Raw genomic sequence first — 72,089 nt, 5'->3', positions numbered from 1 at the left:
CAATGTTAATATTTGGTACAGGAGCCTTTGTTTGCAATTACAGAGGTCAAACGTTTCCTGTAGTTTTTCACCAGGTTTGCACACACTGCAGGAGGGATTTTGGCCCACTCCTCCACATAGATCTTCTCTAGATCAGTCAGGTTTCTGGCCTGTCGCTGAGAAACACGGAGTTTGAGCTCCCTCCAAAGATTCTCTATTGGGTTTAGGTCTGGAGACTGGCTAGGCCACACCAGAACCTTGATATGCTTCTTACAGAGCCACTCCCTGGTTATCCTGGCTGTGTGCTTCGGGTCATTGTCATGTTGGAAGACCCAGCCTCGACCCATCTTCAATGCTCTAACTGAGGGAAGGAGGTTGTTCCCCAAAATCTCGCAATACATGGCCCCGGTCATCCTCTCCTTAATACAGTGCAGTCGCCCTGTCCCATGTGCAGAAAAACGTCTTAGTGTATTACCAACAGTACCCTTGGAAACGGTGGTCCCAGCTCTTTTCAAGTCATTGACCAGCTCCTCCCGTGTAGTTCTGGGCTGATTTCTCACCTTCCTTAGGATCATTGAGACCCCACGAGTTGAGATCTTGCATGGAGCCCCAGTCCGAGGGAGATTGACAGTCATGTTTAGCTTCTTCCATTTTTTAATGATTGCTCCAACAGTGGACCTTTTTTCACCAAGCTGCTTGGCAATTTCCCCGTAGCCCTTTCCAGCCTTGTGGAGGTGTACAATTTTGTCTCTAGTGTCTTTGGACAGCTCTTTGGTCTTGGCCATGTTAGTAGTTGGATTCTTACTGATTGTATGGGGTGGACAGGTGTCTTTATGCAGCTAACGACCTCAAACAGGTGCATCTAATTTAGGATAATAAATGTAGTGGAAGTGGCCATTTTAAAGGCAGACTAACAGGTCTTTGAGGGTCAGAATTCTAGCTGATAGACAGGTGTTCAAATACTTATTTGCAGCTGTATCATACAAATAAATAGTTTAAAAATCATATATTGTGATTTCTGGATTTTTTTTTTAGATTATGTCTCTCACAGTGGACATGCACCTACGATGACAATTTCAGACCCCTCCATGATTTCTAAGTGGGAAAACTTGCAAAATAGCAGGGTGTTTAAATACTTATTTTCCTCACTGTTTATATACAGTATATATATATATATATATATATATATATATATATATATATATATATATATATATATATATATATATATATATATATATATATATGACGCTCATATACAGTATATATATATATATTCCAGATTTAGTCTTCATTTACTATTAAAATTCTCTCCTGGGAAGATGTTCCACTAGATTTTGTGGAGACTTGTGCAGACTCATTCAGCCACAAGGGTGTTAGTAAAGTCAGGTACTGATGTAGGTGAGATGAGGAGGCCTGAGGTGCAGTCAGTGTTCACTCTATAGTGCAGAGTCAGCTTTATAGCAGGAGCTCTTCCACTCCAACTTCACCATAAAAAGCAGATTATCATGGAGCTGGCTTTGTGCATAGGGGCATTTTCATGCTGGAACAGTTTTGGGTCTCATTGTTCAAGTAAAGAAAGAACTTCATGTCACTGCTTCTGCATCCAAAGAAGACCGATACAGTTTTGTGCCTCCAAATTTATGTTATCAGTTTGGGCAAGAACCATATATGGGTGGAAAAGTCAGATATAACAAAACTTTTGTCCATATGGTGTAGATATGTAGCTAGAATTTTCCTGAAGAGAAAGAGAAGAGGGGTTTATTCAAGGTGGTATCAAATAGTTGGGACTCGCTCTGTTTACAAGAATGTACTTTATTTATCTATGTTTACACACAATCACCTTCAAAACAGTGCCCTTGCACAGTAATACGGTGCTCCCAACGTTCCTGCCACATCTGGAATGTGTCCTGGAAGTCTTCTTTTCAAAGCATGTGAAGCAACAGCTGCAATTCCCTCTGGATCTCCGCAATGGTGTTAAAATGACGACCCTTGAGCTGCATCTTCATCTTCGGGAAGAGGGCAAAGTCCACAGGAGCCAAATCTGGCGAGTAGCTTGAGTGCGGAAGTGGGCTTATGTGGATAGATCTCCAACGATCCTCATGTACAAGTTTCCAAACGGTTTAGACATTTTTAGGGGGTTAAGGTCGTCGAAGGTCTTCCTGATCTCTCGCGTGCCGCTCAAAACACTCTTTGCCAAATGTATGTCGTGCCAAATGTCTCTGTGGCAGATTTGCCAGTTTCACAAAGAATTTCACTTTTGCTCTTTGTTCTAACTTGCTGTCCGTGATGAAATAGCAGACGTGGGAAAACATGGTCAGAACAGCACCAGTTACAGCATTAGTTTTAAAGCTTTTTGATACCACTTTGTACACAAGCATTCAGATTAAAATAGCCGCTGTACACGCTAAATATTACCTTGTTTAACCCAGACACAATGTTGAGCTCTACACTCTGTCCCAGTAATCGCTCTTGTATGTGAATTTCCACTGCACTAAAATATATCTATCTCTGTGTGTCTTTGTGTCTCTGTAGGTGACGTGTCCCCCATCAGCATGTCTCCGATCAGCCAGTCTCAGTTTATTCCGCTTGGCGAGATTCTGTGTTTGGCTATTTCAGCCATGAACTCAGCCCGCAAGCCAGTTACACAGGATGCCCTGATGGAGCACCTGACCACCTGCTTCCCAGGTACACATGCACACACACACACACACACATTCATGTAAGCGTTGTGGTCATTGACACTGTCTTATCATTGAAAGGACATCTAATCATCCTCTTACTAAGATAAATGTCCTATCGTTGAATGAACAATGTCTTATCATTGTGAGGACATTTGACACTGTCTAACCTTTGACAGGGCATTGGACACTATAATCATAGAGAGGATGCTTTGACACAGTCTTATTGTGCAAACATTTGACACCATTGTATCACCGTGAGGACATGTGACACCGCCTAATCACTGTAAAGACATTTTGCACTGCTAAATCATATGAGAATGTCCAGTTATTGTAAGGGCATTATTTTTTATCATTTATCAATTTGTCATTGAGAGGACATTCTACACATTTTACAAGGACACTTGGTACTATCCACACTTTGTGAGGACATTTGATTGGGAGGGCGTTTGACTGTTGTACATTGTTAGGGCAAATTGGCACTGCTTAATCATTCTGAGGACATTTTACATTGTCCAGTTATTGAGAAGGCATTTGACGCTGTCTAATCATTGACAGGACGTTTGACACAGTTTGTGAGAACTGTTATTTCATTTCATCATTGAGAGGACATTTGGCCATGTCTATGCATTGTGAGGACATTTGATTGAGAGTGCATTTGACACTGTTCGTTTATTGTGATACCAATTGGCACTGCTTAATCATTCCAAGGACATTTGACATTGTCCAATCATTGAGAGGGCATTCCACAATATTCTTTTATTTTAAGGACATTTGGCAAATGTATTTTCATTGTGAGGGTATTAAGCACTTCCTAATCATTATGAGAACATCGACAATGTCTAGTTACTGAGAGGGCACTGCTATATCATTAAGAATACATTGACACTGTTGTATCATTGTAAGGACATTTGACATTGTCTTATCATTGTGAGGACATTTAACATTATCTAATCATTGAGTGTCCATTTGGCACTGTTGTATCATTGTGAGAACATTTGACACTGTTTTACTATTGAGACATCTTGTGTTTTAGATCTAACGATTCCCCAGCTGTATAAAACACACACACACACACACACACACACACACACACACACACACACACACACACACATACACACACACACAAAGACAAAAAGCGCTCAGTGGTGCGTTATCTATAGTACGTTAGAAACTGCACTTCCTGTTTCATTTCCCGTCCTGTTCGTGTGTGAAACACACAGTTTCCATCATTGTGTTAAACTGATTCACTGCACTGACATCAGTTGCTGCAGGCTGTCCGGGAATAACGACTCAAGCACTAATCGATATTTTGCTGATGAGGGGTTTTGAGCTTGATGATGTCATCCTGGTGTTGTCCATCACTGTACATGATGAGAAATTCAAAGTCGATAGAAAGCCTCCAAGCATGATGGGAAATTATAGCAGCGCTTCTTTTTTATATTTACTTGGATGGGATGATGTTTATGAAGCCAGGTACCTGTTTAGGCTTGAATACTGGAGTTAATGAAATGTGGATTGACTTCAAACATATCACACACACACACACACACACACACACACACACACACACACACACACACACACACACACACACACACACACACACACACACACACACACACACACACACACACAGGATCTGGGATCACACTGCTTTTTAGCTTATCCAAATAATCTTGATGTTTAAAACTTAAAACAGTCCTAAAAATGGTCAACAACACATTCATAGACTCACACAAATAGCTGCCTAATCAATCACAGGACAGAATTTGAGTGAAAGGGATTTCAGTCAGGTTGTGTAAACTTGGACCTTTGACAATGGTGGAACTTTCTAAATGGTTTAATAGGAACCATTGAACTTGTTTTGACTAGAGCTCCAGGTTTGCTTTGAAATATTGGACACATGGCCATAAACATATATCCAAATCATGATCGCTTAGAATTTGGTTAGAAATTTGGTTAGAATGTTCTTTAGGCCAGTGGTCCCCAACCCCCGGGCCGTGGACCGGCACGGGTCCGTGGGTCAATTGGTAACAGGCTGCACAGAAATAATATATAACTTAAAATTATTTCTGTTTCATTTATTATCTGATTCCAAAAAAAATTTTATTTAGAAAAATGACCGGATTCTCTCCAACACATCTGCCTATGACTCACTCTTGATGCATGTCATGATGTCTCGGTCACATGTCCTACCTCCAACCGCTACCTTCTTAAAGAGGCTGCTCCGGCCGCTAACTCACTGCTGAATTCAATTTATTGCATTCAGTTTTTATCTACTGAAATGTACATAGGTGAAATAATAATAATAATAAGCCACTTGAATTGACAAGAAGAGTAATAAGAAAAAATCAGTATGAAATAACAATATGGTGGTGCCTATTGACTGTTGGCGCTTGGACCCCTAATATTTAAAAATTTAATTAAACTTTTTTTTTAATAGACTAACTGTGAAGCATGTGGAAACACTTACTTTTGTGAGAGACACACGTTCCTTTTGTTTCTGTGCAACAAAATCAGCAAAAGGCAAAAAAACACCAGAACTGGACAGTAAATGAGTGGAAGAAAGTTCTGTGAAGTCCAAAAGGGACATTTTTGTCTCTACCAGAGGAACTTGTGTAAGATGAAGAATGTGATCAGACCCCCTTATTCCCCTTATTCCCGCTTATTATATTGATTAATTTAATTAATTAAATATTTTAATAGATATTTTTTTCTTTCGGATTTTCTTTCTTCGATGTTTTGATGATTGCGATACAATAAGAATGCAAAAAAAAATTAAATTTTTTAGATTACATTAAATTAAACTATATTGTCATTGTGCAAGATACATGTACAGAGCCAATGAAATGCAGTTAGCATCTAACCAGAAGTGCATAAGTGCCTATTTACAATAGATAACAGGAAATAAATAGGGTATGAGGTGCATATATACAGGGATGATGGTGATTAATGTACATTGATTGCAGTAGGTAATAATATATGGTATATACAGTAATATACAATATATTGTGCAACGATTATGCATTGACAGACATGTCAGAAGATAATATACTCAATGACATGATATAGTTATGTACATGTATAAATGTATGTGTGATAGAGTATATACAGTATTAATATGGGTAGAATGTACAGTAGTGTGAATGTGAGTTATGGATGGTGCGAAAAGAAATGTGTAGTGAATAAACAGTATTGAATCAGCTGTTCAGTGCAGTAACAGCCACAGGAAAAAAAAAGCTATTCTTCAGTCTTTTTGTGCGGCTCTGAGGCACCTGGAGCATCTCCTGGGTGAATAGTGCATGCTTGGGGTAAGAGGTATCTTTGATGATGCCCCCCACCCTTTGCAGACAGCATTTATTGTAAATGTGCTCCAATGTAGGAAGCTGAGTGCCAATGATTTGTTGGGAAGTTTTCACCACCCTCTGTAGGGCTTTACGGTCCGAAGCAGTGCAGCTGCTGTACCACACTGAGATGCAGTTAGTGAGGATGCTCTCAGTGGTACAGTGGTAAAAGTTCTCCAGTTTCCTGTAGCACGGACGGGACTTTTTAAGTCTTCTCAGAAAAATAACCAGGCTCTGTTATGCCGATCCTCAGAGATGTGGACTCCAAGAAACTTCAAGGTGGGTACACGCTCAACAGCAGCTCTGTTGTTGTGAATGGGAGCGTGATTGCCAGCCACATAATCTCTTTTGTCTTCTTGGTGATGAGTTCCAGGTTACTGTCCATACAGCATGCTACTAGGTGCTGGACCTCCTCCCTGTAAGCCGTCTCATTGTTACCTCTGATCAGGCCCACCACCTTGGTGTCATCTGCAAAGTTAACAATGCTGTTTGAGACATAGGCAGGTACACAGTCATAGGTGAAAAGGGAATATAAAAGAGGGGACAGTACACATCCCTGAAGAACCCCATTGCTGAGGGTGAGACTGGAGAAGGTGACGGTTTTCAGTCGGACAGACTGTGGTCTGTTCGTAAGGAAGTTCAGGGTATAGTTGCAGAGATGTTGTTTCAGCTTCACGATTAGCTTGGAGGGGCTAACGGTGTTAAAAGCTGAGCTGAAATTAACAAATAACATCCTGGCATAAGTGTCGGGGTTGTCCAGGTGGGAAGGGGAGAATGAAGTACCATGGAAATGTCCTCGGTTGACCAATTTGGGTGATAGGCAAATTGGTATGGGTCCAGAGTTGGTGGCAGACAGGCTTTGAGGTGGGTGAGGACCAGTCTTTCGAAGCACTTTGCGATCCCAGGGATGAGTGCGACGGGACGAAAATCCCCCTGTTCATGCATCATTTACATTTTTGTACATTATGTTGGGACAATGCCAGGATGTATGCATCTTCTACCTTGTGATATGTCCTTCTCTTGCGAGCGGTTAACAGATTTCAGTTGTCTCGGTGTTAGAGCCTGTATTTCTTTCTGGTTTTGTTGTTATAAAGCCCAATTTTAGTTCTTGTCTATCTCCATTTTATCGGCGTCGGCGGACACTGTAACAGAGCGTGACCGGCTCCGCCCTTCACTCGGCAACCGGCACTCGTCCACACGTCCTCTGACAAAAAACATATACTGCGTAGTTTACATATATATTGTTTAGTATACAATACTATAGTGTAAATGCCTCTGTTTTGCTAAATAATGTACTGTAATTTGTTTTATTATTAACTCATCATAGTATACTACCCCATACTTATCACAATTCTTCAAGACTCCCGTGTTTTCAAGACCATGTCTCGACTTGTAATATTTTCAAGTTTCAATGGGGTCATTGTAACACATCTCCATAGTAACTTGGGGAATACCTGAATTTTTTTGGTCAAAGGAAATCTTACCTTAACAATGCCCAGTTTGTTGCACAGAAACTAAAGGAAAATGCATGTGTGAATTAAAACAATAAAACACTTGGTGTTTCCACACTTTCACAGCCATTGTCGATTTAGGTTACAACGACCAGCGTACCTGTTATATAAGGTTGTCCTTTTTTACTCCAAACTGAGCATATGAAAAGAGAAAGAAATAAAAAGTCAGTAAAATTCAGTGCTTAAAAGATACATTTTTGGTAAATCTCCATTCAAATATAATCGTATGCAGTTTTTCACAACCCACACTAATTCCAGTGACTAATCACATGCAATTCATGAAAAATTTTATTGCATATGTAACATGATTTACACTCAATATTGAGATCAAACCTTACACTCTTTACGCATGTACGTGGGTCAGAAATGAATGTTTCTATAAACCCTGGCTTTGAGTACAGTTTGTTTTTGGTGCCGGTCTTCAGGACAAACTACAAAACACAGCTGGAACTGTGTTTAAACAGCTGGCTCTGGTTGTTCGATGCTGAAACTTACGGTACTTTGCGAAAAGCCTCTTGACTTGACTTGACTTGAGCTTGAAAAAATGACCTGTTGATTTATTACTGTATTTAACAAGACGAATCATGAAAATCTCCCCAACACCTAAAGTCTGCTTTTTCCAGATTTACACTCGCGCCTCAAAGCACTGTGGATTAATTGACGGCGTGACCTGAACTCTGAAAAACACAATTAAATATTGATCAGAAGAGCTAGTGGTCGGAGTTAATGTCTCTCCTGAGGAACCTCATGAAGCCTTTATGTGAACTGTTAACCGAAGCTTCTGCTGAGGAAGCTAGAAACAGGGTGTGATGGCTACATCACTACAACACTGTCAATATCCGATTAGACTGAGCTTTGCTGACCACACACACACTCACACACACTCACACGCACTCACACGCACACGCACACACACCACACCATTTTCTTAATAGCCATAGAAGAGCTTTGCTTGTGCTTGATTGTATAGTGTAATTTATAGCTATGTAAAAAACATGTAACATGAGTGGTATAGTGTATATTTATTTGATTTAAAAGTGTCCACTTACACTATAGGGACAAAATGTATTGGGATATCTGACATTTTCAGCCATAAGTGCTTCTTCTCCAAACTGTTACTACAAAAATGGAGGCACACAATTTAATAGAATGTCTTTGAATGCAGTAGCATGACATTATTTCACTAAACTAGGAGACCCAAACCTGTTCTAGCAGGACAATGCTTCTGTGCACAAAGTTAGCTCCATGAAGATCTGCTTTAGATAGGAAAGTTGGAGTGGAGAATCTCCTGCTAAAGAGCTCCAACGCTATTGCATTTACATTTACATTTGCTGCATTAAGAAGCCCTTGTTCAGAGCCTTTGCTCATAAATTTATCCTGAATCCGTCTACTATTGACCTTGGATTATCTTCCTAAATTGTGATTATAATCAAAGAATAACGTTATAATTTATTTATGAAATCGCACAACGTGCTCAGGTCCAAGATCAGAACTCCGCCCACATGCGTTTACTCTCACAAAACTTCAAAAGTCCAAGATGGCGCCGCGGATGGCAGCCTTGGCACAACTCTCTCTAGTACTTTCTTTCATTTTGTTTATTGTCTGGGTGTTTGGTTACCCTGCCCTGGTAACTTACACTAGAGCAGAACTGATTAAGACTCCAGACACTTTATCACCAGTTTTTACAAACGCGAAAAGTGTTTTTGTGCTCTTAGTTGGAGGAGTGGCTGTTCTCTATGGTACATGGATGAGGCACCGGCATGCTAGTGAAGCTACGACAGAGGGGACTCAATCCCAGACAGCAGATTACTTCTCTCAGGCTTCCAGATACAGAGAGCAGATTGTGTAATCTGGTGGAATAATGGCGGAATCTGCTTTTACATTATTGAACGTTGGTGTACAGATGTCACAGTGCGGCATAAATACTGCAGCCCAAACTTGGAATCACTGTTTATAAACTGTTAACTGTTTTATTCCCCGTGGGAATTTTCCACATTCATTCTGACCCGGAGTTTACATCCGACCGCAGGCCAACGTGAGTGATGCACTGCAAAACCTGGCAAACCTTGGAGCAGAAACATCCGGATTCTCTTTTTATTATCATTGGAGACTTTAACAGAGCAAAACTAACACTTGAACTTCCAAAATACAGGCAACATATTAAATTGTCCCACAAGAGAGAAAAACACACTGAATCACTGCTACACCATTCTTAAGGACACATATTACTTTTTCACAGCCAAAATGAAAAAACCTTGACATGCAAAGGAAAATGCCTACAGAGGGGAGGACAAAGCACTGTACAAGCAGGCCAGGAACCTACTGACAAAAGAGATCAGAAAAGCCAAAAGAAGCTACTCTGAAAATTAGCTTCTCAATTTTTAGCTTCTGATTTTCAGCTAACAATCCTGCATAGTGTGGAAAGGCCTGCAAGATATCACAAACTACAGGAGACCACCCCTCCCCACTTTGTTTGAAGCAAGACCTGGCTGATGACCTTAACACCTTTTACTGCAGGTTTGAGAACAATATCTTCACACCTCTCATCCAACCCAGCCTACTGTCTGCCCTATCACACCTCTGGGAACCCTTCTAACAATTCCTTCCAGCACTCAAGTTGCACTCAGGTTCCCTGGTGGTCTAGTGGTTAGTATGCGGCCCGGGTTCGATTCCCGGTCAGGGAACCAGCCATTAGGGTTGCACAAACCAGTGCACTCTTAGTGCCGGTCCCAAACCCGGATAAATGGGGAGGGTTGTGTTAGGAAGGGCATCCAGCATAAAAACATGTGCCAAATCGAACATGCGGATACGGATATCCGCTGTGGCGACCCCTAATAGAAGAAGCCGAAAGAATGAAGACTCAAGTTGCACTTACGATTTGTGAAGAGGATGTGTATCAGCTCTTTCAGAGACAGAAGAGAAGGAAAGATCCCAGCCCAGACGGTGTTTCCCCCTCCTGTCTCAAAGCATGTGCTGACCAACTGGCTCCTATCTTCGCCTATATCTTCAACAGATCACTGGAGCTGTGTGAGGTCCCCTCCTGCTTTAAACTCTCCACAATCATCCCGGTCCCCAAGAAACCTTCCATTACTGGACTGAATGACTAAATGCCTGTCGCGCTGACATCTGTCATCATGAAGACCTTTGAGCAGCTGGTATTGGTGCTCCCCAGGAATTGTACTATACAAGAACCAGAAATCTTGTATAGACAATCACCCTCATTAACAACTTACCTTAATTATATTCCCTGCTTCATATCTATAAGTACTGCAAACATCAGACATCAGAACTGTCAGTCATCACATCATCCGTATATGTTACACACACTATTGCTGCTAAATATTGTACAAAGCTGAAGTAAACTCTTTATCATACCTGACGCACAATACTGTTATTTGCACCCCCATGCACTCACACTTTATGCACATTACTGATCTGTCATATAATCTGTATCCCTATTTAATACTCGTACTGTCTATATTGTCTTACATTGTCTGTATTGTGTTGTATAGTCTGTGTAGTCTTGTCTTGTCTGTTTTGTTTTGTATAGTCCAAGCTGAATGTATAGTGTTATTTATGTCTGTACTTTGAGAGCCACTAACAGCTGGAACCAAATTGCCTTTGTGTGTCGACACACTTGGCCAATAAACCTGATTCTGATTCTGATTCCGAAGTACTAAACACTGATGTGCACAATTTCAGTATTAAATCCTCGCTGCACACCCTAAGAAAACCATAACACAGAGGTGGAAAGAGTAATAAAATACAGTACATATTACACAATATACATTTCCCGCTTTACTTTTTACTTAATTTTACTTAAATAAATCAACTCAAGTAAAAGTAAAAATTTAACTCAGTTCAAATGTACTTAAAATGTACTTGTTATTTTTTTTTCATAAAGAAAAAAATTGTATAATGCATGGCCTCTTAGGACTTCTGTAAAACACCGAACATAAATCACTTTTTTTTGTAAAAACTGGGTGATTAGCCTCCTTCCCTGTCTTGCTGTCAAGTTTTTCTATCCTGGTTTGACATTTAGATTTTCTTTGTGCAATTCTTGCGTTTTGCATCTACCGGATGCGTGACGAGTCCGAGCTCCTGAGCCAATCTGTGAAGTGCTTGCATTATTTTCATTTGTACATTTTTTTACTTAGTAATGGATAAGATATAAAATGAAGCAAAGTACAACACTTCAAACAACATATTTAAGTAAAAATTACACAAAAAACTACTGTTACTTTCCACCTTAGCTAAACCAGCAACAAAATACTGATATCTATTGATTTACTATAGAAATTAAATAAATCTAGACAAACACTCGAGGAAACTGTAATACAGTCTAAATCAAGGTTTTGCGAAATGAAAAATAAAAGTGTACAATAGTTACAATCAGAGTCCCTGACCAATCAGAACGCGCCATGTTTCCGCTTTGTCCACGTCGGCGGCGGGGACGAAAAAAAAAAACAAGAGTATTTATAGTTGTGTAATGTTGTCACGCCAACTGCCAGAGTATGATGTAATGGTGGGCAACACTTAACCCTGACCAGTTATAGCTTATGTTCTGCTTTATCCTCCTTGATTCACTCTGTGTGTGTGTGTGTGTGTGTGTGTGTGTGTGTGTGTGTGTGTGTGTGTGTGTGTGTGTGTGTGTGTGTGTGGTAAAGCTAATTGAGGTAAAATCAGGACCAGAGAAAAGTGAGGACATCATGTTCTCAGTGTACACACACTTCTGTGCAACAGTCACGAGTCGAGTCTCTTTGTTCTGTTGTGTCCAGTAAACCGGTTCATGTTGAAATGTGTTTATTAAAAACTTTTTGCAATTCTTATAAAAATGGAGCCTCCTAAGTGCCTTTTCACTTGAAGGGACCTTTCTGTTGGCAGGTGTTTCTCCACTGGTGTCACTCCATTATGCTGACAGTAGGCTTGCATTTAAATAGCATTCAACCATAAAATTGTAGATATAATTGACATTTTATATGCTAATATTTAAATTGGGGATTCTGGGAAAATGTTCCACTACATTTTGTGGGGATTCAATCAGCCACAAGTGTGATGGTCAAGTACTGATGTAGGTGAGATGGGGAGGGTTGGGGCTCTATAGCAGGAGATCTTCCACATCTTCCAACCCATGGAAAGCAGATCTTCATGGAGCTGACTTTGTGCACAGGGGTATTGACATGGTGGAACAGTTTTGGGTCTGGGAGATTTCATGCTACAGTAACGAAAGATGTCCGATAAATTTGCATGCCTTTAGCTTTGTAGTAACAGTTTGGGAAAGAACCATTTATAGCTGGAAAGTCAGGTGTCCCGATACTTTTGTTAAAGGTGTCTGTCAAAAGCCTTAATTGTAATTGTATTCTGTTTTGTTTGGATGTTTGATATTCAGTGCATTGCGGCGAAGACATGTCTAATCAGTTTTAATACACTGTGTCATTCTTTTGTATCTTAAGGTAACTGAAATGCTACAAAATGATCATTTATAGTGGGGAACTATTTTAGAAGGATTCTCAGGGTTGTTTTGATTTTGGTGGAAAACAATATCCTATGATTGTGGCTGCTTTTAGTGGCTGTTGTTTAAATACACTCAGTCCTTGTAAAGCCTACTTACTATGGAAACAATAAACCTGCACTAATGCTAGCCTAAAGGAGCACTAATAAATACAATATTTCTTTGTATCATGGTTAAGAAAGGTAAAATGTGCAAATCAAGTCACTGAAACAAAGAATTAAATAACAGTTTCATCTGTCATTCTTTAATTAATCTTTAATAACCAACCATAGTCTAACCGTGGATGGGACGTTAGTCATTCACATCTAGGTACATTTTAGCATAGACAATAGTGGTGTGCAATATTGACAAAAGATTATATCTCAGTATTTTTTCTTTTATTGATAACAATAATCAGAAGATATTTTGCTGAGTGTTTATTGTGCTGGTACCTTAAGGACTACCATGGACAGCTGCCTCCTAACATTTTTATATTTTTTATATATTCTGTGTGGTGGTCAGTTCACAGCACATCTTTTCCAATACATTTAAATTGATTTTTGAAAGTGTGACATTTAATTTTATAGACATTTTCGCTGTTACCAAGTAAATGAAATTAGTATCAAAAAAATTAATTTTTGCAATGCAGAGGAAAGAAACTTTAAATGTAAAATTAAAACTGCCGGTAATTTACTGTGAATAAGTGAGTGATTGAAAGAATCACATGAGATGATTAATCTCAATCGCATTGATTCACTTATCACTATTGCTCAGAGAGAAAAAACAGTGCTGTGGCTTTGTTTGGAATTATTTTTGTTGGTGAAATCAAGCAAAAACATGCAATGTGGTGTCTAAAATGTCTTAATATTAATTTCTTGTTTATTGAACTGTTCTATGTAATAAATCACATTTGTAATCATGCTGAATTTTAACCCAGCCATTAGGGTTGCACAAGCCAGTGCACTCTTAGTGCCGGTCCCAAGCCCGGATAAATGGGGAGGGTTGCGTTAGGAAGGGCATCCAGCGTGAAACATGTGAAAAATAAAATATGCGGATCACGAATCAGAATTTCATACCGATCATACCGACCGATTCAGTTCGGTAGAGGCCCGGGTTACCAACGACCGCCACAGGTCACACAGACGTTAGCCAACAGGGTACTTGTGGAAATCGGGCTACTGTTGGCCAAAGGAGGAGAAGGAGAGGAGGAAGACGTCTACAGAGACGGCAGGGAAAGGAGAAGTGGAGGAGAGTGGAGGTTCGGGTTGGTACTTTAAATGTTGGTACTATGACTGGTAAATAGAGAGGGAGCTGATATGATGGAGAGGAGAATATGATGTGTGTTTAGGAGACCAAGTGGAAAGGGAGTAAGACCAGGAACCCGGGGGGGGGGGGGGGGGGTGCTGGATGGAAAGAGAAATAGTGTAGGGGTGATTCTGAAGGAAGAGTACAGTAAGAGTGTAGTGGAGGTAAAGAGAGTATCCATAGAAGAATGCTAAGGATGGAGTCACCAGGAAGGAGGAAAAGAGGTAGACCAAGGAGAAGGTTTATGGATGTGGTGAGGGAAGACATGCAGGTAATTGATTTGAAAGAGGCAGATGTGAAGGACAGAGTAGTATGGAGACGGATGATCTGCTGTCTTGACCCATAATGGGAGCAGCTGAAAGAAGGAGAAGAATCATGCTGAATTTTTGAGGGAAAACCTTTTGTGTGATATTAATTAACTTTATGAAAGACACACTTTCTGCCCCCATATCTTGAATTTTGTGATATTCTAAATGCATTTTAATAGATAGAAGCATGCAATGAAATAACGCACTCTAAATGCTTATGTGCACGAGTCTAAACTATTTGACTCATCACATGATGTACATGTGCACTCTGTAGGTGTGTTTTATTTGGTTTATGTAATATACTTGAACTTAAAACATTAATCACGATATTATCGTAGTCTAAATATATCGTATACTCTACTAGGCAATCCACTTTCTGGAAAGTTTTTGGAACATGAACTGGAAGCTGTAAAGTAGCCACTACCCATTATTCCATTGTGCCAGTAATTAAATAATGTTATTTGTTAAAGTTTATGGATTTTTAACAATTAAAAACTGGTGCAGAATACACACTTATGGTCTATTGTGTTTTCCCCTCAGGTGTTCCCACACCGAGTCCAGAGATCCTGCGTCACACACTTAACATGCTGGTTCGAGAGCGAAAGATCTACCCCACACCCGAGGGCTACTTTATCGTCACACCTCAAACTTACTTCATCACTCCTTCCCTCATTCGCACTAACAGCAAATGGTACCACCTGGATGATCGGCAGCAACAACAACAGCAACAACAACAGCAGCAGCAGCAGCAGCAGCAGCAGCAACAACAACAACAACAACAGCAGCAGCAACAACAACAACAACAGCAGCAGCAACAACAACAGCAGCCACAGCAGTGCACGTCACCGCAGTCTGGCACAATCACCCCTTCCACATCGGGCTGTGTGCGTGAAAGACTAAACCACAAAAACCACTGCGATTCCTACAACTCCTACCGGGACGAGGTGCCTAGCAATCACACCACATTACAAAGAAAATCACCAAAAGAACCTAAAGGAGATCCTCCCTCATACCCACAGCCTCCACCTCCTCCAGCAACCACACAACACCCATCAGATCAAGACAAGAGCAGGACCAATCCTTCCTTTACATATAAGACAGACACTTTGACCAAGAAAAAGGAAGGGAGTACTGGTGGCAGCAGCGAAAGGCAATCAAAAAAGTTTGGGTTGAAGCTTTTCCGCCTGAGTTTCAGGAAAGACAAAACAAAGCAGCTGGCAACCTTTTCTGCACAGTTCCCACCGGAGGAATGGCCTCTGAGGGATGAGGACACACCATCTTCTGTTTCCATCCCTCGGGAGGTCGAGATGGAGATAATTCGGCGCATCAATCCAGACCTGACGGTGGAAAACGTGGCACGTCATACAGCGGTGATGAAGCGTCTTGAGGAGGAACGTGCTCAGCGCTGTAAGGTGAATTCATCTGCTCAGCACAGTGCCCGAAGTCGTCGCAGCCGAGGTCACCGTCGCATCCCACACGGAAAATCACGTTCGCATAGTAAGACACGTGCCACTCGTGGAGATCCATCTGAGGGCTCAAATCTTGACCTGGCAGCGGTTGGATTAGATAGGGATTACAGATTCTTCAGTCAGTCACTGGTGCGCTCTCCTAGGGAGGGAATGTATACAGTAGAGCGTAGGAGTGGTGCTGCCTACCTCGTTCACAGTAACCCTAACATTGCTGAATCATATTTCCCAGTTACCCCTGAATGGGACGTATCAGGGGAGCTAGCAAAGAGGCGGACAGAAATGCCATTTCCAGAGCCTTCACGTGGGACTTCGCATTCTAGAGTGCATCGGAGTCACAGCCACACACAGGACCGCAAATCTCGAAATGAACGGACAGATAAAGCCAAGGAAAGATCGCGATCTATGGACAACTCCAAAGGTCCATTGGGAGGTGGAAGCTCCCTGTTAGGTCCTCCAGAAGACTACGATCATAGTCCAGACCACCGAAGCCGCTACTACACCGACGATGGGACGCTAAGGGCCTCGTCGCAAAAATCGTCCCACTATTCACGCATTATGTTTTCGGCTGCTAAGTTCAGCTCGGAGATGTCTGTTCCTGATATGGGCAAAATTGGCCTGGACGCTCCTTTGGAGCGAAACAAGAGCAGGGACAGCCTGCCAGCTTACAGCGACATGAAGGCCTTGTCGCCAAAGCCTCTGGCAGATGACTACTTCCAGTGCAATACGTCGAATGAAACAATCCTAACAGCCCCGTTACCGCTGGGCAAATCTGACCATGACACTTTAACGCCATCAGACGGAATCTGCAAGGGATCGCCAGCTGATCGGCAGACACCACACCTCACTTCCCCTCATCCTATGGAGTACAAAGAGGATTCCTCTGCCTCCAAGGGACACAACGGATCTGGTAAACCCACGCCAAGCCAGACTCCGGAGCCCAATTCTAGTGGACGTTTAATACAGCATCAGCAACACAACGCCGACCCTGGAGGAGGAGGTGGAGGAGGCAGTGGTGTGATGGTGGATAAGAGGAAAGAGATTTTCAGCAAGGACACTTTGTTTAAACCTCCACACAGCATCTTGACAATGAGCTACGTTGACACTGGCTACTCCAAGTCAGGCACATTGCGAAAAACACCGCACATGAAATCATCCGAGGTGCTCAATACTTTAGAACCCCAGCCTCCGCCTAATTCTGGCCCTTCACCTGCATCCGCCTCAGCGCCTACAGGTCCGGAACAAGGAATCCCATCTACATCAGAGGCCGCCTTTGACTACTACAATGTGTCAGATGACGACGATGATGAGGTGGAAGAAACCTCTCATAAAGAGACGGCTCCACCAGAGGGAAAGGTTAGGACTGGGGGAGGAGAGAGTGGTGGGGGTGGAGTCAGTGTTGGGGGTGGGGTTGGGGGTGGAACTATGCAGTGGCTGCTTGAACGAGAGAAGGAGCGTGATCTACAGAGGAAGTTTGAAAATAATCTAACTCTGCTGAGCCCCAAGGAGAATGAGAACACCAACAGCCAAAAGTCAGCGCACTCGGCACGCCTGGACAGTATGGACAGCAGCAGTGTGACCGTAGACAGTGGATTCAACTCACCACGGTAAGTCTAAGGGTTGTTTTATTTAGGAACAATTAGTAATACAGGGTGACTTGCAATGTTTAATCTTACCGGATGTAGAACTACTCTCGGATGTAAAGTAGTTCTACATCCGAGAACAGTTTTCGGAATTTTGTTTAACTCAGCTTTCCACCTTGGTCTTATCACACAATCACTGATATTGCCATGTGACCCACTGGGAAGTGGATTCAAAAAAATTCTAAAAATAATCTTCTGTTTGGCAACATACATGTAACTAGCTGTTTGTGAAATAGGTGACTTAGAGGCTAGCTAATGTACCGCTTAGCTAGAGTTTCTACAAGAAAAACAGCTTGGCCATTAGACACTGTACTTACATCAGCCATCATGCATTAATAATTAGAGGTCAACCGTAAGTGGATTTTACAGATATCGATAGCTAGGATGGATTGTTCTTGAATGATTTGTTCATTGTAAACGAGTCTTTAATGTGACTCAAAAGAACGAGTTGTCAAAAAGACTGATTCATTCAATTTCTACTGGATGGGCATGAGCAAAGCATCGCAATATTTCTGTAGGTTATATTTACAGGAAACAGAATTGAGTAGTTTACCTCTCAACTTTTCTTTGAAAAAGAATCAATGACACAGACCAGAAGAGTCGAGTTTGAAGCTACTTATTCTGTTTATCATAATTTGTTCTTAGCTGCAGTTTCATATTTTCACTATTAGAACTATTGTCAAAGTTGGTGTATATAGACGTGTTGGGGATTTGCTTATTGGAAATGTAACATTTTATTTTAGTTCTAATCATAACTATATGACGTTTATTTTGAAGAAACAAGATTCAAAGAAATAAGTCACTAAAATGATTCGATCTTCCCATCACTATCGATAGCTAGGTTGTATCGTACTTGCCGTTAACCAACCGATAATTTTTAAAAGGGATACTAAATAAAAAAAAAAACATGAGTCCATGTAAAGTAGTACTGAACTTTTTTACAAAAATTAAAAATAATAAGCAATACTGAATCATAAATATGTGTTAAATTAAATAAATATGAATATATCAATTAAAAATAAAACCCAGCCATTAGGGTTGCACAAGCCAGTGCACTCTTAGTGCCGGTCCCAAGCCCGAATAAATGTGGAGGGTTGCGTTATGAAGGACATCCAGCATAAATATGTGGATCACGAATCAGAATTTCATACCAGATCAGTCGAGGCCTGGGTTACCAACGACCGCCACAGGTATCGTTAGTCGACAGGTTATCGGTGGAAATTGGCCTACTGTTGGCCAAAGGAGAAGAAGGAGAGGAGGAAGACGTCTACAGAGACAGCAGGCAAAGGAGAAGTGGAGGAGAGTGGATGTTCGGGGTGGTACTTTAAATGTTGGTACTATGACTGGTAAAGGGAGGGAGGGAGGTAGGTAGGTAGGTAGCTAGCTAGCTAGCTAGCTAGCTTTGTCATTGCATTGTACAGGTACACAGCAATGAAATCCAGTTTGGCATCTACCAGAAGTGCTAAATGTAGCAAAAGTCCAGATAAATATGTAGCATATTTACAGCAAGTGATAAGCATATGAACAGTGAATAAATATAATGGCTATAACAGTTCAGAGATGTGTGGACATCATTAAGAAGAACAGAAATGGTTCTAAGGCTATGGCATTGAAGAGGAATGTGCAGAAGTGGAAGGTTACAAGATTATGGCATTTAAGAAATGTGCAAGCTGAATAAACAGTCTACTATATATATATATATATATATATATATATATATATATATATATATATATATATATATATATATATATATACATACATGAATGTGAAATGGGCAGAATGTACAGTAAGGATATAAAGATACATATAGATAACAAATAGTGCAGATTTAATGAGAAGTAAAACATATATACTATGTAATATGTACATGTATAGTACAGAGGTTATATACAGTGTTTTGTTTTGTGTTTGTTTTGTAGTGATCTAGCGGTATAGTGTAGAGTTCAGTAGTGTGATGGTGGATGGAAAAAAGCTGTCCCTGAACCTGCTGGTTCTGGTGCGTAAGTTTCTGTATTTCCTTCTTGATGGAAGGAGGTTAAACAGTTTGTGACTGGGATGTGGAGAGTCCTTGATAATGTTGTGAGCTCTGCGCAGTCATCTGCTGTGGTGAAAATGTTCAATAGCAGGTAGTGATGCGTTGGGCGTTTTTGACCACCCTTTGCAGGGCTTTACGTTCACACACAGTGGAGCCTCCGTACCATACAGTGATGGAGTTAAAAACTCGTTAAAATCCCTGGGGACTGATGAGATTTCTTAAGACTCCTCAAGAAGTACAGGCTTTGTTCTGCTTTTTTAACCAGGGCTGAAGTGTTCTGCTGCCATGACAGATCCTCAGAGATGTGAACTCCTAGGAACTTAAAGCTGGAGACTCGCTCTACCTCAGTTCCATTGATGTTGACTGGTAGATGTCTCCTGCTGTTGGATTTCCGAAAGTCCACAATGAGCTCTTAAGTCTTTGTGGCGTTGAGGGTCAGGTTGTTGTTGGCACACCATGGTGTCAGATTTCGGATCTCTTCCCTGTAGGCTAATTCGTCGTTGTTGTCGATCTGCCCGACCACGGTGGTGTCATCTGCATACTTGATGAAGATGTTGGAGTTATACAGAGGAGCACAATCGTGGGAAAAACAGGGAGTAGAGTAGTGGGCTCAGAACACAGCCCTGTGGGATGCCAGTGTTCAGAATGAGGGTTGAGGATACCTGGTTCCCCAACCTAACAGATTGAGGTCTGTTGGTGAGAAAGTCCAGAATCCATCTGCAAGTGGAGGTGCAGATACCCAGGTCACTGAGCTTAGTGATCCGTACAGTGGGGAGGACTGTATTGAATGCAGAGCTAAAGTCAATGCATTCTGATGTAGGTGTTGCTTTTATTCAGGTGGGTGAGGGCTGAATAAAGGGCTGTGGAAACTGCATCCTCTGTTGACCTGTTCGGGCGATAGGCAAACTGTTGTGGGTCCAGTGTGGGTGGTAGGCCTGCAGTGAGGTGATTCAGGACCAGTTTCTCAAAGCACTTCATAGCGATAGGGGTAAGTGCAACTGGGCGAAGTCATTCAGGCATTTGGCAGCTGAGTGCTTAGGCACAGGTATGATGGTTGTGGTCTTCAGGCATGTAGGAACCGTGGCTTGGGCCAGTGACAGGTTAAAAATGTCAGTAAAAATCTGTGCCAGTTGTCCAGCGCATGCTCTGAGAACACGTCCTGGTATGCCATCCAGGCCAGCTGCCTTGCGTGCATCCACTTTGCTAAATGCTGAACAGACTTCCGTTTTTGAGAGTGAAAGTGGGCTGTAAGCTGTAGAAGAGTCCGTGGTTAAGGTGAAATGCCCTGTGCTTTGATCGAAACGAGCAAAAAAACGAGTTCGTCCGGTTGGAAGGCACTGCTGGTTGGTTGAGCTGTATGTTTGTAGTGTGTAATGGTCTGGATGCCTTTCCACATGCGTCTGGGGTCAGAGTTATGGAAGTGCTCTTTTATGTGGAGTTTGAATATGAGATTTGCTCTCCTGATGCCTTTTTTCAGATTGGTCATGGCTCTGTTGTAGTCCTCTACGTTGCCAGATTTGAAGGCAGCATCTCTTGCTTTCAACAGGAGATGGACTTCAGAGTTCATCCACAGCTTCTAAATAAACAAAGCATTTCACATGTTTGACGGTAGTGACATTGTCAATGCACGTGTTGGTATGGTCCAAAACAGATGATGTGTAAATGTCCATGTTCTTGTGAGAGTCCAGTGTGGCCTGTGAGGCAAACATGTTCCAGTCAGTATCCTAAAACTGTTGCTGTAGAGAAGAAATGGCCCCCTCTGGCCATACCTTTACTGTCCTCACAGCTGGTTTCACCTGTTTAATCAGTTTTGTGTATTTGGGAAGCATAAACAAAGAGAGGTGATCAGACCCAAGTGGGGGAGAGGAATGGCTGTGTCCAGTGTTTTGTCCCCTCTGGTAGAGCAGGAGACATTGCGGTGAAATTTTGGAAAAACCGATCTCAGGATGGATGGTTGAAATCTCCAGCAACAACGATAGCTCCTTCGGGATGTGCAGACTGCTGTTTGCTGATAGCTGCGTGCAGTTCCTCTATAGCTAGTTTAGCATTAGCATCCCACTGAATATACATCACAGTCACAACAATGGCTGAGAATTCTCTCAGTAAATAAAACGGTCTGCACTTAATCATCAAATACTCTAAATGTACAGAGCAATGACTTTCAGTAACAGTAGAGTCCGTGCACCATAATTTGTTCATATAAATGCACAGACCTTCACCTCTGTGCTTACCAGAGTCCTCTGCCGTCCTGTCTGCCCGAAAAAACACTGCGACCCCCGAGCTCAATGGCGCTGCTGGGAATGTTTTCGTTGAGCCATGTTTCCGTTAAAATCATGACATTACATTCTCGGTCTCGGCGCCGGCGCTGTGGTCTCGCTGTCGGCTGAGCTGGATCAGCGGTAGTTGTGGCTGATGTCTTATAATGCTTGTCGGCTGTATGAGATGTGTGCAAGCCTTTTCTGAGTGAATAAACTTGCTGTTGATAGAGAAATTGCTACTAAATGTGGAGAGACGTTGTGAACGCGCCGCCATCTTGGTCTAGATTAAGGGAGCTGATATGATGGAGAGAAGAAAGGTAGCTATGTTGTGTGTTGTAGGTTTAAACTGTTTTTTTCATGGTGTGGATGGAAAGAAAAATAGTGTGGGGTGATTCTGAAGGAAGAGTACAGTAAGTATGTAGTGGAGGTGAAGAGAGTTTTTTTCTCTGAAGAGAGTGATAAACATGAAGCTGGAAGTTGAAGGGGCAATGATAAATGTCATCAGTGCCTATGCTGCACAAGTGGGTTGTGAGATAGAGGAGAAGGAAAAATCTGGAGTGATTTAGATGAAGTGGTAGAGAGTGAACCTAGGAATGAATGATTAGTGATTGGGGCAGACTTAAATAGGCATGTAGGTGAAGGGAACAGAGGTGACGAGGAGGTGATAGTAGGTATTTCTTTAAGGAAAAGAATGTGGAAGGGCAGATGGTGGTAGATTTTTCTAAAAGAATGAAAATGGCAGTGGTGAACACGTATTTTTAGAAGAAGGAGTAGTATAGGGTGACGTATAAGAGTGGAGGAAGGTGCACACAGGAGGTCTATGTTCTATGTAGGAGATGCAACCTGAAGGAGATTGGAGACTGTAAGGTGTTGGCAGGGGACAGTGTAGCTAGACAGCATCGGATGATGGTCTGTAGGATGGTTTTGGAGGTGAGCAAAAAGAGGAGGAGAGTGAGGAATAAAAGAAGAATAAAATGGTGGAAACTGAAGGAAGAAGACTGTAGTGTGAGGTTCAGGGAAGAGGTCAGACAGGAGCTCGGTGGTGGTGAAGAGGTACTGGATGATTGGGCAACTACTGGAGGAGGTGTTGGAATGAGGAAGTGCAGGAGAGTATAAGCAAGTTGGAGCAATAAAGGATGGAGATGAAAATGTGTTGACTAGTGTGGAGAGTGTGTTGAGAAGATGGAGGGAGTATTTTGAGCAGCTGATGAACGAAAAAAATGAGAGAGAGAGAGAGAGAGAGAGAGAGGGTTGAATGGTGTGGATATGGTGATTGATAGTAAGGAGGAAGTGAGATCAGCGATTAAGAGGATGAAAAGTGGTAAGTGGGTTGGACCAGATGACATATCGGCAGAAGCATGGAGATGTTTAGGAGAGGTGCAGTGGTACTTTTAACCAGATTGTTCAACAAGATTTTAGCAGGTGACAGGATGCCTGAGGAGGAGTTTGTTGGTACCGGTTTTTAAGAATAAAGGAGATGTGCAGACCTGCAGTAACTACATGGGGAATTAAGTTGATCAATCACACCATGAAGTTGGGAAAGAGTAGTGGAAGATAGGTTGAGAGAGTGGGTGACCATCTGTGAGCAACAGTATGACACATTATTTGCTTTGCTTTGTTGATGGAGAAGTATAGAGAAGATCAGAAGGAGCTGCATTGTGTGTTTGTGGATTTAGAGAAGGCGTATGGCAGGGTGGAGAGAGGAGTTGTGGTATTGTATGAGAAAGTCAGGTGTGTCAAAAAAGTATATAAGGGTGGTGCAGGATATGTATGAGGACAGTGTGACAGCAGTCAAGTGTGCAGTAGGAACAACAGACTGGTTCAAGGTGGAGTTTGAACTGCATCAAGGATCAACTCTGAGCCCTTTCCTGTTGGCAGTGGTGATGGACAGGTTGACGGACGAGGTCAGACAGGAGTCTCCATGGACTATGATGTTTGAGGATGATCTTGTGATTCGTGGTGAGAGTAGGAAGCAGGTTGAGAAGAGCCTAGAGAGGTGGAGGTACGCACTGGAGAGAAGGGAAATAAAAGTGAGTAGGAGTAAGACAGAGTACATGTGTGTAAATGAGAGGGAGGGCAGTGGAGGGGTGCGGTTGCAGGGAGAAGCAGTGGAGAAGGTGGAGGAGTTCAGATACCTGGGGTCAACAGTGCAAAGTAATGGAGAGTGTGTTAGAGAAGTGAAGAAAAGAGTGCAGGCAGGGTGGAGTGGGAGGAGAAGAGTGATAGCAGGAGTGATTTGTGATAGAAAAGTATCTGCAAGAGTGAAAGAAAAAGTTTAAAGGACTGTGGTGAGACCTGCGATGTTGTATGGTTTAGAGACAGTGGCATTGAGTAAAAGACAGGAGATGGAGCTGGAGGTAGCAGAGCTGAAGATGTGCATGTATTTGTTGGGAGTGACGAGGATGGACAGGATTAGAAATGAGTTTATTAGAGGGACTGCAGTGTGCAGTCTCACGTGTTAAAACAAACAGGACGTCAGTGGCGTCAGTGATTTACCTCTAGAGGCTGCTTACATAATAACAGCAGACCTCTTCACCCGCAAAAACAAACACAACCCGGAAAAAATTGTGAACTATATGGTAAGGTGGTAGCTCAGTGGTTAAGGCTCTGAGTTACGAATCGGAAGGTTAGAAGTTCATGCACCCGTATTGCTTAGCTGCCACTCTTGGGCCCTTGAGCAAGGCCCTTACCCATCTGTGCTCCAGGGTTGCTGTATTATGGCTGACCCTGCACTTCCTAACAAGCTGGGATATGCAATGAAGAATTTCACCGTGCTGTAAGGTAAAAAGCCCCTTAATTGCATTTATAAATACTACCTACCATGGAAGAATGTGGGATGCAGCCCCAGACTTTGGTCATTTGTTGTGCTAGCTAGTTTTTGCTAGGTAAAAGGGATATTAATTTGACATTGTGTAATATTTATACTATATGGACAAAAGTGTTGGGACACATGACCCAATGTTGGAGGCACACAATTGTAAAAGACGTCTTTGGATGCTGTAGCATGAACTTTTCGGTTCTCCACAAAATCTCAACATCTAGTGGAACATCTTCTCAGAAAGTTTCAGTGGTGATTCATGCAGGAGTTCTCCTAATTGCTATGTCTAAAAGTGTGCACTAGTATCCTGAAAATTCAGTGTAAAGTATTCAGGTTAAAAGTTTAGGATTTAGTTTAAATGGTCAGTCCATGCTAGCTTTTATTATAGCTGCTCAGCTAGCTAATGCACAAAGCATGATAAACAGTGGGTAGCCTAGCACAGGTAACTTTATTTTGGCTCGGTTTAATACATTAAGGTGTAGAAAAGAATGTAATGAAGGGTAAAGAAAAAGACTTTACAGAAGTTTTGATAATACAAAAGCTTTTCTGCAGACGTAATCATGACGTGATCTTTCATGGCACTGGAACAGGAATGCTGCCACAGCCCTTGCTCTCTTTCTCTCAGATTAGAGAAAGGGGTGGGGCTCATGGGTTTGGGTGTGGTTTAATTTGTATATTCATGAGATTCTATTATTTGTAGAGATTTGAATGCAGTATGGACGAAATGTGTTTGTATTATTTATTATGGAGATCAAAGTGAGCTTCAGCTTCTGTTCATCCTTTATTCCCTCTCTCTCTCTCTCTCTCTCTCTCTCTCTCTCTCTCTCTCTCTTTCTCTCACTCTCTCTCTCATATCCCCTCTTCTATTTTATCCCTCTCTCTATTTTCTCTCCTTTCCTTAATTTTTTTCTTCTCTCTTTCCCTTTTAATTCTTTTTTCTGCTTTCTTTTCTCTCCCTCTCATTTCTTCTGTTTGTATTTACCCCTCTCACTTTTCTTGTTTTTTTCCCTTTTATTTTTACTTTACTCCTCTACTTGCTGTTCTCTTCTCTTCTCTTCTCTTCTCTTCTCTTCTCTTCTCTTCTCTTCTCTTCTCTTCTCTTCTCTTCTCTTCTCTTCTCTTCTCTTCTCTTCTCTTCTCTTCTTCCCTCATCTGCATTGTGTTATTTATTTCCCTTATTCCTCTAGTCATTTCTATTCATCATTCATTCCTCTTTCTGTTTTTTTTTCTGTCATTTTTTATCGTCATTCTTGTCCTTAGTTTTTTTTTATTGTTTCTTATATAATTATTTATCTTGAACCCTAATCTTTCAATCTTTTCTCTCCTTCTCTTTTTTTAATCCTGCCATCTATATAATTCTGACTCTCTTCCTCCGTTTAGGACGCGGGAAAGTTTGGCGTCCAACACCTCGAGTATTGTGGAGAGCAACCGACGTCAGAATCCGGCACTGAGTCCGGGTCACATGGGCAGCTCGCTGATCGGCGCTCCGTTCTCCTTCCGCTCCGTGGCCGAGGCTCCGAGCACACAGGCCGAGAAACTGCAGAAACCCAACAACTGCCTCGCCTCCATCACCAGCGTCTGACTCGACTCCAGGAGAAACACGCAAAAAACACACAAACGCTCGGGCCAGATTAAACACAAAACACAAACATAAACAAACAAACAAACACTCTGGCCATGATAAGCACCTCAAACCTCCACGGGGACTGTTAAACCCAACAGGTATGGCTTCCACTGACTGTTTTACAGCATCGCAACAAATCACTGCAAAAAAAGAAGAAAAAAAAGAAAAGACTTAAAAAATAGTCAAAATGGAAATCATGATTTATCTCAATCAGGAAATTCTCCAGTTATTTTCATAACCCGGGAAAAAGTCTCGAAGTATCTGCTCATGGGGTTTTTTTGTTTTTGTTTTTGTTTTTTGTCTTTTTTTCAGTAATAATTTTTTGTTTGTTTTTTTTCCATCCTGCCAACGGATTGCACTCTGACGCGAGGATCCCGTTCGATCCTGAACCGATTTCTAAAGAGATCCGGAAGTGAAATGTCCCGCGGGAGATCTCGACATTCAGTTCCACGATTCATAACGTTGTACGATAAAAAAAAAAAAAAAAACAGAGAAATAAAGTCATTGTTTATGACGGCATTCGCTCTGTCATGAGAAAGTAATAAGAACTGGAGTCATACTTTTCATATTACTTATTAAAAAAAGAAATAAAGAAATAGAAGTTAGATTAAATTAATATAAAAGAAAAACTTATTCTGAAATTCAATTCATTTAGGGTTCAAAAGAAAAAAAAACACAAGGACTGTTGAATTATTATAATTTTTTTTTGTTTTGAGTTGAAATCCCAGACGAGGCGAAGTGTGTAACGTGTGTGACTGTACATCACTTATCCAATTTACCTGTTTCATTAAAGTTTCTATCTGACATTTACATCTCAGCTCATGACCAGTTTCTCTCTCAGGGGAAGAAGATAATAAAACCCGGGGTCATGTGTTTGCAGGTTCACCTTTTTTTCTTTATTTTCTATTTTATTTACTCATTTATTTATTTATTTTAATTTTTTTTTTTAATGATTGTATTGATCAATTTTTATAAATTCTTTCTACATTTTTTCTAAATTTACACATTTATGATTTACACCTTAAGAAAGTTTTTAAATTCTTTTATTTTATTCGGTTATTTACAGTTTTTATGTAAAAATCTTTACATTTATTTACACTTTTATTTACTCAATTATTTATTACTTTTATTTTTTTTTACGTTTATTTCTTCAGTTATGCTTTATTTACATGTTGTATTAACTTCTTCGTTTACACTTTTATGATAACCTTTTTGTACTTTTTATTATATTTTTTCTTTTTAATTTATTTATATGTTTCACATTTACTTTTACCTTTATTTACGTTTATTTACATATAATTATAATAATAATAATAATAATAATAATAATAATAATAATAATACACATATAAACATAAATGAACATATCCATCCACGATTCCAAATCAGTTGGGACACTGTGTAAAATGTATATAGAAAGAGAATGCAATGATTTGCTAATTTTATAAACCCCTGTGTTCTTCACAATTCAAAATCTCATGTTTAAACTGAGAATTTATACCATTTAAAGGAAAAAAAAATTAGGTCATTTTGATTTTGATGGCTGCAACACGTCTCAAAAAAAGTTGGGACAAGGCCATGTTTACCTCTGTGTAGCATCTCTTCTGTCTGTATACGTCTGTGAAATGAGGAGACCAGTTGCTGAGGTTTTCGGAGACAAATGTTTTTCCATATGTGTCTGATACAGGATTCTAACAGCTTGACATTTCTGGGTTTTCTTTGTTGTGTTTTTTGTTTCATGATGCACCAAATATATTTAAATGGTGAAAGGTCTCGACTACAGGCAGGCCAGTTCAGCACCTGGACTCTTCTACTACCAAGTCATGCTATTGTAATAGATACAGTTTGCAATTAGAAAAATGCAAGGCCTCCCCTTAAAAAGACGTTTTGTCCGAATGGAAGCATTTGTTGTTCTAATGGCGGCGTTTCTGGATCATGTTCACGCATGCCTTGTTCTTTGCATGATAAAGAATTAACCTGCATTTGTAAAGACACAAAGAGTTTACAGACAATGATGTGTGCAGGTGTTACTGACGGCATGCAGTGATTTCAGTTACAGAATTGGGACTGTTTATATGCGGTGCCGTCTGAGGGTCCGAACATCACGGCCATCAAATATTGATTGTGTACAAAGATTTCTCCTGATTGTTTGAGGCTTTCGATGATATTATGTTTTGTATATGATGACACAGTAGACGCAGTCTTTTACAGATTGGTGAAGTTCTGCCCATCTTTACTTCTGAGAAACTCTCGAAGATACACTATTTAGTCAAGTCAAGTTTATTTCTATTGCGTTTTTTAACAACACACATTGTCTCAAAGCAGCTTTACGGAAATCAACATCAAGGTGAATGATGTGTATTTATCCCTGATGAGCAGCCGTGGCGACTGTGGCAAGGAAAAACTCCCTTAGATGTTATGAGGAAGAAACCTTGAGAGGAACCAGACTCAAAAAGGGGAACCCATCCTCATTTAGATGACATCAAGAGTGTGATTATAAATCTTTCAACAATACAGAACACTGGAGAGTGAGAACTAACATGAGCACTGGAGTATAAGATTATAAGTGATGTTCTTTCAACAGTCTTATACAGTCTTTATGGTTATAAAACTAGGAGCTACTGAGCTCAATTTTTATACCCCAATCATCTCACTGACCTGCTGTCAATCAACCTCAATAATTACTAAATGTTTCTCCAATTGTAATACTGACTTTTTTCCAGACGGCTGTTGCCCTGTCCCAACTTTTTTGAGACGTGTTGCAACCATTAAATTCAAAACGACCTTATTTTTTCCTTAAAATGGTAAATTTCCTCAGCTTCCACATTTGATGTTTCCTCTGTTCTATTCTGAATGAAATCTGGGTTTATGGGATTGATGGGAAACTAGCAAATAAACACATCAATATATGTAAAGAAAAAAATTTTTTTTGATTTATTCACATGTTTATGTAAATAAACATGTAATAAACATAATAAAAACACATAAAGGTAAGTGACTGTGTAAATAGAGACACGTACATACACTTTTCTTGACACGTCCAGGAGCTGCTTTAATTCATCAGTGTTTAATGAGGAATAATCTTCAGTCTGCTGCGTACTGATTTATATTATTAGATTTATTTATATAAATAAATCAAAAAAGACTATGGAGGTGTGTGTGTGTGTGTGTGTGTGGGGGGGGGTACAATCTTCTCCCTGTGACTGATCACATGTTCATCTTTTTCTTCCTGATGCTGTTCTTCTTTACCTCCTCCTCTTCTCGTTTCTCTTCTTTTTCCTCCTTTTCCTCCCGCTTCCTTTTTTGTAATCTTATTCTTTCTTTTTATATCTTCTTCTTCTTCATCTACTTCCTTCTCTCATTCCTTTTCTTATTCTCCTTCTTCTCTCCCCCTCTTCTTCTTTTTCCTGAACAACCTCCTACTTTCCCCCTCATTTTTTTCTCGTCTTCTTCTTCCTCTCCTTCCTCTTCTTCTTTCCCTGCTTCTTTTCTCCTCTTCTTCTTCCTCGCCTTCCTCTTTTTTCCTCATCTTCTTCTTCCCACGTTTTTCTGCTTCTTTTCCCTCATGTTCACCTGTTTTCTCTTTATCCTCTCTCTTTTCTTCATCTTGTTTTTCTTTTTCCTCTACTTTTTCTTTTTTTTTCTTTTCTTGTTTTCAACTTCCCCCACCTCCTTTTTTCCCCACAACTCATTTTTGCTCATCATCCTTTTCTTCTTCTTCGTACAACTCTTCTTTTTTCTTCTTATTCCTGTTCTGTAATCAGGAGGGGGCAGGTGGAAGTGCAGGTATATTTGTAGTAAAAAACATAAAGGCAATGCACTAAAATAACCTGAGAAGGAAATGAGAATCAGCTGAGGTGTGGATGAGAAGAAGAAGAAGAAGATGCTGAACAGATGTGAGATGTGAGGGTGTGCTGGGGGAGTAGATGTTTAACTGCTAATTACTGCTGAATGTGAGACTGGTGTCCAAACAGTCACATGACATGGTGAGGTGCAGTGCAGTGGCTGATGGGAGACTTTGTCCCATGGACTTCCACTTCCTGTCTTTCTTCTTTCTTCTTTCTTTCTTTCTTTCTTTCTTTCTTTCTTTCTTTCTTTCTTTCTTTCTTTCTTTCTTTCTTTCTTTCTTTCTTGAAAGACATCTATCAGCTCATGATTCCACAATAAGTGCTTTTTGTTCTCAGAGCTCATGAGCAGGAATGAAGCACGTGTGTGACATCATCAGAGACAGGAGGTGATCTGTCCTGCATGTTGTTGTTTACAGTGTCTTTTGAGAAACAGAATTATAGAAATGATGATTTTTAATTTTACGTAAAAACAGAACTGATCTTATTCATTCTGAACCTTACAGCTGAGGATCTGCTGTTTATAACACATTTATTATGAGTTTGTGAGTTTATTGAGTTTATTACAAAGTATTACAACTTTAAATTTAAGTTCATCATGAATTCATTAGAAATTTATTAGAAATTAATTCCCAGTTCAAATTTATCTTGAATTTATTATTAATTCATTACGAATTCATTATGAATTTATTCTACATTTATTTCTAGTTTCATTCAAATTTGTTAGAAATGTATTGAGTTTATAAGAAGTTCATTATGAGTTTATTACGAGTGTAATACAAGTTTATGAGTTTATTAGAAGTGTTTCACCAATTCATCATGAACCCATAACGAGTTTAATTCACAGGGAGGAAACTTCCTTCATCCATGTTTGACTGTTTATCCTACAGCTGCTCTATAACGTGACCTCAAAGACCTTACCTGTGACCACTCACACACACACACACACACACTCACACACACACACACACACACACACACACACACACACACACACTGGATGATAACTTTGGGAGATTGATCATTTTGACTCCCTGCATCACGTGATGCGGCGACTGAAATCTGATTGAAAAGAAACTCAGGTTTGCTGATTTCTAGAGCTTTTAAATAATAAATAATATTATAAATAACATATTTAATCAAATATAAAGGACTTTTATAGAATATTGACTTTTCTGTGTGTATTTTTCTATTTTCTTTGATCTTCTTATGTTTGTAATTATATATTCATTTAATAAATAAATAAATATATATTTTTATATATTATTCTGTAATAAATGAGTCTAAAAAATACTTCACTGGTTTAATATTAGCTTCAATTCTATTCCTTCAACCATAGAAAAAGAAACTGTGGTCCAAACTCACACTGACTGCAGCTTTACATCTACAATTTTATTCTTATTTTTAAACTTTTCATTTTAATACTAAAAGGAACTTCTTGGAGATTGTGATGTTATTGTTGATAAAAAAGGGGAGAAGATGGAGTCAGGGTGTAGTCAGTTGTGGGTCAGTCCAGCAAGACCTTCTCCACTGGTCCATCAGAATCTCTGACTTATTTACGTTTTAACAAGTTTTCCAATAATGTGTATTAAATTATTCCCAATCGTCCGTTCTCTTCATTTCATAGCGTTTCTCTTGATAAAGCGGCGCACCTGAGTGTTTGTTTAGGTTTGATGAGTTTCCATTACATCAGATTTCAGCCGTCATCTCACGGGTCAAAGTTAACGCTATCACTATCTACCTCTAGTCTTCACTATGTAGCCTACAATCCATGCTGCTTGAATCTGTCGCATTAAACATTCAGATTGCAAGTCGGCGACACCTGGAGACCTCCAGCAGGCGTCTAATAACCTCAGCATTTTCATGTCCTGTGATTGGATGGTCAGAGAGCATCACTAGTCCGAGCCCACAACCTGCATCTGTAGCAAACTGCAAATATGTTCGTGTGGATCTTTATAGCTGGTTTCTTTTTCATTCCACGATGACTGACGGAGGAGAAGAAACGGATTGAATCGCAGATACACTTTCAAAGACATTTAGAAGACGGATTGTTCAACAAAAGCTGGACACGGTGAGAAAAGGTCACAAACACAGTTCAAAACAGGTTTTTTTGTGTTTTGTTTCCTGTAGAAACCCGAAATGTACAGAAACAATGCAGGGTGAATATCAGTGCTCCTGCTGGAGATGATGTACATGGAGGTGCAGTTGTGGCTCCAGTGAAAGGAGACGTGTTGAATTGTGTTTGTTAGGTTTCTTGCTCCAGTCACGACATTCGTTCTCACTGTATGAGATTCTTGTGTGTGCTGCAGCGCTCTGTTCTACTGCACTTCTTTATAATACTGATGGTTTCTACAGACATGGCGTCATAATAATGGGATTAAGAGGTGGATTGATTCAGGTAGAACATCACTGAAGGTCTGGGAGTGAAATACACACACCAGCACTGGGTGAGGAATTCATTGGAGCCCGATGTCTGGATTTGTTTGCTTCACCACAGAAATGTGTCCATGAAATATTTTCTGCCGTGAAACAACAACAACAGCACCTTCAGCATTTATGTGATTTATATTTTATACAAAATCACCATAACGATTACGTGATATAATCAGCAAGGTAAACAATTGTTTACAACAAAATAATAATTTGAAATCATTTGATTTGTGAATATTCTAAAGGAGAAATGTTTTAATTTTTAAGGCAAGATTCTGAAAACTAACGAGAGAAGCTCATTTCTGCCCTCTGGTGGCCAAATACAGTAAAAGCAAACACTTTTCAGAAAACTACAGTAAAATAATAATCATAATCATCATCTTCATTTTATAACTTATTTCATCATTTTTATTAGGTGCTTATATTCTTCTTTAATGTATTTTTTAAAACCTAAAGGAAATGAGGGATCCCCAATCATTTCTGCAATATTCAAAAACCAAACTTTCTATATTTTGTTGAAGTAAACGAAAAGCACACGATTATTAGATTACTGTCACTCGATCTTCATGCTTGTGTAATTAAACGTCCTCTTCAGCAATGAGAGGAGATTATTAGAAAGAAAGCTGAAATGAGATGAAGCGAGGTCACATGGTCACTAGAAGAGCCTCATGAGCACATCAAGGTTTTCGGTTTGATGGATGATGAATAACATTGAAGATCAATAGGAAAGGTTTCACTGACAGCACAGAATTTTCAGATGATAACATCAGACGGTGGAAAAGTTGTGAAGAGACAGAAAGAACCCTCTGGCAGATTCAGATTCTCCTTCTCATGTAGAAAGCAAGGAGTCCCAGAGAACCAAATACTAGAAAAATATAATCAAATAAATACATTTGAGACTTTGAGACAGAAAACCTGTTTATTTAGTGCATTTGGCTGATGTTATTATCCAGAGCAACTTAAAACTGAACAGTTGAGGATTAAGGGCCTTTCTCAACGGCCCAGCAGCATGGTGGTGCTGGGATTGGAACTTGTGTCCTTCTGATCCAGAGTCTAATGCCTTAACCACAGAGCTTCCACCTCCTCCCACATGAAAACTCAATTCAACTCAATTCAAGTTTTTTTCTTTAGCGCTTTTTTAACAATGGACTTTGTTTCAAAGCAGCTTCACAAAATGTAAGAACTATAGAACAAAAATTATTTAAAAAAAATATAAGTGAATTATTTGTGTTTATCTCCAGTGAGCAAACCAGAGAAAAAGCTCTCTGAGATGTTATGAGGAAAAAACCATGAGAGGAACCAGACTCATCCTCATCTGGCTGACACCAAGAGTGTAATTATAAATCTTAAAAAAAACAATACAAACACCAGAGAGTGAGAAAGTTCTTGAGCACCGGAGTGTGTGGTTATAGATTTTTATATACAGACAGTAGGAGATGTGGAACCTGAAGCTCCTGAGCAACTCTGAGATCATTATAGATTTAACACCAACTCCTCCCTGCCAGAGCCTTTAAATGCTCAATGATGGAGAATCAGTAGATGTAAAATGGTATTTTAAGTATCGATCAAAAGGTTTATCCAAAGTCCAATGTCCAAAATCCTCTGAACCTCTGAAAGCTTTGGGATGTGTAGAGAAAGAGACGAGTTGAGATCTCTGGAGGAGCAGGAGGAACTCAAGCCATCATCTCAAATGTGTGTCTATAAAATCACCAGATAAACAACCGGGAGATTTCTGGTTAATGTGTTAGAGAACTTCATGTGTGTGTGTGTGTGTGTGTGTGTGTGTGTGTGTGTGTGTGTGTGTGTGTGTGTGTGTGTGTGTGTGTGTATTCATCAGTGAAGCACCTCTCAGGCCAGTTAAAAGAGCGCTGCAGTAATCAGTACCCTCCAGACTTTGGAGATGATAATACTCTGTTTTCAGGCGTCACTAGTGTGTGTGTGTGTGTGTGTGTGTGTGTGTGTGTGTGTGTGTGTGTGTGTGTGTGTGTGTGTGTGTGTGTGTGTGTTTAAATGGAGGGCAGAGTAAAACATTGCATCTTGATACTAGACATGATGTTTGTTATTCACAGACAGGACGTCTACATACACAACGTTCCTCTGAGCCTCACGTCCTACATCTAATCTTATCTTTATTTATTCTCAGAAACTTCTGAGACTTTGAGTTAAAATTCATCATCTGTGGGGTTAAACAGCAAGTTGGAGAACGTGAAACGTGAATGTAGACTGTAGTAAAGGTAAGTGGAGTGAAGAATTATGATAAAAAAAATATTTTTATGTATTTTTAAAATGGATTTTTTTTAATCTATAATATTAATTTTATACATTAAGGTTGCACAATCCAGTGCACTCTTAGTGCTGGTCTCAGCAGTGAAGTGTGCAGTAGGAACGACAGACTGGTTCAAGGTGGAGGTTGGACTGCATCAAGGATCGGCTTTGAGCCCTTTCCTGTTTGCAGTGGTGATGGACAGGTTGAAGGACGAGGTCAGACAGGAGTCTCCGTAGACTATGATGTTTGTGGATGATATTGTGATTTGTGGTGAGAGTAGGGAGCAGGTGGAGAAGATCCTGGAGAGGTGGAGGTACACGCTGGAGAGAAGGGGAATGAAAGTCAGTAGGAGTAAGACAGAGTACATGTGTGTGTGAATGAGAGGGAGGGCAGTGGAGGGGTGCGGTTGCAGGGAGAAGAGGTGGAGAAGGTGGAGGAGTTCAGGTACCTGGGGTCAACAGTGCAAAGTAATGGAGAGTGTGTTAGAGAAGTGAAGAAAAGAGTGCAGGCAGGGTGGAGTGGGTGGAGAAGAGTGATAGCAGGAGTGATTTGTGATAAAAGAGTATCTGTGAGAGTGAAAGGGAAAGTTTATAGGACTGTGGTGAGACCTGAGATGTTGTATGGATTAGAGACAGTGGCATTGAGTAAAAGACAGGAGGTGTCGCTGGAGGTAGCAGAGCTGGAGATGTTGAGATGTTCGTTGGGAGTGACGACGATGGACAGGATTAGAAATAAGTTTATTAGAGGGACAGCTCATGTAGGACGTTTTGGAGACAAGGTGAGGGAGGTGAAATTGAGATGGTTTGGACATGTGCAGAGGAGGGACATGGGGTATATCAGTAGGAGAATGCTGAGGATGGAGACACCAGGAAGGAGGAAAAGAGGAGGACCAATGAGGAGGTTTATGGATGTGGTGAGTGAAGACATGCGTGTAGTTGGTTTGAAAAAGCAGATGTAGAGGACAGGGTGGTATGGAGACGGATAATCCGCTGTGGCGCCCCCTATTGGCCGAAAAAAGAAGAAGAATATAAATTGTATTGGCTTTGTGTAATAGTGTAATATAAAATACCATTTTATTCAGGTTTTTACACATTTTGTTTTATGGTTTTAATGCATTGTTTTATTATTTATTAATAGTTAAGAAGTCAAATCACACTTTTTCTCCATTAATTCTCTGTACAGTAGGTAATACCGCAATAGCGCTTCCACTCCACTCCGCTGGGGAGCAGTAGAGAACCGTGACGCCATTTTTACGCGCCGGAAAGAACATGGTGAAAAAGAAATACGCTAACTACTGAGCTAACCGATCAAAAAACGTCCGTGCAAAGTTTATCTGAACACGTCAGTTTTTAATCAATATTTTTAATCCGCTTTTTTTTTTCACACACGGTTTCCAAGACAACAACATGGCGTAAATCTGTATCTCAGCAAACCAAAGGAATAACAACAGTAAGTCTCAGATAACAAGTTTATTCCCAGTGGTAACTGGAAATAGGGATTTTTTCCTGCCCGTATTCCGGTTGATCCCGTTTCCTGTGCTGTGATTGGTAGAATGCAGTATTCCTGCTGATGATTGGTGGATTGCTTGTAAAACAGGATTTCGTAGCCAATCATAGCGCGGAGACGCGGAAGTTGACGGAATATGGATAGGGATAAAAACAACGCCCCACAATTGTCCCTTTAATTTCAGTTAGCTCGCTGAGTAACGGTATTATTTATGATTATAATATCGTTATTTTAATTGGATGGTGAGGCTCAAGTGATTTAGACAATGCAGTATAATAATTAAATTGGAGAAAAATATAATAAAAATAAGATTTTATTCCCATTATTTCTAAGCGCGTTTAAACGGAAATCTCAAACACGTAAAAGTTTCATTTCGTCGCATTAACTTGATTCAGTTAAAGTGAAATAAAACTTATAAAACAATTTCACCAAAAGGGTCGTTTTATAGCGTGACCCTGAGCGGAAACGTGCAGACTCAGCACTTCCGGTGACTTTCATAAACAAAGATCACGGGTTTTCTTCTCATCCTTCTGCTCAAAATAACTCCTGTTTTCAGTCCATAAAAAAGTGATTCAAACCTGAAAATGTGTTTCAACTAAATGTTCACAACGTTATAATGATGTAAATAATGATAATGCACGGGCTGGACGATATATTGTTCATGAACCGCGGTATTATTTGTACTTATTTAAAGTGTCACACAATCCTTTTATTTTACAGATTAACTTTTATATATTAATAATAATCAGAATTACATTAATTAATTACATTAATTAATTACTACAAGAAATCAGAACTGATTAATAATCCAATCAAAGTGAACAAACAAAACAAAAACAAAAATAAGTCCATGCAAAATAACACTGGACTTTATTACAAAAAAAAAAAACACTACTGAATCAAGAAAATGTGCTAAATAAAAAAAATATATATTTTTTTATAACTATAATTATATAATTAATAAATGATAAATATAATATAGTGCTCTCCGTGCAACACAGTCTCACGTGTAAAAACAAACAGCACGTGGTGTCAGTGATTCGCCTCTAGAGGCCGCTCTCGTAATGACAGGCAAAAATTCATACCGATAGTTTTTCCGGGTTTCCGCGAGCAATCGGTGTCTCGACCTCTGTTAATAACTAAGAGACATTTCAATTTGAAAGCCAACTTTTATTATTAAATACAAATATGATATGAGATAAATATATGTTCAAAATCAAATTTTTCAAATATGTTCCTGGCATTGTACAGAGTGGCGTTTCAAATGCAAGGCCGTCGTTCGGGGACCACTGGGTAAACAAGAACTTCATTAATTCAATCAAATTGTTTACAAAAACTTTAATAATCGGATTAAAGTGTGTATACGTGTTTAGTAATCTGATCAAATTAGGTACAAAACGTTCAGTAATGACTGGAATAATGTATTAAAGTATTGAGTAAAACCGAAGTGGGAGATGATCAGGTGAAAATACAAGTGTTAGTCCCTACACTGGATTCCTGATAGAATATCGGTTTAACATAAATAAACTGATACTCAGTAATAAGATGGAGTTTAGAGTTACAGTTTAGAAGATTAAATACTAAACACAAGATGATACAGAGCTGTGTGCCGTTTTATTCTTAAGCACAGTGTACAGGATCTTACAGCACGCTGTTTCCTTTGTGCTGTTCCTGTTGTCAAGGACTAGTGTGTGTGCTGAAGCACTGATGCACACTCCTGATAACACACTCCTGATAACACAGTCTTGTCCTTCTGCTGCATGTGTGTCTGGGTCATGCGTTATCGTGCGTTGTAATGCAAGAATGCTGCTGTAGTGTTCAGCTCCATGGGTTGTGTATCAGATTATTAGGATGATTCAGTTTTTAGGCAGGATGGCAACACCTTTAACGTCCCTCAAAAGCTAATACTGATTTATTTCTGAGAATTATTTTATGTTGTTTAAAGAGCATTATGAAACCCCCCAGAAATCCAATAAGGAGCCAGTAAAACTAGCTAGCAAAGTATTTTTCATATAGTCTTAGGTACTTTTTTTACTAGTCAGTTAGTTATTTTATTCCTAGGTAAATCATTAAACGCTTACGTTATAAGAGCAAACAGCATTTAATACACCAATCTATTCAATTCAATTCAACTGAAAGTTAATGTCACTGTGCAGTTGGGACTCTGGCAAGATTCACTCTGGCAGCAGAACTAAAAGGGAGAAGCAGAAGGTAATACAGACATGAGGGATCTCTGGGATAAGAGACGACCCACCACACCACCATCAACAAACATGAGTGAACGTGTGAGAGTGAGGAGATGACAGCATACAAATATCCCAGTTCACCAAACACTCCATATCCATGATCCCTCCAGATCTGCTCCTCTACCTCACAAACACCTACTGACTAAAGACTCCACTAAATAAATGTGTTCAGCCTCGACTTGAACACTGAGACTGTGTCTGAGTCCCGAACACTGGTTGGAAGGTTGTTCCATAACTGTGGGGTTTATAAGAGAAACATCTGCCCGCTGCTGGAGTCTTTATTATTTGAGGTACCAACAAATAGCCTGCACCTTTTGATCTAAGTAGGCGTGGAGGATCATACTGGTACAGAAGTTCACTCAGATACTGCGGTGCGAGACCGTTAAGTGCTTTATACGTCAGTAGTAGTATTTTATAATCAGTGTGAGATGTAATTGGGAGCAGTGTAGATGATTAAAACAGGGCTGATGTGATCATGTTTTCTAGATCTAGTGAGGACTCTTGCTGCTGCATTCTGAACTAACTGAAGCTTATTTCTGCACTTACTCCAACACCCAGACAGTAAAGCGTCTAAGTAGTCTCATCTAGATGTTACAAAAGCATGAACTAGTTTTTCTGCATCCTGTAACGACATCATATTTCAAATTTTAGAGAGCCTAATTCTAACAAGCAGTATAGTGTGATCAGTGGTGTGAAAAGCTGCACTGAGTCCTATTTAATTTACTGTTAATCAGGTTACTTAAACAGACTTTTTGAGAATTTCTCCATTTTGGTTTTGCTCGGGGGACAGACACAGTCTCAATATGGTGGATCATGAGTGACGACTCTGTGCAGCTAGCAGACGGTTGGTTTAACCTGTCTGTCTGCTCCCTGGCCTTGACTCTATACAGTCACTTGTTAACTAGTGCTGTTCTGAGACTATGACCTATACTACAAGAAATGAGAGCTGCACCTTCCTGAGTGGGCTGGATACCGTCCCACCCTAACAAGCCAGCCTTGCCCTCAAAATTGCTCCAATTATCTATGAATTATCTATTAATCTTTTGAGAGCTATAACAATGCTAACAAACCAGCGGCTTTCTTAGATAGTTCCAAAGTTGTTCAACTTCCACAAACTATTTACAGAATGTCAAATAAAGTAAAAAAAAAAAAAAAAGAAGATTTTAATCAATGAGTGCTGTTATTAACTAACAGCTACTTGTGGACTTTTCTTTTCAAAGTATTTAAAAGAGCTTCTGTAATCCGGTCTGAGTGTTTTAGAAGAACTTCAATAATCTGAACAAAGTGTTTAAACCAACTTTAATAATCTGATCAAAGTGTTTAGGAGAGCTTCTGTTAACCAATTAAAACGTTAATTATTTGTATTTTAAATAATGTAATGATCGTACATCTCTCTTTCCCCAGTGAGTGCCTGAGGGTCTGTAACCATGGCGAAGCAGTTCACCATTGATGATGCCTTCTCATTGGAAGGGGAGGGGGAAGGGGCGGGGCCAGAAGAGGACTTGGAAGGATGGAAGGATAAAGAGCGAGATCGTGATGGAGAGATGACATTCGGCCCACTGTCTTTTTCTAAACCACAGAGTCTTCCCTCTTCCTCCACCGGAACGATGGATCACAGCAACCTCAAATACCAGGTTATGATTCACTCACCGCTTCATTCATATTTCAAATAAAATAAACTTTTTTTTAATAAATTAAAACAAAAATCAGCTTATGTTTGTGATGTAATATGTCCTATTTCTATTTATCACTGATGATTATTATTGTATCGTGTTCACTGATACCACAGTAGTGATCAGTGTTGTGCAGTAACGACAGTAACTAATACTGTAACGCGTTACTTTTTTAAATAAAGTAACTCCGTTACCGTTACCGTATGGTGCGTTACCCGTTATTTCTTTTAATAAATGAATTTGGGCTGAAGTGTAGTCTAACCTGTTTACAGCAGAGACGCATTGTAGGATTGGTGGATGAACCACTGTAAACAGGAAGAAGACGCACTGTGGGCGTGTCTCCGTTTATTCAGGTCTGTGCGGCAGTAATGGCGAGTCGAGGCGAGAGCAAGACGAGTTTCTTAAAGTGGAAACTGCTCTGACTTTAATATAATAGTGTTTAAAAATGACTTTGTGTTTAAGTCAGTTTTGTGTTTGTAGACCATAACGCATAAAAGGGCATTAATGGGAACATTAAAGAAGGTTCTTTAAAAAAGTAACTAAAAAGTTACTTTTAACAGTAACGCATTACTTTTTGGTGTAAATAATCAACAAAGTAACGGATTTACTTTTTGAATGAAGTAACGAGTAACTGTAACTAGTTACTATTTTTTAGTAACCAGCACAACACTGGTAGTGACGTTTATAATAATGTAATAATGTGAATAAATGTATAGGAATCTAAACAAATACTTGTAAATAAATATTTTTTTACATTTAATTTTATTGATTTATATATTTGTATGTTTTTGTATAAATCACAGAACCTGGAGAATGAAGAGGTTTTGGGAAGTCCTGTAAACTCTACCTTCAACAACCTGTTCAAAATCAGGTCAGAAGTTTGGTTCTATTTGGTTTGTGTGTCTTTTTCATGCATGAGTTTGTATTACAATCATTTTGCTGATATTTGTAAACTCTAATATTCGTGCTAAAAAAAAGTGTGTGTTTTTTTGTGTGTGTGTGTGTGTGTGTGTGTGTGTGTGTGTGTGTGTGTGTGTGTGTGTGTGTTACAGTGATCCAGCCACGCTCTCCTACTGCAGCTCTCAATGGTCATTCAGCACACTCAGCTCGGTTACACAGCTCTCTGCACACTGCTGCGGGTAAACGGACACACACACACACACACACCCACACACACTCACACGCACACAAGCATTCATAGCATTTTTGCAGACGTCCTTATCCAGATCAACGTACAAAAGTGCTTTGAAGTCTCTATCATTAAATAAATTGACACTAGTTCACTGAGTTGCAAACTTAGAAAACCACTTAAATGCATAAATACATAAAACAAACAGTGAAAATAAGCACTAGTTTTAAGTGTTTCAGAAAGAGGAAGGTCTTCACTCATCGAAGATTAAAGATGACGAAGCTGTTCAGACATCTAGAGGAAGTTCATTCCACCACCTCGGGTGTCAGAACAGAAAAGAGTGTTGATGCATGCCTGCCTCTTACCCTGAGAGATAGTCAGATCATTCGAGCAGAAGATCTGAGAGAGTGTAATGCAGTGCGAGGAGTGATAAGAAAAAAACACACACACACACAAACTCTTCCTCAAACTGTTACCACAAAGTTGGAGGCACAAACTTGTATTAGACGTCTTTCTAAAATTTCCCTTCACCTAAACTAGGAGATCCAAACCTGTTCCAGCATGTCAATGCCCTATGCACAAAGCCAGCTCCATGAAGATCTGCTTTACATGGGCTGGAAGTAGAAGATCTCCTGCTATAGAGCTCCAAACCTATTGAACACCTTTCAAGATAAATGGGAACACTGACTGCACCCCAGGCCTCCTCACCTTAACTCACACACTTGTGTCTGATTGAATCTCCACAAAATCTAGAGGAACAACTTATCAGAAGAGTCGAGAAACTAAATGTGAAATAGGATGGTCAAAAAGTATAAATCAATCCTTGGTCAGGTCTCCACAAATCTTTATTCATACAGTGCGTGTGTGTGTGTGTGTGTGTGTGTGTGTGTGTGTGTGTGTGTGTGTGTGTGTGTGTGTGTGTGTGTGTGTGTGTGTGTGTGTGTGTGCACGCACATGTACATTTAACTGCGAATTATTAGTAAGGAGTTCAGTGTAACTGCAAGCTAGAGTCAAAATCCTGTGCAGATTTCCACAACGTTTAACTGAAGAGAGACCTCCTACCTGGGATATTATGATTGTAGAAAGAGAAGTTAAAGAAGAACATGCTCTAAAACCTCTTGGTTAATTCAAAACCTAAAAAGTAAATAAAGAAAATTACTATCTGAAATAGAAGCGTTTTTAGCATAATTGTTTAATTACTTTGGCTGGTCATGAAGTGGCTGGCTGGTGCTCACTTACCCGGCCTGTCAATAAGCTAATTGGGTACGCGCTTGTTTTGACGTAGTTACTAAATGACCAGCTAAGTTATTTGGCCAAAATGTGGCTGGTTGGCTCAATTTCATAGTCAGTAATTATAAGTCTAGCTGGCAGGCTGGCTCACTCAATCAATAATTAAGAGGCTGGTTGAATGGCTGGCTGGCTCACTCAATTAGAAACTAACAGCTGGCTGGCTGGCTTACTCAGTCAGTAACTAAGAGGCTGGATGGATGGATGGCTCAGTCAGTCACTAAGAGGCTAGTTGGATGGATGGATGGTTACTCAGTCAGTAACCAAGAGGCTAGTTGGATGGATGGCTCAGTCAGTCACTAAGAGGCTAGTTGGATGGATGGATGTATGGATGAATGGATGGATGGATGGTTATTCAGTCAGTAACCAAGAGGCTAGTTGGATGGATGGATGGATGGATGGATGGCTGGTTCACTCAGTCAGTAACTAACTAAGAGGCTAGTTGGATGGATGGATAGCTGGATGGATGGATGGATGGCTCACTCAGTCAGTAACTAAGAGGCTAGTTGGATGGACAGATAGATGGATGGATGGCTCACTCAGTCAGTAACTAAGAGGCTAGTTGGATGGATGGCTGGATGGATGGATGGCTCACTCGGTCAGTAACTAAGAGGCTAGTTGGATGGATTAATGGATGGATGGCTGGATGGATGGATGGCTCACTCAGTCAGTAACTAAGAGGCTAGATGGATGGATGGATGGATGGATGGATGGATGGATGGCTCACTCAGTCAGTAACTAAGAGGCTAGTTGGATGGATGGCTGGCTGGCTGGCTCACTCAGTCAGTAACTAAGAGGCTAGTTGGATGGATGGATGGATGGATGGATGGATGTCTCATTAGGTCAGTAACTAAGAGGCTGGATGGATAGATGGATGGATGGATGGATGGATGGATGGATGGATGGATGCCTCACTCCATCAGTAACTAAGAGGCTAGTTGGATGGATGGCTGGCTTACTCATTCAGAAACTAAGCAGCTGACTGGCTGGCTCACTCAGTCAATAACTAAGAGGCTGGCTGGATGGGCCATTTAGTCAGTAACTAAGCAGGTAGAAGGCTGGCTGGCTCTTCCTGTCAGTAATTAACTAAGCATTCAGCTGGCCTGCTTTTTAGGTCACAATAATTGGGCTGGTTGGTTTGCTCGCTTACTCAGTTGGTCACTGAGTGTATACTCAGTAACAAAGCTGCTGGCTTGCTCACGTGGTCGTTCACTAAACATATACATTTTTTTCATGACACGTTTGTATTTACAAAGCTAATATAATTAAAATAGTTTACCATGGATCTACATTTGTTTCGTGTTCTTAGATGGACGTCTCATCCTTTAATTAAAAAGAACAGGAGAGTGGTGCTCGCCTCGTTCCTCCTCCTCATCACTGGAGTCGGTAAGATATTAACACTTTTTTTTAACCAGCAGAGAAACTGGAAATAAGATTACAAAACCAATTCTGCTGTGTTTTTGTTGAGCGACTCCGAGTGTTTGTATTGTAGTTACTGAATGTTACAGATCTCTTTGTCTCTCGGTTTTCTCAGCTCTGATTTTTACAGGCGTCGTCTTGCAGTTAAACCCACAAGCAGGTGAGATTTTTTTACTCAGGACTTGCGTATAACTGACGCTGAAAATCATGTAATGATGCATCTGTGCACACTGAGTAGCTTATAGACTAATGGGTAATTAACATATCCTTTTATAGCTGTGTGTGTGTGTGTGTGTGTGTGTGTGTGTGTGTGTGTGTGTGTGTGTGACATTAGTGGAAAAACACAATTGGGCTTTTTCTCTCTTTTTTTAAACAGAGGTTTCCAGTGCGATTTTCTTTGTCTCTGGATTTCTCCTCTTCATTCCTGGTGGTATGTTTTTGTGTTTCTGTACATTATGTATATATTTATTATCAAATATAAAAATATCATCCATGAAAAAATGTCACATAGTAGCATTACATCAGCTTTAAGGTACAAAAAACGTCTGAAAAAAATAGCACCTTAGTAATCATATTCAAAAATAATACATTTGTGGACACCTGACCTTAAGATTGTTATGTTCTTTTTCCGAACATCCCATTCCACATTTAGTCCCCATTCGCTGTTTTATGCACCACTCTCCTGAGAAGATGTTCCACTAGATTTTGTGAAGATTTGTTCAGATTATTTCAGCCACAAGGGTGTTAGTAAAGTTACTGATGTACCATATTTTCCGGACTATAAGCCGCTACTTTTTTCCTACGTTTTTGAAATCCGCGGCTTAAACAATGAAGCGGCTAATTTATGGATTTTCCCCGTTTCACAAACTTCAAGCCAAAACTGAGCCCCATAACATTAGACCAATGAAATTGCAGAACGGGTTCAGGTGAACCAATGAAACTCTTTATATTAAATCAGATGCGCTCCCACTGAATCGGGCCGCACCACACCATAAATATGGATGATGTTCCTCTGAGGTTTGACCTGCCGCTCACTCGGACTGTCTACAGGAAATGCGAATCATTCGTCACGCTGAAAACAACCAGGCATGAAAACACACTTCACCTGTGTTCTGAGCTGCACGGCATCGGGAGAAAAGATTCACCGATGGTGATTTTTAAACGCACAACGATACCAAAAGATAAACTCCAGAGAGAAATAGTTGTGAAAGGAAAATTCCATGCTGCTGAATTCAAAGACAGTTTTGGAAAGAACTACATATAGGTGGAAAAGTCGGGTGTCCCGATACTTTCGCTCATATAGTGTATGTTATAGCAGCTATAAACATACTGAATGTTCACTCACCAGCCTTTCTTTGATTTTCTTTGTCATATATTTTTTTTTAAATGACAAAATGAAGAAACCTAAAAAGAATCAGGAAAAAAAACAGCTTTACTGCTGACACACACTCTATAAATGATAAAGAACCCCTGGCAAAAATCACCAGTCTTAGAAAAAAGTTCCCAGGCATTTTATCAAGTAAACAGATTACAGACAGGACACACACACAAAACAGTTTTGGGGGTTAAAGGCAGAATATTGTGGATTTGAGTAAATAAAAAAGGGGCTTTTCAATGTTAAACTGAGATCAGTGTTTATATAAATCTATTTCTTTCTTCCGTTACAGTTTACCATGTGATCTACATAAGCTGTGCTGTTAGAGGGAGACGGGGATTCAAGTTCTTTTACCTGCCGTACTTTGAGAAATAGTGACTTTATCTGTCTCTCTGTTCAGATTTGTCCAGAACCTTTCATTTTTTTATTTTTAATTTTTATTTTTTAAATTTTCAATCACAGAATACAGAACTGAGGTGAAGCTCCGTCACGCTTCACAACACGTTTTTCGTCATTAACGTTCGTTAACCAATTAATGTGAACATTAATACGCTATCGATAATATTAAAGTAATCAACACTCGTTTTGATCATAGTACGTTTTATCAAATAATTCAGCAAAAACAATTCTTTATGTGGAATGTTTAAAAGTTTAGTTTATAGATATTTTCTCATTTATCTCCTTTGATTTATTTTGAGATATTAATGAGATATGCAGGAACTAATACACTCAGTGTTCCACGTCTGGGTGAAGTGGTGCAGCGGCGTGGAGTTTCTGCTGCCACTCTGAAAAGAACTGATTGATTTCCCACAACGGCACATAAACGAGTGCTTTATTCCTTTTCTTCCACAGAGATTTGAAAGTAATTCAGTCGTTTTTTTATTAATGGACGTTTTCAGGTTTATAGTTATGTGTAATGTTGTATGTTCTAGCAGGTACAGTGCCTGAAGAAAAGTGTGTGAAAAGTGTGGAATCATCTGGTCTTATTGTTTTTGAGACACATGCATCTTCCTATTTTTAGAAAAAATTTTAATCACACAAAAATTGGACGGTGAACGAGTGGAAGAAAGTTCCGTGGAGTCCAAATACGCCATTTTTTTGTCTCTAACAGAAGAACTTGTGTAAGATGGAGAACAGGAGAGAAGATGTTGGAGGTCAAACATGGAGGTGGAATTTAGTGGTTTTGGTTTGGGTTGCAAGTGGAACATCTGGATATTTCTAGATTTGTTTGTCAAAGAAACCCTTCAGACCGTTACAGTTCTTTTTGCATGGAAACATGAGGAACATTTATGTGTCTCTAAAACACCATAAAACACTCCTCACTTTCCACAGGCTCCGTATAAACATTTCTCTCATAAATATTAGTGTAAATTTGAACCAAAGTGTTGATTACTTTAACATTACTTATGGTTTTCTAATCCTCGTGATCTTAAATGTAAAAGCGTTGCTGCTGTATTCGTGCAATCGTGACGTTAAATCCTGTGAAAAAAAACACAATCCTCTCATGTCACGATATGATCTCATATCCGAGTAGCTTTACTTTGCACATGACACATGGCAGGTCCAGTTTCAGGGGCAGACACGCAGCTACACGGCTGAACTCGGTCATTTTACTCCTCTTTTTAACATCTTTTTATATTAATTTTAACGTAGTTTTTAGATGTTTGTAACCTTTTAACCCGAACCGACGGCATTGACTGCGGCCTCGCTGTAGGAGCCGTTCAGGGGGGAAAAAAAACACGAAAAAACGCTTTGCTATAAAAACTTGGGTGCAAATTTCGAAAAGATGTTGATGATCGATTGATGAGCCTCGTCAGAAATCTCTAATGAAGTCATGAAGTGCCAAGTTTTCTTTCCCTGCACTGTTTTTAAACTCTTTAATGAACTAATACCACTACTAACACTTTACCACTGTACAGCTCAGTGAACTTCCAGCACGTCTGCACGGAAGAGTTGTTTTCATTTTTCTGTGTGTTTGGTTTTTTTTTTATTGATGTGACACTACAATAAAACATTTGTTTTTAATAATTTGCTTTTATGGACTCTTATTGTACCCTCTGAAGTCATTACAGTGTTTCTCTGTGTATAATTGTGTAAAATTGTAAGTGAATATCTCTGAGATTGAAGACGCGATTATTATAAAAAATGTACACTGTCACGCAAACTAGATCAGAAAATCCCATTTGGGTCACTTGAACTCTGTACAGTGAACACAGCAAGTGCATGAAAAAGATTATATACAAAATATACAAAACTTGTGTAAATGTACTGCCAGACTCTTGCTGTCTCTATAGTAGATAAAGTTTGATATATGCCCCTTAGGGTGGCCTGTCTTGGATAAAATGCAATAAAGTGTCCCCTAGGGTGCCACCATGGTAGATTAATTATGATCCAGTGCCCCTACTTGGGTTTAAAAAAAGAAAAGATTGTGATGGGGTGCTGTGCCAGATGGCCTGGCCTCCACAGTCACCGGACCTGAACCCAATCGAGATGGTTTAGGGGTGAGCTGGACCGCAGAGTGAGGGCAAAAGGGCCAACAAGTGCCAAGCATCTCTCGGGGAACTCCTTCAAGACTGTTGGAAGACCATTTCAGGTGACTACCTCTTGAAGCTCATCAAGAGAATGCCAAGAGTGTGCAAAGCAGTAATCAAAGCAAAAGGTGGCTACTTTAAAGAACCTAGAATATGAAATTTTTCAGTTGTTTCACACTTTTTTGTTATGTATATAATTCCATATATAATTCCACATGTGTTCATTCATAGTTTTGATGCCTTCAGTGTGAATCTACAATTTTCCTAGTCATATAACTTGCACAATTGCTGGCTGACTAAATACTTTTTTTATATATATATATATATATATATACATACATACAGTGGGGCAAAAAAGTATTTAGTCAGCCAGCAATTGTGCAAGTTCTCCCACTTAAAACAATGAAGGCCTGTAATTTTCATGTATACGTGTATATGTATGTACACTGGCGATCAAGATTAGAGAACAATTTATAAACAATTGAACAATTCTGAAATAATGTCATCTTCACTGCTCAACAGTTGAAGGAGTTTTTGTCCTGTCTATACCATGCTACCAGAACACCTTTTCCATAAAATAACTAAGGCATTTAAAAAAAAAAAAAACCATTATTTTGCAGAAAACACACTGATCAAAATTAGAGAACACTTTCAGATCAGTTATTGGTGTTAATCTGGTACCTGGTGTGATTTCCTTGATTATCTGTCAACCCCTATTTAACTGGCAGCCTAACTTCCAGTTTCACTGACTCTGCAAGATGGTGGGCCGTTCTAAAGTGACTGAAAGCCTCCGGCAGCAGGTTGTCCAAATGAAGGCCAAAGGGACGACCCTATCAGCCATAGCAAGACAAGTTGGTCGTTCCAAATCTGTGATTTCAAGAATATTGACTCTTTACAACATCACAAACTCATTCAAGTCCGCCAAGAAGGCTGTTCGTCCACGGAAGACAAATACAAGAGAGAACAGGATACTGCGGAGGATCTCAATGGGCAATCGTTTCCACACTGCAGCTGGAATTGCTCACCAGTTCAGCGCTGAACAGGGTAAGGATCTGTCTCGTCATACAGTGTCTCGACGTTTAAGAACATTTGGACTGAAAGCCCACTCTGCAGAGACCAAACCTCTCATTAGCAGAAAAAATCAAAAGGCTAGACTAAGCTTTGCTGAGGAGCATGTTGTGTGTACAGAGGAGAACTGGTCCAAAGTTCACTTCAGTGATGAAAGCAAGTTTAATTTAGTTGGGTCCGATGGGAAACATTATGTTCAGCGACAAACTGGAGAAAGACTGAACCCAAAGTGTGTAAAGAAGTCAGTGAAAAGTGGAGGGGGACGTGTCATGGTTTGGGGCATGTGTTCTGCAGCAGGAGTTGGGCCTCTTTTACAGCTACATGGCAGAGTGAATGCAAATGTTTATCAGAACCTTCTTCAACAACATATGGTTCCTTCCCTGCGTTCATCACCCAATCAGCCCGCAGTGTTCATGCAGGACAACGCTCCATGTCACACAGCAAAACAGGTAAAGCAGTTCCTTCAAACTGAAAACATTGAAATAATGACATGGCCTGCCCAGAGTCCTGATCTCTACCCAATAGAGAACCTCTGGAAAATCATTGGTGACAAAGTTATGGCCAAGAAACCCACTACAGTCACCAAACTGTGGAGGAGACTGGAAGAAGAGTGGACCAGAATCACACCAGAGCAGTGTGAGAGACTAGTGCTGTCCTGTGGCCGCAGATGTGCTGAAGTCATTCAGAGCAGAAGCCTGGACACTTCCTACTAATTGCTGACTGTTGTAACCTTCAGAACATTTTGTTGTAATCTTTTTCCATGCTACAGTCATTGTTGTTCTCTAATTTTGATCAGTGTGTTTTCTGCAAAATAATGTTTTTTTTTTTAAATGCCTTAGTTAATTTGTGGAAAAGGTGTTCTGGTAGCATGGTATAGACACGACAAAAACTCCTTCAACTGTTGAGCAGTAAAGATCACATTATTTCAGAATTGTTAAATTGTTTATAAATTGTTCTTTAATTTTGATATATATATATATATATATATATATATATATATATATATATATATATATATATATATATATATATATATATATATATATATATATATATAGACTCCCCCAAAATATAATGTGCTCTTTATTATAGATAAATTCTATCATTCTTCTCAAAACGTTACTCCAATTTTCTGAAGTAACTGTTGCTCTAACTAACGTGTCAAACTCGTTTATCAGTAATATATGGAGGTGTTGATTATAGATGTGTTAAATACAGTAATGATTTTGCTCCAGTCCTGAAGAAGCCTTAATGAGATCAACTCCACTCAAGCTTCATTGTCATTCTTCCAGTATACAAAATAGCAAGAGTAACATTAAACATAAATAAATCAGAAGTAGATATTAGACAGAGCAGAGTTAAGGTGAGGTAGATGTGATGGATATGAGGTTGGGATGTAGGTATTGTAAGAACAGAAGTCTCTCTGAGAAGTTTTAGAGTAAAATATTGCTACCTGGAGCCGTAGAAGCCGCTAGGTTCATGTGCGCCGCCATCATGGAGATGAATCACGTTTTTCCTTTTTGAAGAAACGACGCTCATTAAAGTGTTCATGGTCTTATGACCTCCATCTGCAACAATTCAAACTATCAAAATATTTTCTAGCAGTTGCTAAATCTCTCTATAAAACACACTACAATCCAGAATTATTAATTATTGCCTCATACCCAGACACTGGGTTTCTACCCTGGTGATGATCTGCCATTTCTCCACACATTACACCATTTTTGCGTTCCATTTATGACTCGGGTTATTCATCTGTTGTTTTCCTTAGGAGGTGCATCATCAATAAATGCACGAGAACCATCTCCATGCTGTAAGATGAAGTGAAGCTTGAGATCATGAGCAGTTCCTCGCCTTCTCATTATTCAGGTCCAAGTTTTCATTTGTCCACAGGATTTTGTCAGCAACCTGATCTCAGGGTTTCCAATGGGCTCATGTTAATGCATGTTGAAATGCTCCTGCAGCACCTTAGTATGTTTTGTGTTTGTTAGTTTCTGTGGTTGTTGTGGTTTGTTCTTTTGCTGATCCAAAGAGAATTCACTATATTGCGACTACAAATGAGACCAACATGTAACAGCCAATCAGCTTCCAGTTATTGGTGTGAACATTGGCTGGCGGTCAGGGTCAGCAAAGTCTTCTCTACTGGTCTAAACACTATCAGAAGCACTGACCTACATTTACAACATAAACTCTAATATTTGTTCCATGAAATTGTATTAATTATTCCCAACAGTTTATTCTCTTCATGTCGTAGTGTTTCTCTCGGCTGCACTGCTTCCAGTACGTGTATGTAGATTTTTTTGTCCAATCAGATTTCAGCCTCTATGTGCTGCCATGTCAATCTAATCTGCCCAGAGCCTGTAAGGTCAGTACTGCTGGACTTTTTACCATAGTCTCTATTAGCAATGAGTCAGTTTCTTTAACCAATCAGATTTCAGATTCTCCTCACAGGGCAGCTCGCTGGCCCAGAATAGCGTCAGCGTTTTTCCGTCCTCTGATTGGTTGGTCAGAGGGAAACTGTTACAGCCGCGTTCGACTGGTAAAACACGTGTAGATCTGCACACATTCATACATCTGAGTTAGACTTTTTCATGCCTACGGAGGAAAAGAAATTGATTTGGTCTCAGACATACTTAAAAATCCATTTTGAAGAAATCATTCTGTGCTTATCAATCATGCTTCAGGTCTTTGTCCTTCTGCAGTTTTCAACGTCATCAAATCAGACAGAGATTTACACTACAGAATTACACTTCAATGTACACTTCAGGATTCATCCTGCTGCTTTAATCAGTAGTCACATAAATGCAAGAGCTCCAATTCTACTGGAAGCTGTACACACTTACGCTGTAAGATGAGGTGATACGGTTCTCCACATCTCCATATTCTTCTCATCATCTTGGTACAAGTGTTCATCTGTCCATAGGATGTTGCTCTGTATGGATTTTGTGATGGTGCTTTAAAGAAACTCCAGTCTTTCTGTTTTTAAAGCTTCCCAGTGGTGCACATGTTCTGCCAAGCCGTCTGTGTTTTCTCTGGTGAAGTTTAATTTTTTCATTGCTATCACCAGATTTCCTGGTTTGTTTGTTTTTCCTTTCCACCCGGGAAAGAGTTTTAATGTCATCTAACGTTTTTTACGTTTCTTTGTTGTTTTTTTTAAAGAATGTATCATGTAGTTGATTTGGCATCTTCTCATGTTTTTACAATATCGCTAATGTTTTTTTGTGTTTGTTTTTTCTTTAGAGTTTACACACCTATCTGATCTCTTTTATCTGATTCATTGCGATCTTGATAGCTTTACTGAAACCACATGTCCCAAAATGTTTGAAGTAAATGATCTAAACCGATTCGACAGCGTTAGATTGCTTTGGCAATGACGAAAGGCAGCATATTGCTAAGTCAAGAAATATTCAACTAAAAAATAAAATGTAACATTGTGTAATAAGTGGTGGGTCTAAAGATAAGATTACTGATTGTAAGATCGGGAGGTTCCTGCGCTCTGAGGGTGGGTGTGGAAGTGAGATTGTGGTAATGCACGTGGCACAAGTCGCACAGCTTCTGATGTACACAGGACGATGTCTTTTTAGCACACTGACTAATGGTGCTCCCTGTGACTGTGCGTGCAGCCTCGTGCTGCCGTTTGTTACAAAACTAGTCTCGAAACCTTTTGATACCACCTCCTATGACCTACTATAAACATGCCTCCAGGTATGGGAATGTGATTTTTTTTTTTCACACTACACCACCCAGTCCTACAGGTAGGAAATACATTATAATTGAGCAGCTAATGTTGTCGGGTCGTGTGTGTGATCCACTGGATCACAAGGAACATGTGAAATTATACCAGTTCAGTGTAGAAACTGCACATTTATTCTCTCAAAGTGATAATTAATGTTGTTTTTTTATTATTGTGAAAGTGTTGCTTTTGTAAGTAATGATCTCGATGTGAAGGTGAAGAATAGGCAATACGAGGTGGAATTAAAACGTTTCAAAACTACCTTTTATAACACCAACAGGTGGCAGCACGAGGCTGCACGCACAGTCACAGGGAGCGCCGAAGGCACTATGTCAGAAGACATCGTCCTGTGTACATCAGGAGCTGTGAGACTGGTGCCATTCTGACCACGTGCGTTATCACGTCTGTTATTCTGAACACGTGCGCACCCTGTCACCGAGCTCCTCCTTACACGTGAGTTTCTCACCGGAAACAACACGATCTCACTTCCGCACCCACCCTACTAGCCAGATTTGGCCACTGCGGACTTCGCCCTCTTCCCGAAGATGAAGGTCGCCGCTTTGACACTGTTGCAGGGATCCGGTGAGAATCGCAGAAGATGCTCGACGCGCTTTGGAAAGAACATTTCCAGGACACGTTTCAGCTTTTAGCTTTCCAGGAACGCTGGGGGCGCTGTATTACTGTGCAAGGGGTAGTGTGGAAGCCTAGATAAATGAAGTATTTCTTGTAGAGAGAGCTTCTCTAGAATCTTTTTGATGCCACCTCATATAATGGTTTAAGGCCTCACAACTAGCCGTGGATTATCACCGTATCCCATGCTCACGTCCCCGCATCGACACGCTGTTTAGAAGGTCTGACTGACTGAAAGGATCAAAATAACAATTAATTTTCCTCATGTATTTTATATAAAACTTGTTACATCTATAATTTTGCTGCTCTAAAGCACACTCAGATTGCAGGGGAGTGGGCGGGGCTTACAGGGGGCGTCACTTATCTCCTTTACATTTGGTCCTTGAGTCTATGTAAGTTTCGTTCAGGTTCTCTCCAGGTTCCGCTCTCCTCTCAAAGACATGGCAGGTATAACAGTGGGAGTGTGTGTGTGTGTGTGTGTGTGTGTGTGTGTGTGTGTGAATGGGTGCGATTGTTTCGGAAACTTGTGTAATGAGGAAAGAATGTGAGATCGTGCCATGAGTGCAGTGGATATGGAGGGGCTTCCACCCATGTTCTCCCTGTGTCCATGTGGGTTTCCTTCTGGTTTTCTCCCAAAAACATGAGATTGTGTGGATTAGTGTGTGAGTGAATGTGTGAGTGAGTGTGTGTCTGAGTGTGCAGAAGTTTGTGCACCAGTGTATTACAGGGTTCCCACACACAGAGTGGAGCAGATATACTTCAAAATGTATTTTAAAATAAAATACCAAATACCGTAATTTTAAATGTATTAAAATAAACAACAAAATACAGCAGCTGCACCATGTATCCAAACAAACTACTGAATATTTTTAATTTTCAAAATACAAAAAAATCCTTGAGCATGAAATTTCTTCTCAAATCTTCCATGAATTGGTCTGTATGATCTGTTCCTTGACCATCACACAGACGCAGCTGATTAAGTAAACAATGTTTGATAGCAACAGCTTTTCTCTGGCGGAGTCACGCAATAAATCTGACACATGCAACCAGTTCACAGATCAGATATTCACATACGTGTCCCTGTGATCTGCCACATGAAGGTTAGTTTTAACGTTTAATATTGAACAGTTTGTGAATGAATCATTATTGTGTTTTAATTCAGTTACTTGGTGTTTTACATCAGTAACACCTTCTTACTGACAAACAAGTCATTCATAAGAAGAACTGATGGCCTCCGCATTCATAGTAACCAGTTTCGAACTAATTAATCATTTGATTCTAATCATAAATATAATAAAATATTTTTTGCCAGTCGTTCATTCTGATGATTCTAATAAACAGCTACTTCATTAAGAATACAATATTTAGCAATAAAATATTTATTTATTAATCATTGGACACCTATTTGAAAGCTGGCAGGATTCTAACCTTCACCACCTTCTTCCATATGGATCAATTTTCTGTTCTGATCTCAACAAAATACTGAGTAGGCACCAATCAGAGGCTGCTTTTTTATGATGTCATCATGTAGAACATCTTACAAAGTATTTCACTCTATTTTAAAACTACAAACACTTGTATTATAAATACTGCCCTTCTCTGCCTATACATTTTTCAATTGAAAATTCCAGACTTTTCCAGAATCAAACCTAAACGTCTTTAAGAGCATGTTGTAAGACACCAGATCACATTCGATGCACAGCATTTTAATAAAACCGCAAACTTTTGTACTACACTCTTTAACTGCTGTTTTTTTTGCACCTTTCACTGTATTACTGTTTACATGCTGTCTTTTGCACCTTAGACTATTATATTATACCACACTGTTTACATGCTGTCTTCTGCACATCTTGACTGCTGCTGTATTTTTGCACTACATTGTGTTCTTATATTCACTCTCGGGTAAAGTTTCTACAGTTCACAGTACTGTATAACCAAGTATACAGTAGGGTTACTGGTCGGCGGTCTTGGTTTTGTGTCTTGTCTTGTGTTGTCTGTCTGTACTGTGTTTTGTTTGCACCAGGCTACACTCGATGCACTTTATGTAGCTTTGTGTTGTGTTGTAGCTCTGTGTTGTTGTTTAGTGTAGCACCAGGGTTCTGGAGGAACGTTGTCTCGTTTTTTACTGTGTACCACTGTGTATAGTACAAATAACAATAAAAGCCTTTTGACTTGACTTTTAAACATTTATACATTTCATTAACATTCAATCCTACAACAACAGCAGGATTGTTCACATGCAAATCACCAGGAAACTACAAAACAGAACTCCATCAACAGAACCAGCTTTTGGCCGTGTCCACACTAATATGTTTTTTTTGTTTAAAAATGCATATTTTTCTCACTGTTTTGGCCAGGAGTCCACACTGCGATGAAAGTGGACCAAAACGTAGCTTTTTGAAAACGATCTCCGGAGTGGATAACGATGACGTTGCAGAAACGCAGGTAAAAGTGTCTTATGATTTGCTGATGCGCTTTACAGGGGCGTGTGTTTTCAAACGATTAAAAACGAAAATATGAACCGTTTTTTTTTTTTTTTTACGTATCCGGATTTGTGTAGACTTTTTTGTAGACGTGGCATTTGTTTGAAATTTTTTTACAAATTTTTTATTTTAGAAAACTGGAAACACAATACTTTTTCATACTGTCCCAAAAATGTATAGGAACCCTGGTATTTGTGTGTGTGTGTGTGTGTGTGTGTGTGTGTGATTGTTCAGGAAACGTGTGCAGTGAGTAAGGACTGCGAGCACATGCTGTGAGATGGAGATGGAGCAGGCGAAGGCTTCCATCCTACACGTTCTTCCTGTGTCCATGTGGGTTTTCTTCTGGTTCTCTTTGGTTTCTTAACAGTTCCCAAGAACATGCTAGTAGGTGAACCATGTGTGTTGTTTCGTGACTGTAGCAGTTTATTTAGATGAACAGCACTGTGAATGTTCAGAAATTGTGCCTCGACACGTTCTGCTGATTATCAAACTGGATTTATTTGTATTTTCTTCGAAATATCAAGAAAAAAAAAAACAAGAAATCAACAAGTCCTTAATTATAAACCCAAACGTACAAATCTACTCATCTGAAGATCGTCTGTGTGTCAAAATCACAAAAGGCTTCGAAACCTTCTGACTACTGAACATTTTTGGATGACAGTTTAACATTTCTCATTGCTAACACACCACATTTACGCTAACAATGTGTGTGTGTGTGTGTGTGTGTGCGCGCAAGGAAGAACACTAAACTGTCGGATTATGTGAGAACTCTAAATCTATGGAGGTCACGCTGGTGCTTCTGTTCCACCACGTGTACTGAAATGGAGCCTCTAATAGCGTAAGACACTTTTCTAATGTCTTTAATGCAAGTACGTGAATGATCATGTGACCCGGTGCAAAGCGTTTCCAAAAGTATCTGGAAGCTTTACTTTTCCCCACTCATGTGTGGATCTTCCCCAAAATGCATGAAATTGTTGCTTCACTTGAACTAGGAGATCCAATCATGCTCCAGCATGACAATGCACAAAGCCAGCTCCATGAAGATCTGCTTTCCATGGATTGGAGGATGTGGAGGATCTCCTGTTATAGAGCTCCACCCCTATTGAACACCTTTAGGATGAATGTGAAAGCTGACTTTTTTTTTTATAATTATTTTATTGAGCAGTTAGAAGCTCTGAACGCAGCTGAATTTTTACAGTTTGTACTTTAAAATATATTCAATTGATTTGCTGTTACTTTTTGTTGATATATAATTGTTGTCTTTTCTTAAGCAGCTCTGGAAACTTGCTGGCATTTGTCTTGCAAAACTACACACACACATATATATCTCGTGTATTATGCTATAAAAATACCTTCACACGTGAGATGACGTTTATTTATATCACAACGTCAGCTTTTAGGAGAGCAGGAAGAAGTTCTGAATAAATTCATATTATTTATTTAATCTGACTCTTTGTTCTGCGTCTTTGTGCCCCAAAAAATATAAATAAATTTTATTAATCTGTGTTGAACTTTTAGTTAATTTTAGTTTTCGTCTGTAATAAATATGTTGAATTGATGCAACTAGAAAATTCACTACTTCATTTAATTTCACAAAATTAATCTGTTACACGTGTTCAGACTTAGTTGTGAGGAAGTCAAATGTAGTGGAGGTCAGTCGAGTGTGTTCACGTGCAGTCGCGGTCAGTCGAGTGAAGCTGCATGTGAGATGATGGGAGTAGGAGGGGCTTACAAACCACATCATCAGTGGGTTTAAAACGCTTTAAGCAAATCATTCCAGACAGAAATCTCTTGTCTTGTCGCAGAGGGAAAAAAAAGAGCAGACGTCTGCACCTACGATTTAATGGGGGTCGCAGTCCTTTCACAGGCTCGGAGCCGTGGTGTAAACCATTTCATCTCCCACAAATCCCAGCGTTTAATCATCATCATTCTTCAGGCTTAAACGCGGCTGGTATTTCATGCATTGTGTTTAACACGAACGCTTACGCCTTCTACTTTGCTTTACACCAGGTCACCTATTAGCATTAGCATGTGCTTGGCTGTAATATGAATTTTCTAGGATCCTACATTCTGTGATTTGTGATTAATAGCATTTCCGCTACCTGAGAAACATAAACACCGCCTTGTTTATCACAGAGCTCGTATGACGTTCCTCAAAACAGAACTATTTTGTACTCCATCGACGCATCCCCTCCTGCCATCGTGAAAAGAAGCTCTGACGGAGTCTGGTACCGTACGTGTTCCTCTTTAGAATTAATACTTTACTTTGAGTGCAATGAACCATGATGCAGTCTCTGAGGTATTTCTGTACATTTCTTTTCCTGTTTAAAAATAAATGCACTGGTTAGTTGAGGTATGTCTTGAGTTTTAGGCCATGCTAAATTAAACAGCTTCATCCTGGTTTAAAGGAAGATAACGGAGAGAAAAGAAGCCTTTTCGAGGATTCTTATATTAACGGATATAATATAAAAAAATAAACTTTAGTGTTAAAATTGGACATGACGTTAATCACGTCTCGGTTTATGGCGAGGAAACGCGATCATAAATGTTTAGATTTTTTATATGTAATTATGAACGTAAAAAAAACCAAAAAAAAAAAACATTACTTATTATTTGTTATTAAAGGTCAGATCAAATGTTGGAGTCCGAGTTCACTAACGGGTTCAGTATTTTAAAGTGAAATCGCTCTGAAATGATACGAGGCCCGGAAGCGAAACCTCCAGGTTTATTGCTTGTGTGTTTGACGTGACGTCTGGACTCGCTGTTTAACGTCGCATGGCCTTACATTCAGATACGACGTTCCACCTTACACACTCCTGGGGATTGAACCTAGCACCAGGAAAAAAAGAAAAAGGGATGAAGAGATGGAATCGGCGTAGCCGGATCGCCGCCTCTACGTCTTTTTGGACGAAAGGTCCACAGCTTTCATGATGACGCTGGCGCGAGAGGAGGAAACTGAACAGGACCTGAGGTCGAAGGTGAGCGCAGGGACGAAGGGACGCCAAGGCTCCACGTCGTAGCTGATCATGGGAGAGTCCTCGCGGCAACTCGTCACCCAAAAGTTCGTCTTTTCCGAGGGGAACGAGTGCACCTTGTCCAGAACGCTGGGAGCGATCCTGAGCACAGACGAGCAAGACCCCACCGACAGGTCCTGAGGCTGGGGGTGTGGAAATAAAACATTTTATTATTATTATTATTAATTTATTATGAACAAACTCTGTACAATTCGCTTACAGTCAGTTTATTATTAATATTATTATTAATAATAAAAAACACTACTACACATTACAACTACTAATAATACTATAATAAACAACTATTAATAATAATAATAATAATAATAAATATAATAAATTCATAATCAAATGAATACAAGTAATAATATTGATAATAATACACAATAAATACTATAATACTGTGACAAATAATATCATATATAATATAAAACTACTAATGATACAAATAAATAAATAGTCATAGTATATGATTAACTACTAAAACTACCAATAATACAAAGAATAATAATAAACAAATACTAATACTACAACTATGACTAATTTTAATAATAAAATAATAAAAATACTAGCACTACTAATGATTAATAAATGTATACAAATAAATAAATTAGATGTTAGTTATAAAAGAGCAACTTAAAATGTATTATTAATATACATTATTATTATTATTATTTTACATTTTTAAATATTTGTTATGGTTTTTGGTTTATTTCTTAGGTTTCGAGATTAGTTTTAGTTTAGTTTTAGTCTGAGGGTCTGTTTAGAGAGAGATTTTAGTGTTTATTTTAATATTTAAAGATATTTTATTTGATGTTTTAGAAATGTAATCCTTGTAGAGTTTTGAGATAAATAAATGTGTTTAAGACGAGGAGAAGCCACACACAGTAATCATCACAAATGTCTGATATTCATCTACATGTGCTGGTAAACTCGTACACATCAGCAGTATCTGTTGTGCAGCAGGAGCAGTGAGAGAGAACTGTAGATCTATTTTTAATTCTGGTTTTAAATAACACACTGAAGCTTTGAAAACTGAAAGTGCAAAAACAAAACTGAGTCAGGAGAGAAAACGACAAACGTATCTTTAAATCAAACTGTAATCCAAACTAAAAATGTACACTAACATCTAGAACTACAAACATCTTAAATAGAAAACACCCAAAACTAAAAATCTCTTTACACAGAACCTGAAGCCAAAATTAAAAACATCTTAAAACATAAAAAGACACATTCGAAAAAAAAACCTCTAAATAAAAACTAGAAATATAACAAACCCTAAACAAAATGTTAAAACCAAAAATAAAATAAATAAAATAAAAAACACTACAATATATCTGAACCTTAAAAAGAACAGATTTACACAAAAAAACAACAAAAAAAAAAAACCAAGGTAAAACTAAAATAGCTCCAAATAGATCCTAAAATTAAAGCTGAAAACTAAACTAAAAATATCACTAAAACAGTAAAATCTCCACTGTGAAACACTAAAATAATAAATAAAAATAAATAAATAAAAAAGAAACAAAACGTAATAATTTTAATGGACTCTTACTGCAGTTGTGTAAGTGTGTAAGTGAATTAGTTTGGTAAATGTTAATATAAAAGCAGTTCCTGTTGGAGAACTTGGTGTGTAGAAGGTAAAGATTTTACTGCAGTGGTGAAACTGACAAACCTCTGAGTCGTCTCCGCTGTGTGAGCGTTCCTCTTCACTCTCTGTCAATGCAAAACAATAATTACAAATCAGCATGGTGTTCTGGGTCAACCTCAACCCTCAACCTCAACTCTCACCCTCACCCTCAAATCAACCCTCAAACTCACCCTCAAACTCACTATTAACCTCACCCTTAAACTCACCATCAACCTCACCCTTTAACTCACCATCAACCTCACCCTTAAACTCACCATCAACCTCACCCTTAAACTCACCATCAACCTCATCCTCAAACTCACCATCAACCTCATCCTCAAACTCACCATCAACCTCATCCTCAAACTCACCATCAACCTCATCCTCAAACTCACCATCAACCTCACCCTTAAACTCACCATCAACCTCATCCTCAAACTCACCATCAACCTCACCCTCAAACTCACCATCAACCTCACCCTCAAACTCACCATCAACCTCACCCTTAAACTCACCATCAACCTCACCATCAACCTCACCCTTAAACTCACCCTCAAACTCACTATTAACCTCACCCTTAAACTCACCATCAACCTCACCCTTAAACTCACCATCAACCTCATCCTCAAACTCACCATCAACCTCATCCTCAAACTCACCATCAACCTCACCCTTAAACTCACCATCAACCTCACCCTTAAACTCACCATCAACCTCACCCTTAAACTCACCATCAACCTCACCCTTAAACTCACCATCAACCTCACCCTCAAACTCACCATCAACCTCATCCTCAAACTCACCATCAACATCACCCTTAAACTCACCATCAACCTTATCCTCAAACTCACCATCAACCTCACCCTTAAACTCACCATCAACCTCACCCTTAAACTCACCATCAACCTCACCCTTTAACTCACCATCAACCTCATCCTCAAACTCACCATCAACCTCACCCTCAAACTCACCATCAACCTCACCCTCAAACTCACCATCAACCTCACCCTCAAACTCACCATCAAACTCACTATTAACCTCACCCTTAAACTCACTATTAACCTCACCCTTAAACTCACCATCAACCTCACCCTTTAACTCACCATCAACCTCACCCTTAAACTCACCATCAACCTCACCCTTAAACTCACCATCAACCTCACCCTTAAACTCACCATCAACCTCACCCTTAAACTCACCATCAACCTCACCCTTAAACTCACCATCAACCTCACCCTCAAACTCACCATCAACCTCACCCTCAAACTCACCATCAACCTCACCCTCAAACTCACCATCAACCTCATCCTCAAACTCACCATCAACCTCACCCTTAAACTCACCATCAACCTCACCCTTAAACTCACCATCAACCTCACCCTCAAACTCACCATCAACCTCATCCTCAAACTCACCATCAACCTCACCCTTAAACTCACCATCAACCTCATCCTCAAACTCACCATCAACCTCATCCTCAAACTCACCATCAACCTCACCCTCAAACTCACCATCAACCTCACCCTCAAACTCAACCCTCAAACTCACTATCAAACTCAACCCTCAAACACAACCCTTAACCTTATTCTCAACCTCAACACTTAAACTCAGTCAAACTCACCCTCAAACTCAGTCAACCTCACCCTCAACCCTTACCCTCAACACTTAAACTCAGTCAACCTCACCCTCAACACTCAAACTCAGTCAACCTCACCCTCAACCCTCAAACTTAGTCAACCTCTCCCTCAAACTCACCATCACATTCATTAGTTTATTATTATTAGTTTATTGAAAAAAGTTCAGCTCTTCTTCTTTGTCTAAAACCGCATCACTGCACTTTCCACTTCTCCTTTCAGTCCTGTACACAACAGTGTGGACGAGCTGTTACTATTAAAAACCACAACATATTACTATTAATACAAACCTGCACAACAGTCAGAGCTGCTGTTTTACACAAATAATCAACACCTTCTGACCAATCAGAAGTCAGCAGCACTGTGGAGTTACAGCACAGTCCTACAGCCTGACTTCAACATCAGATAAAGTACAAACATACAAATACAAAGGGCATTGATTGATTATATGTATATTATAGTACATGTGTGTTTCTTTTACTGAACTGAAACAGTGTAAAGAACCTGGAACTGATACGTGAGCGAGCGTACAGACAGAACGTACCAGTGTAACATGACACGGGGGAGATCTGGAGCTTGTAGGGGATCTGCGTGGAGCTGACCGCTGACTCCTCGTTCTCGGTGGTGATCTCCACGACGGCGCAGACCTCTGGGAGATAACTCCCGGTCGTCTTGATCGGAGAACTGAGATCCGTGCTTCGATCAGATTCTGGTGAGGAGGAACGGCACAGAACATCATCACACTTCCACCTTTCACACTGTGATCCTGCTACCGTCTGAGGTGACAGGAGAACCTCACCTGTTAATAAAACCGTGCTGTCCGGCAGCGTGTCCTGCTTGGACTGCGACTTCTGCTGTGTCTCGCTGTTCTTCACTTTCCGTCTCTGGACAGGACCCTGAAAATAAACACGTTTCCATCGGACACATGGTACTACTTTTGACACACATTCTGTATAATCTGGATGTGAACCCAGGTGTACTTACTTCTGCTTTTGCCTCTCGTTCCATCTTTTTCTTCTTTGCTAAAAAAAAAAAAAAAAAAAAAAAACATAACTTAGATGAGACTCAAAGCGTGTAAGCGTTAGGACTTGAGGACGACTGTGTTAATTGGGTTACGTTGAGTTTTTTTAGTTGCGTATGACACACCGTCACATATACGAGGTCGTATTGAAAGGTTTTTAAACTGGTTTTGTAACATGCCAACAGACAGCAGCACGAGGCTGCACACGCAGTCACAGGGAGCACAGACCTTTATAAGTCAGTGTACCAAAGGACATCAGGAGCCATGTGACTGGTGCTGTACTGACCACGTGCACCCTGAGACTGAGCTAATCTTCGCACGTGAGTTTCTCACCACAAACAACAGGATCTCACTCAGATAGTGATGGATGGATGGATGGATGGATGGATGGATGGATGGATGGATGGATGATCCAACACTTCTCCCATTATATGCATTTACTGTATCTGCATAATCATCAGACCGAATCCCTGTGAATGAACTGTTACCATGGAAACCTACACATCTGTTTGAGCTGCTGTCCAAGATAAATTAATTATTATTTTCTTATAAAAAAAAAAAAAAAATTAAGAAAAGAAAAGAAAAAACTATAAGGAATTTTCAGAAGATTAAATCTGGGACGTTGAGGTCACTAGTATGAATGCTTCAGAAGTCTGTTCACTTTCCTGTAAGCAAATAGCAGATTTGCATTCTGGGAATGAGGTCAGATGGTAAGAATGAACTGGGGGGGGAGCAAACAAAAAAAAACCCATCCCTTCAACTCCACTGGCCTTGAGTCGAGTTCTCGTTAGCTAGCTGACTCGCCTAAATGCAACCATCTACCTGTTCTTCTGGATTGAAACCGGAATTGAGAACTAGTGAGCTCTTTATAAGTCGCTAGCGAATAAGAACATGCGCTAAAAAAAGCCCCCAATGTGTTTCCTCAGACTTTAAACAAAAACAGAATTGATCTCAAACCCCAAAGTTTGTCCCAATGTTGGTACATTTACTTCTCTATTCAAGTACTGAGATCCTTTTATCAGGTTTCACAAGCAGCAACTTTGATCAAACCTGAATATTTAAAAACTGCGTTCCACAGAACGGAAGTGAGATTAGGAAGGGTGGCTCTGAGGAAGACCTGATATATAAAGGAATTTTGATTTGGTACATTTCATGTGAATTGTAAAAGGGAGAACTCGTTGCTCAGCTCTACACTGAAGACTTTCCACCAGACCAATGAGAGTTTTCAAGGGTGAAGTAGATGTTTTCAGGATTTCTGTAGGATATCCTTCTCCTTTTTACCTCTTCTGTTGTAAGAACTCATTTGTTTTATTGACTTCTCACTGGTTGCTTCTACTGCTCTCACTCTTCTCTTTGGAAACACCACATCTCCTTCTAGGTGTATCAGGTATAATCCCCATGTTTTCAAGTTTCCAGGGACTGGGATTTAGGAACTTGAACATAGTTCTCCTGATAGATCTTGCTTATCTTCATTAATAGCTTTTTTTGTCAAAAGTTCTATAAAATTTAGATTGTGTGCCATGATAGCGCTCAAGATTTGTTACTTATAAGAGCTTTTTCCAACTGTTTCTCTTAAAAATGCTTCCGCTTAAAGACCTTTTTCTTTTTCCAATGCTTTCTCTTTATCTCTTAAAAGTTTTTAGTTTTCACAGAGAATTATTTTTTCCAACTAAAAGTCAGAGCATTAAACAATAAAGGGAACCAATAAAGCATCAGAACCTTATAGACTACCACCAATCAAGAGTCAGACGCTTAAAAATGAAAACCAATCAGGAGTCAGAGCCTCAAAAACTGAAACCAATGAGGATTTAGAATGACAGAAACCAATCAAGAATCAGAAGCTTACAAACTGGAACCAATCAAGAATTTAAAGATTAAAAATAAGAACCAATCAAGTGCCAGAACCCTATAGACTAGCACCAATCAAGTGGCAGAACCTTATAGACTAGCACCAATCTACAGTCAGGATCTCAAAAACTGGAGCCAATTCAGAATCAGAACTTTATAAACTTGAACCAATTAAGTGGCAGAACTCTATAGACTAGCACCAATCTAGAGTCAGGACCTCAAAAACAGGAACCAGTCAAGAATCAGAAGCTTAAAAATAAGAACCAATCAAGAGTCAGAACCTTAAAAACTTGGGCCAATTAAGAATCAGAACCTTATAAACTGGAACCAATCAAATTGCCAGAACCTTATAGACTACCACCAATCAAGAGTCAGACGCTTAAAAATGAAAACCAATCAGAAGTCAGAGCCCCAAAAACTGAAACCAATGAGGATTTAGAATGACAGGAACCGATCAAGAATCAGAAGTTTACAAACTGGAACCAATCAAGAATTAAAAGATTAAAAATAAGAACCAATCAAGTGGCAGAACCCTATAGACTAGCACCAATCAAGTGGCAGAACCTTATAGACTAGCACTAATCTAGAGTCAGGATCTCAAAAACTGGAGACAATTCAGAATCAGAACTTTATAAACTTGAATCAATTAAGTGGCAGAACCTTATAGACTAGCACCAATCTAGAGTCAGGACCTCAAAAACAGGAACCAGTCAAGAATCAGAAGCTTAAAAATAAGAACCAATCAAGAGTCAAAACCTTAAAAACTGGGGCCAATTAGGAATCAGAAACATATAAACTGGAACCAATCAATTTGCCAGAACCTTTTAGACTAGCACCAATCTAGAGTCAGGACCTCAAAAACAGGAACCAATCAAGAGTCAAAACCTTAAAAACTGGAGCCTTAATAAAACCCAAAACCAATAAAGAGTCAAAGGTTAAAATACGAATCTGCTCCTTTCTGAAACTGATGTTGCTGCAACAGAAAAAACACTTTAAACCCTGTGGGTAATAAAAGCGCAGTGTAGAGAGTCCTAAAAAAAAAGCTTTAGATTGGATTACAGTGTAATGGCTTCGTTATCCTCAAATTCTATTATATCTCACACAGATAAAAGCCTCGGTCACAAACTGTACATGTGAATACAATACCTTTCTTAGCTGCTCGCTCTGATGGAGAAAGTATGCGATACATCCTGAAGGCATTACTCCCACTTTTCATACTCTTGTCTTTTACTTCCTCGATGTCTGGCAAAGAGTTCATGGCACAGCGGAAGTTCGCCTTCCATGTCTTCGGGTCGGGTTTGTCCACTCCGGGGTGGTATTTTCCTGAGGAAAATTGTACATGATTTGGCTTTATTTTAAATGTGTGTAGCTTGTAGTCAGATCTTAGACGAGTCCGGTTTTCTGTACAAAGACAAAAGTTTGAGATTCCGAAGCTTGTGGCCAGAAAAGTGTAAAACTGGATTACTTTAGAAACATTGAGACGTAATCTGCACTTTCAGGCTTCAGTATGCCCTCAAATAAAGTGTTTTCTTTACAGATTGTGGATGTTTGGTCCTCATCTTGGATGATTTAATGATTTTCAGGATCAGATTTTAGATTTCATAAAGCATAAAACATCTTAAAAAAAAAATTTCTGGTAAAATAATAATAATACAGAAAACAGCAAAAGGACGAGAATTTAACATTTCGATAACTTTAATAAACATACGTTTAAAATCTCTTCATATATCTTTTTTTTAAATTTTTTTTTCATACAACAATTCACTTTACTCGTTTTGGTCAATTAGTTATTTATATATATATGAATGTCAGTCAGTTATCATAAGTCTGGATAATAAAAGTATTTATTTCAGGTGTGAAGTTTTTAAGCCGTCTAATTAACCAGAATTCAATCAGTATTTATGAAGTATTCAGCTCATTTATTTAATAGCTTATGTACTGAGTACAGTATTAAACCCCTGTGGTGTGATACCTGTATGAATGGCCCAGTTCATAAAAAGCGGAGCGTCTTTATCCAATTCCCAGCCGTGCCGAGCCGCATGAATCCACGGGATCTGGAAAATCTTTTCCTCCTGGAAATAACAGTGATAAAACGTTTGGAATTAGTGAATCTGATCTAGCGTCATGGTACTGCTTCAGGAAAGAGGAGGCTCCATTCCTTCCTCTTACCTTATTAACCCAAATCAGGCCTTGGATTTTACCGCCGTTTATCTGCTCCTCAAGCCACGGACGCATCCGCTGCCTGTCGACCGGCATCTTCGCCCTGCTGTTCGGAAAAACACAGCAATCCATTAGACGTTTTATAGAGAAACGTTGCAGTTTAGTTCTCTGTTTACTGATATAACTTTTATTAATAATAATAATCAGAAGAAGAAAAAGAAGTGAAAGAAGATACTATTATTATTACTACTATTAATTATTGGACCTGTATATTAAAAGTTCATTTCAACAACAGAATGAAAGATTAGAAGCAAAAGCTAAATATATACATTTATTTTACATTTGTATATATTGGAATGTATTTTTATTTTTATTTTTTTATCCTACATAAAATAAGGAAGAATTGTAAACGAACTAATCTGATGAATGAATTTACCTACAATTTACCTATAAATAAAATCTACAATTGATTTTAATGAAAAAAATACTTTATACTAATTTATTCAAAAACATTAAATTAGATTAATTTAGAAGAATCAACTGATTATAATTACTATTTGACTTGTTATACAAGTAAACATTATTATTATTTTTACTATTATTATTATTATTAACAACAACAACAACAAATTATAATTTGGATTATTTAATAATGTTTCCTGGCATATTCCAAATCTCAGAACAACACTGGACTTTTTAAACACACTAAGAAAACACACACACACACTCACACACACACACTCACACTCACACACACACACTCACACACACACACACACACACACACACACACTCACACACACTCACGAGGTGCCTCAGGATATTGCTTAATAATAACACGCACATTCGCGCGCACACGTACACACAAGCGTGCCTTTTTAAAACATAGACACGATTTAATTATGAGATTAAAAATAATAATAATAATAATAATAATATTAAAATATATATATATAATTCATCAGGAGATCTAATAATCTGAAGATGAAGGCAGTTTCTGGGTTTATTATAAACACTGTTATTAGACTGATGAGATGTTCATAAAGCTGATGATGGAGTGAATATGGAATCATAAACATAGTATTATATATCAGATCTATAAAATCTATAAAGATATTGCTGTCAGGTTTGTTTTTGGATGTTTGTAGTTGTCCTGGTAGTAAAGCTGTTACCTGATAAAGGATCCACTGGATCACTTTTCCTTCCCCTCTTTTTCCCTCCTGTATTCTGGATGTTCTTTTCCTCCTCTGGTCACAGGATCCGTCTTTCTGCCATCGTGTCACTTCATTCCCGAGTTCAGAACATCAACACGGCTGAAGACGTGAGAGAGAGAGAGAGAGAGAGAGAGAGAGAGAGAGAGAGAGAGAGAGAGAGAGATCAGACTGAAATCAGACAGCAGAAGTGCTACACCGCGAGCTCAAAGCCGATTGGCCCGTTTTCAAGTCGACGTGCAGTTCAGGGCGAAATGAAACAAAAAAAAAACAAAAAAACCCCGGAACCGAGTAATAAAAACCCAAACAGGAGTGTGTACTGGACTCACCGTGGCGGACTCAGTTTTCTGGAACACTGGAACACGGCGTACTTCCGGAAAGCGATGACGTCACGAGCTTTTAAAGAGACTCGAGGCTTGGCTGCGGGGTTGGACTGGTTATAGTTTCACTGTATCAGCAGAACATACACTCACTACTAACAACCCAACTAACCACCAAACACTCTAACCACTAACCAACCACCAACAACTCACAATCTAAACACGAAATAATCACCAAACACTCACAATCTAACCACTAACCAACCACCAAAAAACTCACAATCTAAACACTAAATAATCACCAAACACTCACAATATAACCACTAAATAATTACCAACAACTCACAATCTAAACACTAAATAATCACCAAACACTCACAATATAACCACTAAATAATTACCAACAACTCACAATCTAAACACTAAATAATCACCAAACACTCACAATATAACCACGAAATAATTACCGACAACTCACAATATAACCATTAAATAATCACCAAACAAGGTCCCCTGGTGGTCTAGTGGTTAAGATGCAGCGCTCCCACCGCTGCGACCCGGGTTCGATTCCCGGTCAGGGAACCATCCCCAGCCACTCTTAGTGCCGGTCCCAAGCCCGGATAAATTGGGGAGGGTTGCGTTAGGAAGGGCATCCAGCGTAAAACATGTGCCAAATCAAACGTGCGGAGGATCCGCTGTGGCGACCCCTAACGGGAGAAGCCGAAAGAAAGTTTAAAATAATCACCAAACACTCACAATATAACCACTAAATAATTACCGACAACTCACAATCTAAACACTAAATAATCACCAAACACTCACAATATAACCACGAAATAATTACCGACAACTCACAATATAACCACTAAATAATCACCAAACACTCACAATATAACCACGAAATAATTACCAACAACACACAATCTAAACACTAAATAATCACCAAACACTCACAATATAACCACGAAATAATTACCAACAACTCACAATCTAAACACTAAATAATCACCAAACACTCACAATATAACCACGAAATAATTACCGACAACTCACAATATAACCATTAAATAATCACCAAACACTCACAATATAACCACTAAATAATCACCAACAACTCACAATCTAAACACTAAATAATCACCAAACACTCACAATATAACCACTAAATAATTACCGACAACTCACAATCTAAACACTAAATAATCACCAAACACTCACAATATAACCACTAAATAATTACCGACAACTCACAATCTAAACACTAAATAATCACCAAACACTCACAATATAACCACGAAATAATTACCGACAACTCACAATATAACCATTAAATAATCACCAAACACTCACAATATAACCACGAAATAATTACCGACAACTCACAATCTAAACACTAAATAATCACCAAACACTCACAATATAACCACTAAATAATTACCGACAACTCACAATCTAAACACTAAATAATCACCAAACATTTACAATATAACCACGAAATAATTACCGACAACTCACAATATAACCATTAAATAATCACCAAACACTCACAATATAACCACGAAATAATTACCGACAACTCACAATCTAAACACTAAATAATCACCAAACACTCACAATATAACCACGAAATAATTACCAACAACTCACAATCTAAACACTAAATAATCACCAAACACTCACAATATAACCACGAAATAATTACCGACAACTCACAATATAACCATTAAATAATCACCAAACACTCACAATATAACCACTAAATAATCACCAACAACTCACAATCTAAACACTAAATAATCACCAAACACTCACAATATAACCACTAAATAATTACCAACAACTCACAATCTAAACACTAAATAATCACCAAACACTCACAATATAACCACTAAATAATTACCGACAACTCACAATCTAAACACTAAATAATCACCAAACACTCACAATATAACCACGAAATAATTACCGACAACTCACAATATAACCATTAAATAATCACCAAACACTCACAATATAACCACTAAATAATCACCAACAACTCACAATCTAAACACTAAATAATCACCAAACACTCACAATATAACCACTAAATAATTACCGACAACTCACAATCTAAACACTAAATAATCACCAAACACTCACAATATAACCACGAAATAATTACCGACAACTCACAATCTAAACACTAAATAATCACCAAACACTCACAATATAACCACCAAATAATTACCAACAATTCACAATCTAAACACTAAATAATCACCAAACACTCACAATATAACCACTAAATAATTACCAACAACTCACAATCTAAACACTAAATAATCGCCAAACACTCACAATATAACCACTAAATAATTACCGACAACTCACAATCTAAACACTAAATAATCGCCAAACACTCACAATATAACCACGAAATAATTACCGACAACTCACAATATAACCATTAAATAATCACCAAACACTCACAATATAACCACGAAATAATTACCAACAACTCACAATCTAAACACTGAATAATCACCAAACACTCACAATATAACCACGAAATAATTACCGACAACTCACAATATAACCATTAAATAATCACCAAACACTCACAATATAACCACGAAATAATTACAGACAACTCACAATATAACCATTAAATAATCACCAAACACTCACAATATAACCACGAAATAATTACCAACAACTCACAATCTAAACACTAAATAATCACCAAACACTCACAATATAACCACGAAATAATTACCGACAACTCACAATATAACCATTAAATAATCACCAAACACTCACAATATAACCACTAAATAATCACCAACAACTCACAATCTAAACACTAAATAATCACCAAACACTCACAATATAACCACTAAATAATTACCGACAACTCACAATCTAAACACTAAATAATCACCAAACACTCACAATATAACCACGAAATAATTACCGACAACTCACAATATAACCATTAAATAATCACCAAACACTCACAATATAACCACTAAATAATTACCGAAAACTCACAATCTAAACACTAAATAATCACCAAACACTCACAATATAACCACGAAATAATTACCAACAACTCACAATCTAAACACTAAATAATCACCAAACACTCACAATATAACCACGAAATAATTACCAAC

At 39.2% G+C, this 72,089-nt stretch overlaps 3 protein-coding genes and 1 long non-coding RNA gene across 7 annotated transcripts in view; 3 read left to right on the top strand and 1 right to left on the bottom strand.

Annotated features, from left to right (window-relative positions):
- Window positions 1-27,282, top strand: part of stox2a (storkhead box 2a) — an 82,751-nt gene extending 55,469 nt beyond the window's left edge. For both annotated transcript variants that reach the window (XM_083538606.1, XM_083538607.1), the window contains 3 exons: window positions 2,515-2,667; window positions 15,166-17,698; window positions 26,229-27,282. In XM_083538606.1, the coding sequence (XP_083394732.1) occupies window positions 2,515-2,667; window positions 15,166-17,698; window positions 26,229-26,430 (2,888 nt within the window). In that variant the 3' untranslated portion in view covers window positions 26,431-27,282. The remainder of the gene's footprint in view (window positions 1-2,514; window positions 2,668-15,165; window positions 17,699-26,228) is intronic.
- An 8,948-nt stretch (window positions 27,283-36,230) lies between these two features.
- Window positions 36,231-47,673, top strand: tmem134 (transmembrane protein 134). The gene is made up of 8 exons (XM_083538874.1): window positions 36,231-36,462; window positions 40,170-40,399; window positions 41,242-41,309; window positions 41,491-41,577; window positions 44,164-44,240; window positions 44,389-44,433; window positions 44,650-44,703; window positions 45,941-47,673. The coding sequence occupies exons 2-8, from the start codon at window positions 40,193-40,195 to the stop codon at window positions 46,021-46,023; spliced, it is 621 nt and encodes a 206-aa protein (XP_083395000.1). The 5' UTR covers window positions 36,231-36,462; window positions 40,170-40,192; the 3' UTR covers window positions 46,024-47,673.
- An 8,625-nt stretch (window positions 47,674-56,298) lies between these two features.
- LOC310724622 lies at window positions 56,299-57,232 on the top strand. Its single transcript, XR_014533103.1, has 2 exons — window positions 56,299-56,798; window positions 56,830-57,232. It is a non-coding gene; the product is annotated as an uncharacterized lncRNA (long non-coding RNA).
- Window positions 56,567-69,074, bottom strand: irf2a (interferon regulatory factor 2a). Of its 3 annotated transcripts, none has more exons than XM_083538826.1 (10): window positions 68,941-69,073; window positions 68,573-68,713; window positions 67,410-67,506; window positions 67,213-67,312; window positions 66,387-66,563; window positions 63,356-63,393; window positions 63,171-63,267; window positions 62,916-63,080; window positions 60,783-60,823; window positions 56,567-59,250 (listed from the first exon to the last, which is right to left on the bottom strand). In XM_083538826.1, exons 3-10 carry the CDS (start codon window positions 67,494-67,496, stop codon window positions 58,987-58,989), a joined length of 969 nt encoding a protein of 322 aa, XP_083394952.1. In that variant the 5' UTR covers window positions 67,497-67,506; window positions 68,573-68,713; window positions 68,941-69,073; the 3' UTR covers window positions 56,567-58,986. The 3 variants fall into 3 exon arrangements, with proteins under 3 accessions (XP_083394952.1, XP_083394953.1, XP_083394954.1); XM_083538827.1 differs by having other exon boundaries at window positions 67,410-67,503; XM_083538828.1 differs by lacking the exon at window positions 60,783-60,823 and having other exon boundaries at window positions 58,323-59,250; window positions 68,941-69,074.
- Window positions 69,075-72,089: the final 3,015 nt, after the last annotated feature.

The sequence above is a fragment of the Silurus aristotelis genome, assembly GCF_946808225.1.
Source record: "Silurus aristotelis genome assembly, chromosome: 4".
NCBI classification, from domain to species: domain Eukaryota; kingdom Metazoa; phylum Chordata; class Actinopteri; order Siluriformes; family Siluridae; genus Silurus; species Silurus aristotelis.
This window is presented reverse-complemented; position numbering and strand designations above follow the sequence as displayed.

Coding starts and splice junctions, on each gene's coding strand:
- tmem134 (XM_083538874.1), top strand. CDS start 40,193: ATGGCGAAGCAGTTCACCATTGATGATGCCTTCTCATTGGAAGGGGAG. Junction 40,400..41,241: donor ACAGCAACCTCAAATACCAG/GTTATGATTCAC, acceptor TATAAATCACAG/AACCTGGAGAATGAAGAGGT. Junction 44,704..45,940: donor TCTCCTCTTCATTCCTGGTG/GTATGTTTTTGT, acceptor CTTCCGTTACAG/TTTACCATGTGATCTACATA.
- irf2a (XM_083538828.1), bottom strand. CDS start 67,496: ATGCCGGTCGACAGGCAGCGGATGCGTCCGTGGCTTGAGGAGCAGATA. Junction 67,313..67,409: donor GCCTGATTTGGGTTAATAAG/GTAAGAGGAAGG, acceptor TGTTATTTCCAG/GAGGAAAAGATTTTCCAGAT. Junction 63,394..66,386: donor AGAGCGAGCAGCTAAGAAAG/GTATTGTATTCA, acceptor TTTTTTTTTTAG/CAAAGAAGAAAAAGATGGAA.